Source organism: Pleurodeles waltl, chromosome 9 (genome assembly GCF_031143425.1).
Source record: "Pleurodeles waltl isolate 20211129_DDA chromosome 9, aPleWal1.hap1.20221129, whole genome shotgun sequence".
NCBI lineage: Eukaryota > Metazoa > Chordata > Amphibia > Caudata > Salamandridae > Pleurodeles > Pleurodeles waltl.
Genome location: NC_090448.1, coordinates 616998789 through 617070877, shown reverse-complemented (window position 1 = coordinate 617070877; position 72089 = coordinate 616998789). Strand labels below are relative to the sequence as shown.

Here is a 72089-nt window from a genome sequence, read left to right as displayed (position 1 = left end):
TGGATCTGGTACTTGCAAGACAGGGCTGGAGTGCCACAGGTAAAAGAGTCGCTAGTGAAATTGTGTGCACCATTTGAATTTGTGTCCACTGAGGATAAAAAGCATGTTTGTTTGACTAATGATTTATTGACTGAAATTTTATTTTCTGGCACAGGAGAAGGAACAGCGTTGTACAATGTGTGTCAGATTTTAAAGCAAGAGCTACGTGAGATGTGTCATTTTTACACTGATTCTTGGTTCATTGCCAATGGTTTAGCCGTTTGGTTTTCCACATGGCTTGCACCTAACTGGTTCAATTCCCTTGCAGATGTTAAAGAGAAAAATTCAGAGAGAGAAGTGTTCACCCAGAATTCTGACTTAGTGGGGATGGCTAAGTGGGTGCACCAGAAATGTGAACAGCTGGGAGAAAAAGCCACTTACAGGTGGGCAGAGATGAGAGAGATGCACATTCCCCTAGATTTGATCAAAACTGTGCAGCACGCACGAGCGCAATCTGTCATGCAAGCAGTCACAGAGCAGTTGGGGAGAGGAAAGCTACCAGAACAGATATGGCAAATTGATCAGGGTTTAGGGGGAGTGATTGCTGCAGATTACCAAGGAGAAATCAAAATTATGCTGATAACTAGAAAAGAATCTGATTCATTCATACAAATTGGAGACAGAATGGCCCAACTTGTCAAAAGTGCAGTGAATGGAGGTTTGGTAAAGAATAAGTCTGCCCCAGCCCTTCTGACAGTGCAAGAAAAGGGAAGCTGTGGTGCAGCAGATAAAAACCTCAGTGCTGAGGTGTGGGTTGAAGCCCCAAGTGACCCTCCAGAACCTGCAGAAAATATAACAAAGGGCCCCAAAAACATCCTGCTGATTATAAAACAGGGAAAGGAAGAGGAAGGGTACATTTTAAATGTCAAATGTTATTTGCAAGAAAAGTCATACTTTTTTCTTTTGCAGATCCTACCACGTTTCGCCACTGTCCCTGAGTGTGCTGTGTGGTCCCCCTTCGGGTGTGTGCGTGAGTGGTCGGGGAAGGGACCGAACCCCCAACCTGAACCTGGCTGAGTACAGTACAAGCACCATTGATCCATTTTGCGCAAGTGGCGCCTTCAGTTCAAGTTCAACTTGTTTGATTACATTCTTCCACTGGAACTAAGCAACCTTAACAGTTAACTGTCTGTGTTTTTTCGTGTGGAACTCTGACTTTCACTTACCTTCCTGTGAACCTTTCAGGTGGACCGTGCACCTTTAAATGAGTAGAACTCATGCTACATCAAATGCTATTTTAGAGACACTATAATCTCATTCAGAGTATAAAAGTTTTAGTCTTTTCTGTGTAGATGTATCTGAGGTGAAAGGTTATGAGATCTATATGTTAATCCACTTCCATTGCTATACAGTGATTGCTTTGATCATTCAAATCTGATTTGCTGATAATGTTTTTTTTGTGCTGATGTCTTTTTTATTTTTTTGTTTAAAAAAAGAGATATGTAAAACAAAAATTCATTTGTCATAGGGTGGAATGTGATGATATTGATTATGTTTGACTAATGACTTTGTGTTTCACCACTGCGCATATTAGTTGCTCAATGTTCACCAGTAGCACATTATATGTTTTGTTCAGCCTAGCCGCCTATTGGCTTTGAAAGGGCATTAGCCATTACTTTCTGTATCCAGTTTAGCCGCCTATTGGCTTTGACATTGCATTAGCCATTACATTCTGTATTCTGCCTATTGGCTTTGACATGCTGTATCCAGTTTAGCCGCCTATTGGCTTTGACATTGTATTAGCCATTACATTCTGTATTCTGCCTATTGGCTTTGACATGCTGTTTTCAGTTTAGCTGCCTATTGGCTTTGACATGATATTAGACATTGCATTTTGTATTCAGCTCAGCTGCCTATTGGCTTTGACATGATATTAGACATTACATTTTGTATTCAGCTCAGCTGCCTATTGGCTTTGACATGATATTAGACATTGCATTTTGTATTCAGCTTAGCTGCCTATTAGCTTTGACATGACATTTGACATTGCATTTGATATTTAGGTTAGCTGCCTATTGCCTTTAACGTGGAGTTAGACATTGCAGTTGAGAATCCAAGCTGTATTTTTCCAAGCTATGTTTTTCCACAAGATGAACCAAGCTGTTTTCTTCTCACACTAGACTAGACCTGATAAGAGAGAGTACATTTGGTGTTTACCTTTCTGCTCAAGCTTGGGAAGAGGAGCAGTCTAGGAGATCTGGCCAGTCTCCAAAGGCTTGCGTAGTTTTCCCGAGTCTGAGAGGAGGGGGCACGCTTTTGTAACGGATGACTCGGGCTTCAGAGAATTAGATTTGAATCTGCCTGACTTCAGGCTGGAACTTGGTGCCAGTTGCCAGTCTCCCGTGTGGGTAGATAATCTCTTTCTCGCAGTTGACCGGAGTCATCAACTTGCAGACCCCAGAAAGATGAAGCTGTAAATAGTTTCTCACACCACACGGTGAAGTATTTGTTTTGCTTTGCATTCAATATCTTATAAATATAACCTGCTGTGTACATTGCAATTGAGATATATTTTGTTTTAATGCTGTGACTACTTTTGTGCTTGAAATCTATTAATTCGTCTCTCACGAACTTGTGGGTGGGGAAGAATTAACAACAATAAAGGTCTTCTTTGAACTCAGAAGTGCGTTCTTGATATGTTCTGTAAGCTCTGATTACGAGATAAGAAGGAAAGCAGAACACATTGTAAGACACCAACTGCCTGTGCATTGACCTCATGTGTTTACATTGCAGGTGCTAAGCTTTCCAGATGGCAGCTTCAAGGCCGTCAAAAAGTGATGGGCCCTCTCCTGCATCAGTGCACTATCTCCCTGCATTGTGACGCCTCCTGAGCAGAGTGGACTGACGCTGGGGGCGAGGGACTGCTGTCTGTGTGTGCTTCTAGCCTTTGGGGGTGGTGTGGGAACATCATCCGGCATTTCGTCTGAGTCCTGGTTATACTCTGGGAGAGGTAACACTCTTGAACTGCGTCTAGTTGGTGCAATAATGAAGGACTCACTGGTGTTTGAGACGGACTGTGGCTGTGTTTCACTACCCCCTGCATTTCCACCTTCTGCTGCGTCAGGACCCGGGACATCTACAACGACAATGTGCAGCATGTCATTTTTAAATATTGCACAAATAGTTGCATAATTGTATTAAATGTACACTAACATTTTATCACTAAGAGTCATTTATGTTGTTTCTCTTTGTTTGAATACTATCATGCTATTTATGTGGTAGTTGCACTTTAGGGGTGTGGACTAGTTGCGTTGTATGTAAGATGTGGCATGGACTATTTATCACACTGCATCGAGCTAATAGCTTTTTTCTAGGGGGCATTTGTACATGCCCATATGGGGAATACACATCATTGCTGCTCTTACCTTTGGTGGTGCTGGGTGTCCCTGAGGTGCTTCAGGAAGCAGTGTGGATTCCATCATGTCTTCCATTGGTGTGGATGGTGTCTGGGTAGGTGGTCCTCCTCTGGTGTTTCTTGCCTCCTTTAGCCTGCTGGCCACCGTCTCTTTGGGACGGGAACGCAAGTCGTACCACAGCTTGCACATCTCCTCCACGGTGTGCTGCGCAACACCCACTGCACGTATTTTGGTCTGGATGTCTGACCACAGTTTCCTCTTCTCACTTTCAGGTACCTGGAGTGAGTTCTTCCCAAAGAGTTTGTCATGGTTCCTGACCACCTACTCAGTGAGCATCTCCAATTCCTGCTTACTGAATTTGAGCTAGTGCTTCCTGTCACCTTTCTCCTTCACATTCCCATCAGTGACCATGTTGCTGTTTGGTCCTGCGTTGCTCTCAGGGCTGCCTCCCTGGTGCTGGGCTGTGTTTCTCTGCCTGCTCCTGTGGCTCCTGGAAACAGCATGGGCTGACTCACTTCCTTGTTGTGGTGTCATCAGCCTGTTCCCGTTTGCCGTTTTTGCAATTTGCGATTTTCAAATACCAATTTGCTATTTTTTTGCGATCCGGTATGTGCAACTCGCAAATTGCTTTTGCGAATTTTAAGAAATCGCTATTACCGACTCGCAGTTTTGATACATCCCATTTTGCATTTCTTATATAGCGATTTCTTAAAAAATTTTATTTAAGAAATGCAAACCGGGAGCTTGATACATCTGGCCCTTAACTTCTAGGGCAAAGAATTGAAATGTGCAGTGCTTACTGGTGTCAGTGGTCGCAGGTGGTGATCATCAGCATTCCTTTTTGGGGACTGTGACTGATTTTTTTTTTACCCATCTTTGTCCACAGCATGAGAGAAAATACACAAAAGTAGAAAAAAGGAGGAAGCAAAAGAAAGGAAAATGCTGACAAATAAACTGAGGAGAGATAAACATGCAAAAAAGCAAGCTAAAGAGATATAATGAGGAGTTAAGGCTAGGTGTTATTAGTATTTTGCAAGAATGGTGGCTATTTTTCTTTCTTTCAAGAACTAGCAGCAACAATAAAATGGAAACCAGGACCATATATGCACGTTACATGAACTGATTAAATTTCGTTTTAAAAAAAGGAAGTTAGAATGTTTCTTGGGTGGGCTTGTGATGAAGAGGTCTTGGTTGCAGGAAGGCTACTAGTCATCAGCAGAATGGTTCTTTGCTGTGCAAATAATTGATGATCTAATAGCTTATACCACACGTAAAATGCAAGACACACGCAAACTTTATAGATGAAGGTCATAAATAGAAATCCCAAACCACAACAAATCAGATATGAGCATCCAAAACATCCCTTTTTAGGTTTGACTTGACATACAAGCAGACTCCGGGACAACCTGTTACCAGTTATTTTAGGTATATATAGAGGTTGCTCCATTTAGAGAACTGTGGCTCTCTCACCTAATTATATTGGGTAATTGGTGTATCATTCTTCCTTCCAAAAAGTGCATCCACTGGAATACAGAAAGAACTACTTAACATGCAAAAAGTAAACTAATTGTGCAATTTCTCGCATTCAATTCTTTATTTCCTGCAGGTATTCTATACAGAAAGTAATATTTTTTTGGTACTTCCCCCAGCTCTGGCAAAGCCAACAGGACAGACTTTAACTAGGTCTGGGCAAAATTTGAATTACGACGGAGTAATTTCCATAATCATGCCCTGAGTCTTGTAATGCAAAACTACCAAAATTAAGCAATTACTCCATCTTTGTCATAGTTGGACTCTTGCTCTAGGCAAGACTTTTGGTTTAGGGATGACAGCAATTTTGTTTGTAGGTAACTGTGAGGACATATCCTCTTTCTAGCATGGTTACCCCCAATGTTGGCCTGTTTGTCAGTGTGTTTTTACTGTCTCACTGGGATCCTGCTGGCCAGAACCCCCAGTGCTCATAGTTTAAAACCTATTTGCCAGTGTGTTTTGCCTGTCACACTGGGATCCTGCTAGCCAGAACCCCAGTGCTCATAGTTTGTGGTCTATGTGTGTTGTCAATATGCTTAACCATGTCACTAAAGTTCTGCTAACCAGAACTCCAGTGCTTATGCTCTCTCTACTTACCAAATTAGTCACTACAGTTTAGTGACTCCATATTCCAATTCTGATTGGCACACCGGACCCCCCTAATAAGCCCCTACTATATGATACCTAGGTACCGAGGGCATTGGGGTTCCAGGAGATCCTTACAAGCTGCAGCATTTCTTTTGCTGCCCAGAAGGAGGTCAGACAAACCTTTCTTCAGGACTGCCACTGCAGCCTGAGTGAAATAGTGCACACACTATTTCACAGCCATTTTTGACTGCACTAAGTAACTTATAAGTCACCTATATGTCTAACCTTCATTTACTGAAGGCTAGGTGCAAAGTTACTGTGTGTGAGGGCACCGTTGCTCTAGCAAAGGTGCCCCCACGTTGTCCAGGGCCAATTCCCCGGACCCTGTGAGTGCGGGGACACCATTATAAGTGTGCACTACATGTATGTCAATACATATATGTAGATTCACAATGGTAACTCCGAATATGGACATGTGGGTGTCTAAAAACATGGAATTGACCCCCAATCCAAATCTGGTTTTGGGAGCCAATCCCAGCAGCTCAATCCCAGGAAGGCAGAACAAAGCATTTCCTTCGCAAGAGGGGTGTTACACCCTTTCTCATTGGAAATAGGTGTTACAGGCATGGGAGGGGTATCCTCCCAGAGCCTCTGGAAATGCTTTGAAGGGCACAAACAGTGCCCTCCTTGCATAATCCAGTCTACACCGGTTCAGGGACCCCCAGTCCCTGCTCTGGCGCGAAACTGGACAAAGGAAAGGGGAGTGACCACTCCCCTGTCCATCACCACCCCAGGGGGGTGCCCAGAGCTCCTCCAGAGTGTCCCTGGCATTAGCCATCTTGGATTCCAAGGTGTGGGGACCCTCTGGAGACCTTGGAGTGGCCAGTGTCAACAGGTGACATCAGAGACCCCTCCTGATAGGTGCATACCTGGGTAGGTAGCCAATCCCCCTCTCAGGGCTATTTAGGGCCTCTCCTCTGTGTGTTTCCTCAGATTCGGTTTGCAAGATTCCTCCAGGACTCCTCTGCATCATCTGCTTCAGCTTCTGATCATCAGATCAACCGCAGACTGCTCCGGGAACCGCTGTATATGCAACAAAGTATCTAGGACAACTTCTGTGACCTGCAACTTCAGCTCCAGCCAGCATTTGCAACAGATTCCAAGGTGTGCACGCTCTTAGGACTGCCTGTCTTCACCCTGCACCATAGGAACCAAAGGAATCTCCCGTGGAGTGACGGAGTCACTACCCTGCTTCAGCAGGCACCCTTCTGCAACGACGAGCGGTACTCTGGTACTCCTCTCCTGATGATGAGCGTGCTCACTGGAACACAGGTGGTGGACCTAAGTGACCCAGCTGTCCAAATTTGGTGGAGATAAGAGCTTGACCCCCGTGCTGCGACAGTAACCCTGTGCTCTGCGTCTTCTGAAGCTTCTTGGGCCTCTGTGCACTTCATAAGAGTTCTTCGTGCACAGCGTAGCCCAGGTCCCCAGCACTCCATCCTGCGACACACTGATTTGTTCCCCAGCGGCGTGAGACCCTCCAGTGTAGTGCTGTGACGACAGCACTTTGCATCTTCTTTGTCCCATGTTCTGGGACTCCCGTGGGTGCTGTCTGGTCTTCTGAGGACTCTCTGAAGTGCTGAGAGCCCCCTCTGTCTCCTCGGTCTGAGTTGAGACCCCCAGGTCCCTCCTGGGTCTAAGCAGCTCCTCTTTGACGCAAAACGCGTACTTGCTTGAACCAAGGCTTGATGGCGGAATCCAGTGATGCAAACAGCCTGCATCCAACATCTCGACGTGGGCCATCTCTTGCACCAAGCACATACCCGCAGCCATCTTCTTTGGTGCACTTCTGTACTTTTCTTCTAAGCAGAGAATCCACTTTTGCACCTTCTTCTAGGTTGGCAGGGGCTCCTGTTCTTCCTGGACTCTTCTTCGACTTCTGGACTTGGTCTCCTCTACCCGCAGGTCTTCAGGTCCAGGAATCCCATTGGTTGTTGCTTGCAGTGTTGCTTGGTTCTTGCATAATTCTTCATCACAATTTGTAGTGTGTTCTGCAGAAACTTGCTGTACTTTACTCCTGCTTTCCTGGGCTCTGGGGTGGGGCACTTTACTTACCTTTTGTGTTTTATTACACTCCCAGCACCCCTCTACACACTACACCTGCCTAGGGGGAAATTCAACATTTGTATTCCACTATTTTAGTATATGGTTTGTGTTACCCCAGGCCCATTGCAATCTATTGTATTTTCTACTATTTGCACTATTCTATAACTGTTTACTTACCTGATTTGGGTTATTAGTGTATATATTGTGTATAATACTTACCTCCAGAAGGAGTATTGCCTTTAAGATATTTTTGGCCTTGTGTCACTAAAATAAAGTACCTTTATTTTTAGTAAGACTGAGTATTGTCTTTTATTGTGTATAAGTACTGTGTAACTGTAGTGGTATTGCAGGAGCTTTGCATGTCTCCTAGTTCGGCCTTGGCTGCTCTGCAACAGCTACCCCTAGACAGCCTAAACTTCTAGAACACTGCCTACATTTCTCTAATAAGGGATAATTGGACCTGGAATAGGGTGTAAGTACCTTGGGTACCCACTACAAACCAGGCCAGCCTACTACAGTTACTAGGCCAATCCTGCAACAAATCACAACTGTCGACCCAACCCTCCTTTATGCATGGGCTCAAGAGTGAGACATCTCAGGGAAGTTGTGGCTAAACAGAGATTACCCTTTTCTCACATGAGCAACAAGCCTCAGTCACATGCAGGCAATGAAGAAGATGCAGTAAAGTTTTCAATCGTTTTTATTAACAAGACTGCAATCTACTGTAAAATGCATGAGCTGCAATGATTAGGATAATGAGCACTGCAAGAAATGTAAAAAGGAGAGTCGTGAATATGGAGATCCCCACAATCTTGCAATAACATGAGATGTGAAATAGGCCCTAATATCCTAGCATGATGAACTTAATCTCTAACCTAAAGAGAGATAGGTGTGTTAAACCTAATCTGCCAGTACCATTTCCATGAGAAGAGCGCCCCAACCCTTGGAATGAGGTCTCTAGATCAGACTCCGTGGGGACATGAAGGCTAGGTCTGCATCAAGGCGATGTGTAGCATAGATAGGATTGATAACATCTGGTAAGAATCCCTCTGATAAACCTTTCTGTGTGAGGTGTATTTATACAGATCTTGTAGGACTCCTGACGCAGGTATGTTCTCAAACAATAGATAAGAAAGCATGCTTGGGGCGGCAATTACATAAACAATTCTTTCCAAAAGTACATTATGTTCCTTATACAAGTGGGAAAGGGACATGATGTGAATACCTACGTATATTTCTTGTCTTTGACGCTGATAGTGACGCCTTCACAGGGTGGCCCTTATATCGTGAAATCAAAACATCTTCCTAACTATACACACAGCAGCCATCTTAGAAGAAATAACTAAATAAATGTGCTAAAACAGAGCAGGCTAAATAAGTTAAAAGTCACTAGGTGACGGGGGCACAGGCCTGCAAGACAGAAAGCTAAGCTAAACTCCTGATTCCATTAAAAACTAAATAGGATCCACTATACCCTCCACATTGCCAAGAGAAGTATGATGCCATAATGATGATGCCAGAGAAGGAGCCTGAACCCAAGCTAAAATGCTGTGAACTAAAAGCACAATCTAATTAGAAAACAGTTAAAAATAGCTAAAACATACAAAGAGACAAAATGTCAAACATGACAGCAGCAGACCAAAGTTAAGTCGATCAAAAAGGCCTTTTTGGCATGACTTTGGAATTGTAGAATAAAGCCAATGGTCAAATTAATCGAACAATATTCATGATCTTGAAGAATGTCTCCGAAGTCATCAAAATGAAGGGCATCCAGGAATTAATACACAGTCAGATGTCAGATTAATGGCAGGATTGGCGGATGGATCCACGGAGCAGTAGTGTGCAGCAGCCTCAAGGGCAGGATCACCGGCGAGGGCAGCACCATCCAAAGTGCATGAGGGAGCCAGATAGTCCATCAAGGGCTGCTTGTAAGTGGCCTCACTAATCAACCTCAGTCTCATGGAGCATGACCGTGAATGAACCCTCATCAGGAACATCAACAGTTCTTGGTCCACAGGAGGCACTCTTATCTCTTGTGTGGGGTGGAGGGAATAGAACATGTCCATAACAAGTTACAATCTTGGAGACCTAAATTGCGTAGGCAATTCCTGGTCTCATACCGCAACAGCTCTGTTCGTTCAGGACCACATAACTTCCATTCGAAAGTATATGAAATGCTGGACGAATCAAAGGGACGGCAGTACCCTCCAGAAAACAGGCCAAGTTTGTGATCCCTGCATTGCAAAGGATATGAAGGGGCACCTGTTTGCAAATCATTGAATGACTAACAGTAATCTCACATTTGCTTCCGCTGAGAATGACCTCTGTTTCGCCTTTCAGACATTTATATTCAAAGGGCAACTCCCTCTCTTCTTTAATATATAGCTATCGCCTAGCTGCCCACATCTGCCCACGGCAAGATGTTTCAAGCACTGAGAAAAACGAAAGGTGGAAATAAGCAGATTTATAATACCATGGACAAGCCATACCGTCAATGGATTTTCTGCAACCATGAAAGGCAATTTTTCTATATGAAGCATGGGGAAACATGCTTCCCTTTAAGTCATTGTCTGTGGTTCCCTGGATAAATTAAAAGCAGCAAAAAGGTCACTACTGTTAATATATTTCCAGGGAACATGGGCATTTTTCAGAATCTGCAGTATCCAACTTAACTGCATGATGGAACGCAGTTGACTTTGTCCATGGTGTAAAAAGGACATGTCATTCTGAATGATGTCTATTACAGATGACACTGTGTTATTAAGGGAGTATATTCTGTTGGAAAGAGTGTTCATGCCATTATCGACAATAGCTAACACCTTTTCCAAATTTTCCTTATCAGTATGCCTTAAATGCGCAGCTGTTTCTATTTGAGAAAGCTTCCAGATCTCATTGTATATGGCATAATTGAGGGGGTCATTCCAACCTCGGCGGTAAAAGGCGCTTTCCGCCAGACAGAAGACCGCCATAACACCGCCGCGGTCGCGGTAAACCGCCACGGTCATTCTGACCCACAACAGGCAAACCGCCAAAATCCCGACATCCACAAAAGTCCGCCACACCAAAGGCCAGCGATAAACTGGCGATGACCAAACCTCCACCGTCACACCAACAGAAATACGCCCACACTATCACGACACACGAATCCACGCGGCGGTCTTTCAACCGTGGTATTTCATTGGCGGTACACACCGCCGCGCTCGAAATACACACACATTTACAAAACACAGCCACATTGGACAATTCAAAATACACACACCTGATACACATACACACACCACACCCACACACCCATTACAATATAAAACACACACCCATATCACCCAAACACCCTTACGACCACAATTGCGACAGAAGGCCAGAGAGAGACCCCACCATCTATAAACTAGCAGCCAAAGGCACACAACACCATCACCCACACAACTTCCACACACAAAACACCACACACCACTACATATCACCAAACTTATCACCACACACACCACCCCACACATCACCCACACCACCCCATGGCACCTCAAAGACACCCCAGGTTCTCAGATGATGAACTCAGGGTCATGGTGGAGGAAATTGTACGAGTAGAGCCCCAGCTGTTCGGGACACAGGTGCAGCACACCACCATTGCCAGGAAGATGGAGCTATGGAGCAGAATAGTCGACAGGGTCAACGCTGTGGGACAGCACCCAAGAAATAGGGACGACATCAGGAAGAGGTGGAACGACCTACGGGGGAAGGTGCGTTCCATGGTATCCAGGCACAACATCGCGGTGCAGAAGACTGGCGGCGGACCCCCACCTCCTCCCCCAGAATTTACAGCATGGGAGGAGCAAGTCTTGAACATCCTGCATCCTGAGGGCCGCGCAGGAGTATCTGGAGGAATGGACTCTGGTAAGTCAAATCTTCAATACTTCATCCCCCCACCCCACCAGCATGCCAACTCAAACCCCCACCCACACCCCCACCCCCATCACACCTACTCCTTGCAAATGTCTCACCATCACAACTCACCCATCCCAAAACCTGGCCTTGCATCCGACCACAAACCATGGACACCCATCACCAAAGCATGCCCACTGCACATACCCATCCCCCCCCACCAAAGCACCGTCACAACAGCCCCCACAAAGGAATGCCAGCCCTGGGGTACACGGGCACCCACCCATTGCACACTATGGCACACACAGATGCAATAATCATACTTTTGTACCCCTGCAGGACCCGAACGCCACGTCACCGTGCAGGAGGGTCCACAAATGTCCACTCCACACCCAGAAGAGGCCCACAGTGAGGACAGCAGCTCTGTCGACCTGGATCTAGATGACCAGCCCGGTCCATCGGGGACCTCGGGACAGTAGGTTCCCCTCAGGCAGTCACAGGCCACAGCAGACCTTCCCCCCTCTGGGAACACCAGCACAGCACCCACCCAGCGGGCCCATAACTCTGTCCCCAGGACACGTCAATCAGCTGTGTGTCCACCACTACAGGGAACCCAGGCTAACCCACCACCCCAACTACAACAGGGACCTGGGGGCAGTGGTAGTGGGCACACGGTCCAGGGGACAGAGGCCCAGGGAAACAGGGGAACTGGGAGGGCTGCTGTGCGACAGAGGGGGGACAGGCCCAGGGAACCCACTCTCCACGAGGCCCTCTCCTCCATCATGGGAGCATACCACCACTCCCAGGAGACGATGGCGACGGTACTGGCCAGGTTTCAGGAGATCCAACTTCTGCAGGAGCAACAGTATATGGGGTTCAGGGAGGAACTAAGAAACATCAGTTCCGCAATGGGTACCATCGTAGTGGCCCTGAATCAGGTAGTCACCACATTGCGGGACACTGTGGCATCACAAAGGGCCCCTGACACTAGCATGGACCAAGAAATGCCTACCACCTCCGCCGGCGCTAGTGGACAGAAGGCCCCGACACAAGACCAACAGGCCACCAGAACCCCACCCCCTGCAGAAGGAGAACCACCCCGCAAGCAGGCCCTGAGATCCAGGAAGAAGACAGAGTAAGATGTTAAGACCCCCGCCAGCAAAGGATACCGCCCTGATTGTCATCCCACTGTCCCACATTGTCACCCTGTCCAACCTTAAATTGCCCCTGCTCCACTTCCCACAGGCATTTGGACAATGCACCTGTGATACTGATAGTCTGGACTCTGCCATGGACAATCCTCCACCATCACCCCTCACCGATTTGCAACCACCCATCCAATTTAGAGCACTTGAATAAACACACTTGTTGCACAAAACAATCTGGAGTCTGGCTGTGATTTTGAACAAATGTATTAGACATGACCGTGCCAAAATGTTCATTCACATTGTGATGCCAACAAACCACTGTCACACAGCTTTAGTCCATGGGGAAACAAAGCAGATGTCACGCAGTGGGGCCCACGTATCTGAAAACGGAAGGGAAAGTCACAACACAGTTTCCATACACTGGAGGAAAAAGTCAGACAGTACTGTAGAGAGGTAGGAGTGTTTAAGTAAATGTAATATGACGGGTTGGACTCTTACCTGTGGGTCACTGAAAATACTGCTGTATTACTGTGTTCCTGTTCTCTATGTCGTCCTCTTCGCCTTCCTCCTCTTCACTCTCCACAGGCTCCACAGCTGCTACAACACCACCATCTGGACCATCCTCCTGCAGAAAAGGCACCTGGCGTTGCAAAGCCAGGTTGTGAAGCATACAGCAGGCCACGATGATCTGGCACACCTTCTTTGGTGAGTACATTAGGGATCCACCTGTCATATGGAGGCACCTAAACCTGGCCTTCAGGAGGCCAAAGGTTCGCTCGATCACCCTCCTAGTTCTCCCATGGGCCTCAATGTACCGTTCCTCTGCCCTGGTCCTGGGATTCCTCACTGGGGTCAATAGCCAGCGAAGGTTGGGGTAACCAGAGTCCCCTAATAGCCACACCCGGTGCCTCTGGAGTTGACCCATCACATACGGGATGCTGCTATTCCGCAGGATGTAGGCGTCATGCACTGAGCTAGGGAACTTGGCATTAACATGGGAGATGTACTGGTCTGCCAAACAGACCACCTGGATATTCATGGAATAATAACTCTTCCTGTTCCTGTACACCTGTTCACTCCTGCTGGGGGGACCAAAGCAACATGTGTCCCATCAATGGCACCTATGATGTTGGGGATATGTCCAGGGGCATCGAAATCACCCTTCACGGTAGGCAAATCCACCACCTCAGGGAAAACTATGTAGCTCCGCATGTGTTTGAGCAGGGCAGACAACATTCTGGACAACACCTTGGAAAACATGGGCTGGGACATCCCTGATGATATGGCCACTGTTGTTTGAAATGACCCACTTGCTAGGAAATGGAGCACTGACAGCACCTGCACTAGAGGGGGGATCCCTGTGGGTTGGCGGATAGGTGACATCAGGTCTGGCTCCAACTGGGTACATAGTTCCCGTATAGTGGCTCGGTCAAGCCTGTATGTCAGTATGACATGTCGTTCCACCATTGTCGACAGGTCCACCAGTGGTCTGTACACGGGAAGATTCCTCCATCTCCTCGCATGTCCCAGCGGACGGTGCCTATGAAGGACAACATGGAGCACAGAGTCAATCAACCCACAGGTACGTTCCCACAGCTTGCACAGTACACGATTCTCAATGCATTGAATGGCTTGTATGAGTGTCGATGCAAGGCCTAGGTATGTGTGACGCAGTAGAAATTAAACCATGTGGGCCCTTGAAATGGCGGCTGCCTGACCTGTGAAGTGCGACAGTGGGATGTGAGGTCAATGCGCTGGCGTGGCACACCGTGGCGGTAGGCGGTCGAAGACCACGGCGCAAAGCCGCATTGGTTAACATTGAACTCTATGGGTTTCAGGAGCCAATGACGATGTGCGCCGGTGGTCGCGGTACGCACCGCCGCGGGCGTGACTGCCATTTTCTATCTGCTTAATCACTCGATACCTGATCTTCCACAGGAAAGGACCTATACTGCAAGTGCTGCTGTGACCTCGGTCTGGAAGGGACAATGGCTGCTGCGACTGGGGAAAGGGCTCCTGCCTTCACTTCTGAAGAATTGGAGAAACTCGTGGATGGGGTCCTCCCCCAGTATGCGCTACTCTACGGTCCTCCAGACCAACAGGTAAGTACACTGGGAGCATGCTTTGTGGCCAATGCCTGTGTTGAGTGTGGTGAATGAAAGATGGTGGGGAGGGGAGCGATTGAGGCATGCATCAAACGACAGATGAGAGCATGTGCCACATGGCAAGGGTGGGGATCGGGGGCCACTCACATCGAGCATGCAGAAGGTGATGATTTTTTTCTACCCCTGTACATGTCACATAGGTCAGCGCCCACCAGAAAGTCACTATTTGGCGTGCCATCGCCAAGGACGTCCGGACCCTGGGGGTCCACAACAGACGGGGCACCCACTGCCGGAAGAGGTGGGAGGACATCCGACGCTGGAGCAGGAAGACGGAGGAGGCTCAGCTGGGGATGGCCTCCCAACGTAGGAGGGGTGCCAGTCGTACTTTGACCTCCCTGATGTCCCGGATCCTGGCGGTGCCCTACCCCGATTTGGATGGGCGCGTGAGGACATCACAGCAGACACAAGGGGGTGAGTACAAGCACATTCTGCAATCTTTGCGCGCAGTGGAGGTGTCTGGGTGGGGGAGGAGGGCTGTGGGTATCCCTAGGCCAGGGCGATTTCTGTAGGCTAGGCCCCTCTGTAAGGCATGGCCCTGTGCCCCCGCCCCCCACCTCTGTAGGGTGCCTAGTACAGCTATTCATGGCCCTGTGTCCCCTATATGTGGAGTTGGCGTCCATAGGCTTGTAGGCCATGTTCCACTGATTGAGTAGTGTACCCCAAGTGCGCGGCGTAGTGCAGGGGGCTTCTGTGTCTGTCCTCTCCGCCAACGGTGTCGCCAATGCATGCACTCAACATGTCTTTATTTCTCCCCCCCCCCTTTTTTTGTGCTCTTCCTGTTCATGTGTGCATTAGCATCATCAGGCGGAGGAGAAGTGGCATCGGAGCACGAGGGAGCTGCATCCCACATGGCCCTGGAGGGCCATGCAACTGACTCTGAGTACACCAGTGGGACGGAGGGCGAGGGGAGCTCCACAGCGGGGACACGTGGTGACACCAGCGACACAGACTCGTCCTCGGAAGGGAGCTCCCTTGTGGTGGCGGCAACATCCGTGCCCCCCGCAACAACAGGTACAGCCGCCACCCAGCGCACCAGCACCGCCCTCCCAGCAGCCCCTCAGCGTTCGCCCCGTGTCTGCTCACCCAGGAAGGTGGGCATCTCCTTCGCCCCAGGCACCTCAGGCCCTGCCCCAGTCACCCCTGCTGCCCTCAGTGAGGAGGTCATTGACCTCCTGAGGACCATCATTGTTGGGCAGTCTACCCTTTTGAATGCCATCCAGGGTGTAGAAAGGGAGGTCCACCGGAGTAATGCATACCTGGAGGGCATTCATTCTGGTCAGGCTGCCCATCAGCGATCGTTCAACGCTCTGGCCTCAGCACTGATGGCAGCCATTGTCCCTGTCTCCTGCCTCCCCCCTCCAACTTCCTCCACCCAGTCCCACTCCCCTGTACCTCTGCCTATCCCAGACACACCATCAGACCAGCCTGCACACACCTCAACACCCAAGGGAAGCTCATCCAGACATAAGCACCACACATCACACAAGCATTCACTCAAGCAACATCCACATTCAGACATACCAACAGCCACTGCCTCCTCAGTGTCCCCCTCCTCCTCGTCTCCCTCCTCCCTCCCTGTGACGTCTCCACTCACACTTGCATGCACGACATCTTCAGCCACTACGTCCATAACCAGCACACTCACCAGAACACTCCGCACATGTGCAGTCACCACCCCCACTACCATTTACACGTCCCCTGTGTCCTCTCCCAGTGTGTCTGTCACCCCCTCTTCCAAACCACACAAACGCAGGCAGCCACCCACCCAACAGCCATCCACCTCACGACAGCCTCCAGCACCAGCATCTGCACCCAAAGACACCAGACTTCACTCTCCTACAACCACATCCTCTTCCTCCACTCCCATACCCACTACACCTACCCGTCCCTCTCTTTCAAAATTGCTTTTCCTTTCTAAACTTGACCTCTTTCCAACAACTCCCCCACCCCGTCCATCTCATAAGACTCCAATCAGCACCTCAGCCACCACAAAACCCGGACCTACAAAGACAATAGTCCAAGGACTTTGGAGTCACCCACCCTCAAGGCCAGCTAGTTCGGCTAGGAGCAAAGACACGGCCGGCCCACCCCTGGAAAAAAAATCAAAGATTTCCAGTGCCCGGCGCGAGAGGCCAAAGACAGCAGGCTCCAAAATCACTACCCTGGCTCCGTCAGGAAGTGGGGTGCCACCTGCCACACCGCCAAAGGGAGGAAAGGGCCACAGACGAGCAGGGAAGGGTGGCAAGGGCAGCACGCCCGACAAGTCCGGCAGCAGGCCAGATGCCCAGGAGGGCCCCACCAGCCCCATTCCAGGTGTGCAGGAGGACACCCACAGGCCCGGTACTGCAGCACAGGAGGGCCCCGCAAGCGAAAAGACAGATGGGCAGGAAGGCCCCGGCAGCCACATGTCAGGTGGCAAGTGACATCCATGGCATGGCCGGATCTGCTGACCTGGACACTCATCTCAAGCACCGCTAAACAGGGCCCTTCAAGTCTAGCACCGCTGAACAGGGCCCTTCAAGTCAAGAACCGCTGAACAGGGCACCGCCGTGTCAAGAACCGCTGAACAGGGCCCTTCAAGTCAAGAACCGCTGAACAGGGCCCTTCAAGTCAAGAACCGCTGAACAGGGCACCGCCGTCTCAAGAACCGCTGAACAGGGCCCTTAAAGTCAAGAACCGCTGAACAGGGCCCTTCAAGTCAAGCACCGCTGAACAGGGCCCTTCAAGTCAAGAACCGCTGAACAGGGCACTGCCGTCTCAAGAACCGCTGAACAGGGCCCTTCAAGTCAAGAACCGCTGAACAGGGCACCGCCGTGTCAAGAACCGCTGAACAGGGCCCTTCAAGTCAAGAACCGCTGAACAGGGCACCGCCGTCTCAAGAACCGCTGAACAGGGCCCTTCAAGTCAAGCACCGCTGAACAGGGCCCTTCAAGTCAAGAACCGCTGAACAGGGCACCGCCGTCTCAAGCACTGCTGAACAGGGCCCTTCAAGTCAAGAACCGCAGAACAGGGCATCGCCGTCTCAAGCACCGCTCCGCTCGGCCCTTCATCTCAAGCACCGCTCCGCTGAGCACCGCCGTCTCAAGCACCGCTCCGCTGGGCACCGCCGTCTCAAGCACCGCTCCGCTGGGCCCTTCATCTTAAGCACCGCTCCCTGGGCACCGCCGTCTCAAGCACCGCTCCGCTGGGCCCTTCATCCCAAGCACCGCTCCGCTGGGCCCTTCATCTCAGGCACCGCTCCGCTGGGCACCGCCGTCTCAAGCACCGCTCCGCTGGGCACCGCCGTCTCAAGCACCGCTGGCCCATTGGCAGAAGGGGCAGGCCCGCATCTGTGTCGGGCAGGGCTGCACGAAGCACTCTGGGAACCATGCCTCCTCCAGAACCAGTGGAGTCTGTAATCCACTTTTGAGACTGTGGCTTTGCACTCCCCAGGATGGCACAGTGGGCACCCACCCACTGTAGAGACTTGAGAGACTGTGGCTTTGCACTCCCCAGGATGGAACAGTGGGCAACCCACCCACTGTAGAGACTTGAGAGACTGTGGCTTTGCACTCCCCAGGATGGTACAGTGGGCAACCCACCCACTGTAGAGACTTGAGAGACTGTGGCTTTGCACTCCCCAGGATGGTACAGTGGGCACCCACCCACTGTATAGCATTGAGAGACTGTGGCTTTGCACTCCCCAGGATGGAACAGGGGGCACCCACCCACTGTAGAGACTTGTGAGACTGTGGCTTTGCACTCCCCAGGATTGAACAGTGGCCATGGAGGCCCCTCGTGGATCTGGCGTCGTGGACTCATGTGGCTGAGGTGCCCCCCCTTCCCTTCCCCCTGAGGTGCTTGTAGTTTTCCTATCTGATGCCCCTGCAGTGTTCTCTCCATTGGAGTCAGGTATCCTGTGTGGGCTTTGCCCATGTGTTTTGGCCCAGTGGCCCACAAACAATGGCTGATACACAATTCAGACAGGACATTTTATATATATATATAGTTATAGATGTTTGATATATTTTTTACTCAGCCGTACAATATAATTCAAATTTCATAATCATTTTCTTTTGTATTTGCATTCTTCCGGGGGGTTTGGGGGTGTCACTCTGAGTTGTTGCTATGCATTGATGTGTGTGTTGTAGTGGGTAAGGGTGGGTGTGTCACGTATGTGTGTGCCCGTAATATTTTCTCCTCCCCCCTCCCCTGTGTCGTAGGTGCAGTACTCACCGTTGTCTTCTGCGCCGGCGTTCGTGCTCCTGGTAGAGGAGCAGGAATACAATAGCTGGCAGTATGTGTAGTTCGGGTTCCATGCTGTCCAGATTCCTCGTGGAGTGTGTAGAGGTGAGCGTTTTCCGTTTGAAATGGCTGTTTCCGCCGTGTTTTTATCGGCGGGGCTACCGCCCCGGAAAACGTGGCGGATTGGTGGGTTGTGATAGGGTGGGAGGTACATTGACTCTCACCTATCTGTTGGCGGTGACCGCCGCGCTGTTTGTTTGTCCCGCCGTGGCGGTCGGAGTGTTAAAGTGGCAGTCTCTGTTGGCGGTTTCCGCCAGGGTCAGAATTCCATTTTTTTTACCGCCCCCCTGTTGGCGGGTTAGCCGCCACTTTAACACCGACTGCCAGGGTTGGAATGACCCCCTGAATCTTTTAGAGCATGTCTTTCTTGGACCTAACAAGAAGTCTTGCAAGGCTATGTCTTCAGATAACGTATTAAGACGGTCTTTAACTGCTGCTAAGGTGGTCATCTGTAACAATTGTTGGCACAATTTACCCATACTGTTTGTGGTAACTATACCCAAGTGTTGACCTCAGACAAAGCAAGGGTCCGGCCGGCAAATCTTGAAACCCCTTGAGGAATTAAGAAAACGCGCCTGACACCCATTTGTGTCTCTATGCCACAATAACCACCTGCCGGAAATGGAAAGTGAAGAATTAAAGGTACCAGCCTGAACCTTTTCATCTAATTCTTCCACTGTGATGTTTAGGAAGGACTGCCAATTAGTGAATTTTGCCAGTGTGGGGATACTGTGTGCATTTATTTTCTTCATTTTTGCTAATCCTAGACAGGATGTCTGTTGAATTGTGTCATTTAGAAAGATCATTTGGACAGGAATAAGGCATGATCTAAACAAAGCTTCTATACCCTTTCTCTATCTTGTATTCCCTGTACACTTTTTACATTGATAGTGTTTTTCCAGTATTCGTATCCTTCAACTGCAAGTTAGAAAACAAAGGAATCTTAATAGTCCAATTTAGTGTTTGTTAGCAAAATGTCCCTATTTTGGGGTAGTAGTAACTTGAAGTAGTATGATCATGCATTCTTGCCAGGAGAAATATGTGAATTTATCTGGAAAATGCTTTGTGCTTCCCACAGGCAGAGCTGAACAGCGTTCCCACTGTTTGTAAGTAAATACTGCTATGTGTCTAGTTGCTCGGTGCAGGTAGTAATGTCCCTAATTATTATAACAGAACATTTCCCCATAATTCTTTGTGTTAGTGTACACATCATTACTTTCAAATACAGTTTAATCATGCAGTTCAGCAAGCATTAAATGAACTGTTTGAACATCCAGTCATCAGAAACAACACTAGGTGTAATTATATCAGCAACTGACATTTTGAAAACATATGAAATTTGAATGACTAGAGTAAGCCCGTACATATCACGTGGAATTTTATCCCACACAATCCAATCAGGAATTGATACTGCTGAAATGTTCACAAGGGATAAATCTCTGCGGACCTTATGTGAGGAAAGATATGGAGTTAAAACTTCATCCACCAGCTCGACAGAAGAGCATTCAAGAAGATAATGACGATTTATCAAGAGGAAGAAAAAGTCATGAAACCGATCCATAACAGAAAAGCAAGCAATGCCATAAATATCCAAAGATAATTCCATGGATAAATTAAATAGTTATTCTTAAGCCTTATGTACAGCTTACAGTTTAAGTTGCAGGTGCAGATGAAATCGAAAAGTCATCAATGTTGATTAAATAACTGGAAGCAATCTCTGCAAACACAGGAGTCAGTGTATTACTGGTCGAGGTTCATAGTAGGCGACGTCATCTGTTTGTGTTGATTTGGAGTAGAAAACAGCCCCATCTTGGACAGTTGCTGTTGATGAAGTTGTAACAGGAAAAAAGCGAAAGCTCATTTTCCACCTTCCCCATGCTCGAAGAGGCATTTGTAGCATTGTTGTACATGCTGTTGTAGTCAGAAGTTTTGTTGTTTCTTCTTTGAAGAGGTATGTCTTGTTGGGTAGTGAGAAGGGACCGGAAACTACCCAAGGGACCTCTGAGTCTACTGTGCAGTTTTGGCCACATGGTGAAGTTTGATGTTATCTTCAAGATGAGAACCCAAAGAAAAAGCCTTAGATGCCGTAGCGCCACTCGCAGAATGAGCCCCAAACTGAGATGTATCAATACCTGCCTCACTCAGCAGCAAACACTTCCATCTGGCCAACGTGGCTGAAGAGACTGGGAGAAAATGTTTCTGTAAAGAAATCAACAACTGACCACTCATGTCAGAACGAAATTCTGCAGTACTCACCTCATACTCTTTTAAACATTGCACCACATATAATTTGGAATTATCTGGGAAACTAGGATAGGAGATTGACTTAGTATTACATTTGGTACGGCGAGATATAGTAAAAGACATCCTGTAAGGAGAAAAAACTCTACCTGACAGATCCAGGGCCTTCACATCAGAAGCCTGCTTACAAGATCTCAGACACAAAAGCATAGTAAGCGTAGCAGAAAGCTGCTTCCTAGAAAAATATCTATTTGCCAGCCAGCAGTCCAAGAAACGTAAGACGATACTTACATCCCACAGGGAAGAACAGCGCGGAAGAGGGGTATTGGAAAACCGAATCCCCTGTAAGTTTGCACACAGTAGGGAGTTCGTCCCCAGGTTTGCCACCAATAGGCAAATAACGAGCAGAAAATGGCTGACCTGTAGTTAGTTGTACACAGATCTATAGGCCATACATGAGGCCACCAATGAAGACAAAAAAAATTGAATTAAAGAACAATCTGCTGAAGATGGATCAGCACCTCGTTCACCGCAACAATTACACCAGCGCTTCCAAGTGGAAGAGCACTGCTTGTGCGTGCTAGATGACCAGGACTGCACGATGAAGTCAGTAGACTCGCGCAAAAGTCCAAGGAGAGACTATTGTTCCCAGAAACTCTCCACGGCACCAGGGACAGATTGTGTGATTGCACCAGAGGATGAAGAATACCCAGGGGGTCGAGAAGCAGATTCCATCAGTGCGGGAGAAAGAACAGAGGGGAGCAACTCATCTCCAGAACCACCGGAAACCAAGCCTGAGCCCTCCCAGGGGGGTGTCACCAGGACAAGATTGAGCCAGAGCCCTGACGATCATCATGAACAGTGGAAATGTATAGAAAACGCCCACTCCAGGTGAGTCAGGATCAGAAGGGGGCATTGGGCCAGGATGATGATATCGTTCAGTTAAATTATCCTACGAATACCCCTGGCTTGAAGTGATTCTGCTATCAGATGCATCACTTTTGTGAAGCCCCAAGGGGCCCCAGACGGGCCAAATGGAAGAACTTTGTACTCGTCGCAGCGGCTATGCCAAAGGAATTGCAGGAACCTTCGATGAGGAGAAAAAATAGGAATGGTCAAGTAAGCATCTTTAAGATCTATGCGGACCATCCAATTCTTTTCCCGTAGGATATCTCCTAACAAGTGGATGCACTCCATCTTGAAATGGCGATAAATGATCCAGCCATTGAAATCCTTTAGATTCAAAACCAAACGGGACCAAACGCCCTTCTTCTCCACTAGGAAGATGGGACTGAGGAAAACGCAAGGGTGAGAAGGAGCTTCCACTATGGCCCCTTTGGCAAGAAGATCTGAAACTTCATCTGAGAGGAACTCCTAATCTTGTAGGGAAGAATACATCTCAGGAGGGAACACACTCTGTACTGGGGAATCGTAAAAGTCCAACTTGAAACCATGAATCGCTTACCGGACCAGGAATCTTGAGTAATCTTTTGTCAATTGTGCAGAAACAATGCCATCCTGCCCCCAAAACCAAACGGAAATTAGACACATCTGTTGAACTGGCACCCTGATAGGAGGCTTGGGAGCCTCTGGATTTTCCTATTCTGACACGGTTGAGACCTGCTTGGGGCTGAGAGGTGTAGAAGGTGGAGGAGGAATCCTGGTAACCTCCTCTGGATTGATAATAGTATCCATTAGGAGGACCTTGGTAGTAACTGCAGCCGAAGGCTCGCCCTCTAAAGCGTCCTGCTCTGGTAAAAAGGGGGCAAAGAACCCCTGGGCATTATCCAGGTTTGCATAAGTGGCAGCAAATTTCAACAATTCCTTGAGAAAAGGAGCTCCAAAGAGTAACCCTTGCGCTAATGCTTCAGATTCTGAAGAAGCTAAGTCTGTTGATTTTGGGTCCACTTTATTCGGAATGGAACAATGCCTTTTGCTAGTAATGGCGCAGCTGGCGTTTCCATAAAGCATAAAGCCCACTGAGCCCATTCCAACAGGACTTCGGAATTAATTGGAGTAGCAGACTCCTTAGCATATAAGCCTAACTCCAGAGTTTTTGTGACAGAGCCAGAGACATCCAAAGCACTTGTCTTGACAACTGCTCCAAGCACTGTCAATGCCATTCTTAGGGTCTTTAGAAAATTTCTTCCAATAGGTCACCAGAGTGGGGTCTATATCAGGGGTCTCGGTGACCTTGGAAGTAAAAGCAGTTCTGGGGCATTCCGATCTCAGCCCAGATTGAACATCTTTGTCAAAACCATAACAAATGTGAGCTTGTACATTTTCCACCACTTCCGAAGGAGGAGTCCGGGAGGACAACCTAGGATGTATAATATCTTCTGGCTTGAAAGTGAGGACTTTCAGAGGTTCCATGGCTGATTGAGAGTGGCGTGATTTCATCTTTGGTTTACAGGGGGAGGGGAATCAGTTTCCTCCTCGGGCCTCTGTGAGGAAGAAGAGTCGGTATCGCCCTTAGCACTTTCCCTGGCTGGGACGGACTGAGAGGAGGAATAGTCATGGTCCTTAGCCAAGGACCTCACCAACTGTTTAAAATCGGCATCATGGGCAGTTAGTATCTGAATTTGAGCTGAGAGGCTCTTCAGGAAAAGAAAAGTCATCATAGTTGCAAGACGCAGTATTAGGGAGCAAGCCCTGTTCAGCGAAGCCCAATAAGTGATGCTTAACAGGCAGGATAGCCTGAGCCAAGGCCACATTGACTGTGTGGCACACCCCAGTGTCAAGTGCACAGACTAGGTCTTGCTTGAAGGACCCCACAGGGTCATCATAGTAAGTACCTTCCCCAGAATCTTCCTCATTATCAGCCATAATGGAGAAAGAGGGCACAAAAGTAGCAAGAGCAGTGATCTTCAGGGAGCAGAGAGCTTCTGCCAACAAATAAACTTTAAAGAGAAGTGGGGAGGCAATAATGAACACATTTCCCCAAGGCAGGATTAATCCAAGGGAAAAACCCAAGGATATGGGTGAAAAACCCAAAGAAAAATAAAGTGTTGAGGGAGACCTTCCTTTACACAAATATATAAATATATTATTATTAGACAGAGCCTAAATTATTATTATTACAGTCCAGGAAGGAGCACAACCGGGCATAAGCGGAAAGCCAAACAAATTGTGAGGTCTGAGACTGGAATACATGTCTCTCCTGTGTTCTGATGCACTAACAAATCCTTGCCGACAGAAGACAGCAGATCGCTCATGTGTGCGAGGCCCTGAGCACCTGAACTAGAACGAGGACAGCGCGTTAGTGATAACACGCATCCTCAGTCTTCTCTCCCGAGAAAAAGCGAGCGCTCCTCGCAGGGAGGGTAAACGCTCCCCAAAGAATCCGTTGCAATGCTGTGCAGCTTGCGCATGTGCTGAACAAATTTAAAGTTAAGAGTGAAACTGCATACCAAGCACGTCTACAATAAGACTGAGGTACTTAACTGGCTGCAGAGCAGCAAAGAAAGAGGAGGTGTTATGTCTCATTAGAGTTATATAGGATTAGGGCTCTATGGCTGGTCATGTGAGATGTACATGGTCATGGAATGCGTTGCTGATTATAAACTTTGTTTTGACTGGCTGCTGAAAAGTTGAAGCATAGAAAGAGAAGCATAATCGGAGCCTCCAGTCCTGTGATAGAATACGTATGCATTCTATACATACAAACAGCATTACTGCCTCACTGATTTTTTCTCATCCCACCCCCATATCTGATGAGTCCCCGCCTTCCTGCAATGACCTGTTAAAGCTATATTGTAAAAAAACCTTATTACTCTCTCTATATCCCATGTAAGGGCTCATTACCCATCAGTCATCCGGGTACACCTACCCAGGGATAAGGTCAAAACAGCAACAAATACCGCAAAGGTAGCAAGCTGCACCAACGAAAGCTGTCAAGCGCCCAGCGAAAAGCAACATCTGGCAGTCAAGAACAGTGCAAGCGAGGGGGAACAAAGTGTGTTGCGCACACTCCCCCTAGTGGTTGCCCACTGCAACCGCAGTCGAGAAAATGGCACCGCAAGCCCCGGTGATGAACGGAAGCCACCGGCATAGAGAACAGTGAGCATATAAGACACCAGCAAAAGCGCACAGGAAGGCAAGGGACAATGTCAGAGGTGTGCAGAGGGCTATGCTGGTGAACCTGACACCACGGGGCAGGAGCCCGAGAGACAGTGAGCCCTCAGAGAGCGTGACCCAATGCCAAGCAGAAGAGGCCGTGCCGGCACAGGATGGCCATCGTTGGCCCATTGTTCAGCAGGTCAGCATAACTGACCAGCCCTGCCAAGCAGACGGAGGCAGGAGCAAGCACTGCAACAGCAGTCTCGAGGCGCAAACACTGTGCCTTCGAGCGAAGAGAAGGAAGAGAAAGGTGACACTCGAGTCATGGACCGGACCACCAAGAAGATCGCGGGAACGAACAAGGTCTGCAAGGAGAGCGGATCAAGTCCTACAGACAGAACCCAGCCTGCGAGAGGCTGCGACAGAAGACGACGCACCGGCTGAGGTGCAACCCAACTCAGTGAAAGGTCCATGCAGCGCAACTTGTGGTGCAACACTACATTAGGGAAAGAGGAAAGGAGAATGTGGCCCGACGCCACAACGTGTAGGATCAGACAAGAAGGGTGTGGAAGACCAGTCACACCGAAGATCAACACCACCACAGGTGCGAAAGGGAGAAGAGCGACAGGACTAGTGCTAACAGACAAGAGGGTATCCATCACCACAAGCCAGCCACCTGGGTGAACAGACGTCACTGGAGATAGCTCCGCTGGTGGACCAACTCTAAACTGCCAGTGTGCGTAAACCGCGTCCAGGCCCCACGCTTACCAGCTCGACCGTCCTGCCTCCGGTCACCGGCTGCTTGACCAAGATGGCATCCCTGTTACCAATTGCACACGCCACGCAAGAACCATGAGTGGCCACGAAGTCCCTCAAGTCATCCTTTTGCCATGGAAGACACCACCACCTGTTGATCTTCACAAGATGTAGCAAGATCGACATCTTTATGAGGTGCATCACGCAAAACACCTGAGGAGCATAGCACCACCCGAATGGAGCCAAAGTCAGCAAGAAGATCAGAAGCTGACAAGGCATCCCTGGCACCATCGGAGTCTGACCAACCAAACACCTGCCATGAGCCCCTGTGAACCGGACACCTGCCGAAGAGAGCACATTCAGCCATCTGGACCATCCACCCTTGGGGTTGAAGAAGGTTTGGTCGTGACCCTGTTCGGATTTGCACAGAGACCTCCCTGGCGTGGCATACCAATGGCCCACACAGCCCATGCGGTCCTGTGGCAATTCAGGAATAAGGGCCTCAAGAGATTCCAGTGAGAGAGTAATCCTGCCACAAGAGATGTCTGAGGCAGCTCCACGTCCTGCACCAGGACGCACGAAGGTCACAGGCAGAGACTGGTCACCCAAAGACTATTGCACTGAGGCAAAGACTATTGCACTGAGGCCAGAGCACCTGAGTCCTGAGCACACCAACCCTGCGACACCCACCCTTGTGGCTCCATGCACAACCGGGTTGTGGTCCTGTGGGCAGTTCCTCAGCAAATCCTTCGCTTGACCTGCGATAGGCATGGCACAGTCCACACATTCCCGTGGCAGCCCACCAAAGGGCCTCGAGGAGACTCCTCTCCGATGGAGTTCTGGCACGAGAGGGAAGCCTGACGCTGCTCTGCCAATGGACGTCAGGAAGCACCAAGGCCTTCAAGGACGCCGCCTCTTTATCCAGGTCATCCGAAGTCTTTGGAGGTGTGCCATCCCTGGAGCTGGAATGCCTTCCAGAGATCCTTAAAGTGGACTCCCCACTGATCCTGATGCACTTGCATCAAACGAACATAGACTCTAGCACTGCGAGCCCAGGCGGGACAGGACCGACAGTCTCCAAACTAAGGGCCTCATTATGACCCTGGCGGGCGGCGGAGGCCGCCCGCCAGGATCCCGCCCTCCAAATTACCGCGCCGCTGTCAAAAGACCGCGGCGGGTATTACGAGTTTTCCCCTGGGCTGGCGGGCGGTTCCAGTAAAACCGCCCGCCAGCCCAGGGGAAAACGACCTTCCCACGAGGATGCCGGCTCGTAATCGAGCCGGCGGAGTGGGAAGGTGCGACGGGTGCAGTGGCACCCGTCGCGTATTTCAGTGTCTGCAAGGCAGACACTGAAATACTTTTCGGGGCCCTCTTACGGGGGCCCCTGCCGTGCCCATGCCATTGGCATGGGCACGGCAGGGGCCCCCAGGGGCCCCGCGACCCCCCCTACCGCCATCCTGTTCATGGCGGCTTTCCCGCCATGAACTGGATGGCGGTAGGGGGGGTCAGAATCCTCATGGCTGCGGAGCGCGCTCCGCAGCCATGGAGGATTCCAAAGAGCAGCGGAAAGTCAGCGGGAGACCGCTGACTTTCCGCTTCTGACCGCGGCTGAACCGCCGCGGTCAGAATGCTCATTGGAGCACCGCCAGCCTGTTGGCGGTGCTCCCGTGGTCGGTGGCCCTGGCGGCCACCGGCCGCCAGGGTCAGAATGACCCTCTAAGTGTGATGTTGTGGACAGGTGACTTAAGTATTCCGGACGTCATCAGCGCTGCCATTCGTGTCCAGAGCGGGCTGGTTAAACAACGGAGGTGTGCCGTGATGCCAAGCGCCCAGCTGTACCAGTTCCATGCAGCACGTCCGGTGGACTGCCTGAAGAGACTCGTGATTGTTTATTGTTGATGTTTTCTCTCCCACAGGTTGGTGTTCGTTTGCTTTTTCAATAAAGTTTGGGAGGGATGTGTGAGAAAGTAGCCTCTTTCTAGCCTTGTTACCCCCACTTTTGGCCTGTTTGTGAGTGTATGTCAGGGTGTTTTCACTGTCTCACTGGGATCCTGCTAGCCAGGGCCCAGTGCTCATAGTGAAAACCCTATGTTTTCAGTATGTTTGTTATGTGGCACTGGGACCCTGCTAGTCAGGACCCCAGTGCTCATAAGTTTGTGGCCTATATGTATGTGTTCCCTGTGTGGTGCCTAACTGTCTCACTGAGGCTCTGCTAACCAGAACCTCAGTGGTTATGCTCTCTCATTTCTTTCAAATTGTCACTAACAGGCTAGTGACCAATTTTACCAATTTACATTGGCTTACTGGAACACCCTTATAATTCCCTAGTATATGGTACTGAGGTACCCAGGGTATTGGGGTTCCAGGAGATCCCTATGGGCTGCAGCATTTCTTTTGCCACCCATAGGGAGCTCTGACAATTCTTACACAGGCCTGCCACTGCAGCCTGAGTGAAATAACGTCCACGTTATTTCACAGCCATTTTACACTGCACTTAAGTAACTTATAAGTCACCTATATGTCTAACCTTTACCTGGTAAAGGTTAGGTGCAAAGTTACTTAGTGTGAGGGCACCCTAGCACTAGCCAAGGTGCCCCCACATTGTTCAGGGCCAATTCCCCGGACTTTGTGAGTGCGGGGACACCATTACACGGGTGCACTACATATAGGTCACTACCTATATGTAGCTTCACAATGGTAACTCCGAATATAGCCATGTCTATGATCATGGAATTGCCCCCTCTATGCCATCCTGGCATAATTGGCACAATCCCATGATCCCAGTGGTCTGTAGCACAGACCCTGGTACTGCTAAACTGCCTTTCCTGGGGTTTCACTGCAGCTGCTGCTGCTGCCAACCCCTCAGACAGGTTTCTGCCCTCCTGGGGTCAAGCCAGGCTTGTCCCAGGATGGCAGAACAAAGGACTTCCTCTGAGAGAGGGTGTTACACCCTCTCCCTTTGGAAAATGGTGTGAAGGCAGGGGAGGATTAGCCTCCCCCAGCCTCTGGAAATGCTTTCTTGGGCACAGATGTGCCCAATTCTGCATAAGCCAGTCTACACCGGTTCAGGGGACCCCTTAGCCCTGCTCTGGCGTGAAACTGGACAAAGGAAAGGGGAGTGACCACTCCATTGACCTGCACCTCCCCTGGGAGGTGTCCAGAGCTCCTCCAGTGTGCTCCAGACCTCTGCCATCTTGGAAACAGAGGTGCTGCTGGCACACTGGACTGCTCTAAGTGGCCAGTGCCACCAGGTGACGTCAGAGACTCCTTCTGATAGGCTCCTTCAGGTGTTGCTAGCCTATCCTCTCTCCTAGGTAGCCAAACCCTCTTTTCTGGCTATTTAGGGTCTCTGTCTCTGGGGAAACTTTAGATAACGAATGCAAGAGCTCATCAGAGTTCCTCTGCATCTCTCTCTTCACCTTCTGCCAAGGAATCGACTGCTGACCGCGCTGGAAGCCTGCAAAACTGCAACATAGTAGCAAAGACGACTACTGCAACTCTGTAACGCTGATCCTGCCGCCTTCTCGACTGTTTTCCTGGTGGTGCATGCTGTGGGGGTAGTCTGCCTCCTCTCTGCACTAGAAGCTCCGAAGAAATCTCCCGTGGGTCGACGGAATCTTCCCCCTGCAACCGCAGGCACCAAAAATCTGCATTACCGTTCCCTTGGGTCTCCTCTCAGCATGACGAGCGAGGTCCCTTGAATCCAGCAACTCTGTCCAAGTGACTCCCACAGTCCAGTGACTCTTCAGTCCAAGTTTGGTGGAGGTAAGTCCTTGCCTCCCCACGCCAGACTGCATTGTTGGTAACCACGACTTTTGCAGCTACTCCGGCCCCTGTGCACTTCCGCCAAAAATCCTTTGTGCACAGCCAAGCCTGGGTCCACGGCACTCTAACCTGCATTGCACGACTTTCTAAGTTGGTCTCCGGCGACGTGGGACTCCTTTGTGTAACTTTGGGTGAGCACCGTTTCACGCATCCTCATAGTGCCTGTTTCTGGCACTTCTCCGGTGGCTACCTGCTGCTAAGAGGGCTCCTTGTCTTGCTCGACGTGCCCTCTACCTCCTGGTCCAATTTGCGACCTCCTGGTCCCTCCTGGGCCACAGCAGCATCCAAAAACGCTAACCGCACAATTTGCAGCTAGCAAGACTTGTTGGCGTTCTTTTGGCGGGAAAACACTTCTGCACGACTCTCCACGGCGAGAGGGATCCGTCCACCAAAGGGGAAGTCTCTAGCCCTTTTTGTTCCTGCAGAAGCCTCAGCTTCTTCTGTCCAGTAGAAGCTTCTTTGCACCCACAGCTGGCATTTCCTGGGCATCTGCCCATCTCCGACTTGCTTGTGACTTTTGGACTTGGTCCCCTTGTTCCACAGGTACCCTCGACTGGAAATCCATTGTTGTTGCATTGCTGGTTTGTGTCTTTCCGGCATTATTCCTCTATCACGACTTCTATGTCCTTGGGGGAACTTTAGTGCACTTTGCACTCACTTTTCAGGGTCTTGGGGTGGGCTATTTTTCTAACCCTCACTATTTTCTAATAGTCCCAGCGACCCTCTACAAGGTCACATAGGTTTGGGGTCCATTCGTGGTTCGCATTCCACTTTTGGAGTATATGGTTTGTGTTGCCCCTATCCCTATGTGTCCCCATTGCATCCTATTGTAACTATACATTGTTTGCACTGTTTTCTAAGACTATACTGCATATTGTTGGTATTGTGTACATATATCTTGTGTATATTTCCTATCCTCTCACTGAGGGTACACTCTGAGATACTTTGGCATATTGTCATAAAAATAAAGTACCTTTATTTTTAGTATAACTGTGTATTGTGTTTTCTTATGATATTGTGCAAGTGACACTTGTGGTACTGTAGTAGCTTCACACGTCTCCTAGTTCAGCCTAAGCTGCTCTGCTAAGCTACCATTATCTATCAGCCTAAGCTGCTAGACACCCTATACACTAATAAGGGATACCTGGGCCTGGTGCAAGGTGTAAGTACCCCTTGGTACTCACCACAAGCCAGTCCAGCCTCCTACAGGATGTATGTCCTGCAGGACACGTTCTAGTGTTTCCAACAGCCACTCTGCTGAGGGCTGGCTTCCACGCTCACCCCACACCCATCCATCACAGGGGTCACCAGTCAGGTGACCTTGCAAATAAAGATGCCGGGCGCACTGAGACCAGTTTCATGAACCCAAAATATGAGTCTGTGTCACCTTACTTCCACAGCATGAGAGCCTAGGGCCCCCAACACTACAGGGAGGAAGTAAAGACTGGGATGAAGATGTTACCTGAAATACTGTAGGAACACAGTTATGTAACGCCAGCCCGTAGACCACCAGAAAGAAGTCAGAGCTCCCAAATGGACTAATCAGCCTTATCACAAGGTTTCCAGACCCACCGCCAGCAGAATTCCCAGCATAACACTCTCTGTCAAACCTCTACACCATCCACCAACACCGAAGCCAGCCCTCACCAGCAGAACGGCGCTTAAGAACACACCTTGCAACCCCTATGCCAAGCCTCGAAACTGACCAGGGATACCAATAATGGAGAGCATTTTGTAATACGAAACAACACAGAACCAACAGATATACGAATTTCATAGCAATATTTTGTACTAAGAGACAACACAGAACCAACAGAATTTCATAGCAACTACAGCAGCTGCTGTTACCGGCGCTGAAGGTGAACTTGGACATAGCGCACTTAGATTGGACCTGACGTCTTTGTTACCTAGTCTTTGGTAGACGGTAAGGAATATTTCTCTAATGCAGAGGTCTTCAAACTGGGGGGCGGGCCCCCCTTGGTGGGCCTCAAGTGATCCCAGGGGGGGCGCCAAACTCTGGTCAAAAGAAATATTATACAGCTAACATGCCTTTGTTTTAAGCAAAAGCATGTTATTGCAGTTTAAAAAAGGTAACAGTACTTAACTGCAATGTTTAAATAGGTTTAGACCTATTTAAGCATTGCCATCTTTCTAAAATAATTGTGAAAAATTCTCAGGGGGGGCCCAATGATTTTTATTTTTCAACTGGGGGGGCGCAACATTAAAAAGTTTGAAGACCACTGCTCTAATTGGAAGTAGTCTCTCTCTCCCCTTGCTGCTGATCATATCCTGCTCCTCCCTCAGGGTGTAAAGCGATACGTGGGCGTGGCTACAGTCACGCGTCCCCAGCCAATAAGATGGCGGAAGGGGGAAAGGCAGCATCTCAAGTGAGCCAATGGGAACCGGCGAAACGATGCCGGCAGCTCACAGGCAGTATATAACTTCCGGTTGCCTCTCCCACTCACTTTTGCTCTCCTTCGCCCACCGCTGCTTCCATCAACGGAGGAAATCTAGCACTCCTGCAGCAGGTACAACAGAGTTTAGAATCCAGTTTCCAGCAACACTTCTTTCCTTTCCCCAGTTCTTCGGAGCCTCCTCAACTCCTCTCCCTCCACGCACACCCTAGTCTTCAATTGTAATTGCCGTTCACGTACCTACCACCCTTTAAGGTAAAACACTTTCACGGTGCGGCGATGACTTTTCTTCGGCTGAGCGTCACCGCTTCTCTATACGTGGACCCGCGCTCCCTTTGTGTACCATGACCCGTTGAAATGGATGCATGGCCATAACCTGGCTCCATGTTTCCGGATAGCTGAGCCCGCTTCCTGATATATGTATATTTTTTTTGTCCTCATCTTTCATGATGCTGGCTGCGGTTATCTAATCTTGGGTGGTAGGGAGGTGGTTGGCCTTTGCCGCGTTCCGAAATGGTAGGCGGAGTGCAGGCTTACTTTTTATCCCATATTTTTTGTATTTGTAATATATGGAGACTTGTAGCTTCGCACTATCCATTGCACCCGCTTCCTTCTGAGGAGCCCTATTTTGCCATTAGTAGTGGTAGATGTTTAACGCACGCATTTCCGTGATGATTCACCGGTGTTCTGTTCTGCTAGCTTTTTACGGAATATATCGCACTGCTATTAGTGATTGGCCCACCTGTTGGTGTATATAGTGATTTTCGTCTAAATACTTTATTTCAGTTTACATTATATTTTAAATGATCAGCTGTTTGGGTTTAAATGGGACGTCATATCGAATGAGCAAGGACCGAAGTCTAAGGAAGAAATCGAAGTGGGTTGAAGGTTTACGTAGTTTTTTTCTTTTGGTGGTGGTCTAGATTGATTCTCAAAATAATGGATTATTTTTTAAGTTCTGGTGGCACGTTCAAGTGCCCAATAAGAGTTTGAGAGCTTGTGTGGATCGGAGTTGGAACAGGTTTGTTACAGTTAGAAAGTTTTTTTTTTAGTTTTTTGGCGGGGAAGGGTGAAATATCGAATGCTCTCGTCTTTTATTGAGTGTATATTGTGGGGGTGAGTAAGAGTTCCCGATTTATAAAAGTCTAGCATAAACCGACAGGGACAAGGGGTTATGTATATGGCACTATGCATAGCAACGAACGGATAGTCTCAGGAACTTTGTAATATGTTTTATGGGGGTTTCTTCTGAATGCACCTTATCTAATTGTGCCGTCCAGATGCATTACTATGTAGTAATCCGAAAGAAGGGTCTTGCATCAACTTTTTTTCTGTAAAAATATAATTTCAGTAAACATGGCAGTTTAAGGATGGCCCTACCCACAGATTACATGTTGTGTTTATAGGAGGGGCCTTCCAGTCTTCCTGTAGCTCCTGTTTGAATGAGTGACATCCTCGTATCGGGTCTTCTCACGTTAGCACTTTTCTTTCTTAGGAAGCCCTGAATGCTGCAGCATAATGATTTACCGTTGTTGATGCCATTTTCAGCTTCTAGGTTCGAGTTAGGAATATTGTATAAACTGCTTGTGTAGTACACAAATGTCTACTATGGACTTATAATTCACTAGCGGACAAACTGTTAAGTTACACTGAAGACTGGTATCGTGTTCTGGCTCGACCCTGCGCTTCCACGGCTCTGTGGCTATGAAGTTGTGGTAACGGTGGCCCGCTGTGACTGCAAGTGAAGTAGTGGTGGCAGGACAAGCGACATCATTTTCGTGCCTTCTCTCCCCGGGGATCAAATCTCAGCTAGAGTTTACGGTTTATAAAGCGTTTTGTGTGGGTGAAATCGGGCAGCCAGGATTAGTGCATTGAAGTAATCCTTGCCTTCGAGACCGCCCAACCCCCTCGTCTTCAGATATAACATTGAGTCTCGCTGCCTGCAGAAGCCATCGGCGGCATGCGGAGAAAGTATAGCTACGTTTTGAAGGGAAATAATTACGACGGACGGGCGTGTTTCCCAGACGGGTGTGCCACCTACTGTCAAGGACTGATATGTCGGGAAGCCTGCCCGCATGCTGATGTGTATTTGCGTGCTTCTATGGTAATGACCATTTGCACAGTTGTGAAATGATACCCTGCAAGCGCAGCGTGTTAAGTGTCGGATAAAAAAAATCATTTCTTGGGAGCAAAATGGATGTAATTTTGTAGTCGGTTTCAGTAGGCCAATAGCATGTCTTCTAGAAGCCAAGTGCGGCGAGTTTATATAGAAAATGTGATGTAGTAAAGATGAGCTCATGTTAACCCGAAGTCATATTTTCTCCAGAAACATTATCTATTATAAATGGACTAAGCTCGTCATTTTGCCGAAAGTAGGGTGTTTAGTGGGACTCCACTATAAAGAAGCGCACATGCAACACAACACGGGTCCAGTAAACATTCATTTTACACAACGGTTTATTTGTCTGCGGCTGCTTAATCCCTACTTCTGGTTGGAACCAGTTATCAGCTGGTCAACAGTTCTTAAAGGTTCACGGTGACTCAGAAATGTAACTTGGCAGCATTTCCCATGAGAAGGTTATAGATGGCTCCTGCAGAACGAGATTAATCAAAGTAAAGAGTATCAGCTCTTTGTGTTGGGCTTGTAAACAGTTTCCTTGTGTACCTGCTCGTTAAGTCCCACATCTGTTCAGAGGTACTAATCTTGTGCTACCTCACGCTTTTCTGAGCCTTCGTCCTGCCTAAGTCATCTCTCCATTATTATTTTAATATGTATGTGTGACTAATGTCTGTATTTGCCCTTGAAACGTTTGTTTTGGATGCCTGATCCGGTGCAACATTTCTGAAATGCTAGGTTTGAGGAAATCTACTCTTCAGGAAGTGCACCTAGGATGTAGAACCTAAAGGATTGTTATGCCTTTGAGGGTTTTTTCTTCCTGAAACTTATTTGCCATAGTCTTGATTCTCGTTTAGCTGCAGTGTGTTCTGTTCTCAGTTGGTTTGATATTTTTAGAATACATGGAAGAGTACATAATCCATGTATAAAAGCCAATCTCCGATTTGTTTGTTGCAGGCACGTTCTAGCTCAGCCCCTTGCAAGGAAGGCATGAAGTTGCCTAAAGTGCAATAACTAAGGGCCTTTTTAGTTCCGATGTCAGGGTCTCCGGCCAGATCCAGCAGCCCAGGGGAATTTCAGGAAACGGTGTATAAAGATGCAGATTCAAATACGAAACAGTTTTTTTCCTTCTGCTGTTTATATCTGCTCGATGAGCAGAAAGGGAATACTTATGGAAATGTTTTTTTAATGTTTTGTGTAATTATAGGGAAAACAATCTCTGCAGGCTTGGACATTCTGAGCTACAACTTTTTTTAAATCTGACTTGTATTAAACGAATTCCAGCATCCTTAAGCAACATATCTTAACTGCATTTTGGTGTTTATTTGGCACTAGATAGCGCAATTACGTTTACGGGCGTTCTTTCATATGAAGAGCAACGCTGAGGATTTAAGCATTTTGTGGGAAGGGTGATGGTGTGGCCGTACTTACAAGGAATAAAGTATCTTCTAATACATTAGAAGGCTATTGCATGTCACCTTGAGTTATGTGAACTTATAATGGAACAGCATCTGCTTTCTTGTTTTACATGATCAAGGATCTCCTTGGTGACTTGAAATATCCATATAATGTACGACAATGGAGTAGTCTTTCGTTCACCTGTAATTAAGAAATAATGTATCTGCTCAACTAAGTTATTGCAGTTGAATTCTGACCTCTCAATATGGTGCGAGCAGCCAAGGTGAAAGGCATGCCATCGGGAACATCATTCAGCAGAAGTTTAAAAAACGAAAACAGGAACTGGCCCTCTTCTGATCTTTTTTGAATAACAATGTGACCAGTGGAAAGGTATTTATGGCACCGTGTTTTTCCATGGTATAGAATGACCAGAACAATCAGATCTCTGCATGTATCCACACAATCTGAGTCATAACCTTCTTAATCTGATTTGAATTAGAATTTTATTTTTGCAAACACGTTTGCAGTGCAGGTGATCCTTTATCCATGTCTGTAATATACACAAGTGCAAGATACCAGTGATGCAAGTGGTTTGTGGGAGGGGTGATGGTTTGAAGATGTATTATAAGGAATAACAACCTTTCTAATACATTAGAAGGATATTGCAATTCACCTCATTCTTCAGCCTCCTTTCTCTGTCCATTGTAATCCGCAGTGACAGACGATACTCATGTGTGGAAGGGGGTACTTTATCCCCTACAGTAGTTCGAGGAATGTACAAGACATATTTGTCACTCTTTAGGATTTGTGTATTTCACAACTCAGAACAGACCTGTTTTCTCCTGACCTGGCTTAATCAGGGAGCCTAGTCAGATCTCCAGAGAAGCCTCCTTGCTGTGCCCGAATAATGGGATAGCCTTACAGTGATCGAGAAGTCAGACTACCTTAGAAGTTATTTAATCTGCAGCTCTAACTTTATTCTACAATCTCCAGTTTTGTCGTTTAAATTGTGCTTTTGAATAGGCTAGCTTCTGCTTTTTCTGCGAAGTGCTTTTTTTTGTAACTCGGTCCGATAAAAAATGGACTGATGCATTTTTGTTAAACCTTAGTTTTTGTGTGAAGTTTACGTTTAGATTTGAAGCTGACTTGTGTAGGGAGCCCAATTTGTTTACTTCGATGTACACCTTATTATGAACAATGTTAAGTTTTCTGTCACCCTCTTGCCTTCTTCTAGGAACATGTCTGGTAACGGTATTACAGAACGTACCTTCATTTGCATCAAGCCAGATGGCGTTCAACGGTGCCTGGTAGGAGAGATAATCAAGCGCTTTGATCAGAAGGGATACTGAATGGTGGCAATGAAGTTTATGTAGGTGAGAGTAGTCTTTGGTTTGCGTTTTGTGTACACAATTGATAGGGTCTAAGCATACACCGTAATTGGGTAATGATATACTGTGATATTGGGTGTGAACTGCTGTACTCAGATCACTGGCATGACCAGGGTTGAGTTCTCATCACCCAGGTAACAATACTTTCTTTGCCACTTGCAGGCTTCCGATGAACTTCTGAAGGAACACTACATTGACCTGAAGGATCGCCCTTTCTACTCCGGTTTGGTTTAATATATGGGCTCTGGCCCTGTTGTTCCTATGGTGAGTGTAGAATGGTCTATGATGTGTATATCCCTACTACTCTGAAATTATGGAGTTACTCTTCCATTTAAAGTTTTTTTTTTTAAATGGCATTTGTGTGCTGACCTAGAATTCCAATTTCCTCATACCAATAAAGATTCTTGAGTTAGCTCCAGCCAGCTTCCTAGAATGTGGAATGAAAAGACCAAAGTATGTCCTAAAAGATCCGTGTTTTATACCCTGAGGTAAACCAGGCCCTAGTTTCTGGGAACTACCTGGTGTAAATCCTCTTGGATGAGCCTGCCTCGGTTTTCAGTGCACAATAGTCTTGCAGCTGAACCAGTATGAACTCCTTTTTACTTGTACATCATGTTGTCCTAGCCCTTTGTTTCCTCCCTAGCTCTCTATAAATTGGTAATTAACATTGGTAACGTCTTTCTAGTTCATAGTCAATATTGTAGCCAGATTTCTCCTCTAGAATATTCCCTAGCACCATACTGGGTCCAGAGACTTTTTTTAAGCAATGCTCCCGGAGTACAAGTAGGTGGCATTATATGGCTTCATGGTGACTTCATACAGTGTTGTGGAGCCTCACATAAGCCCCACCCCTGCTTGCTGACATCATTTCTTGATCTTTTTCGATTCCCTCACATATAACATTTGAAGGAAAAAATATATTTACAGGTGATGGTGCGACTACTTAACTTGGGACCTTAAGGTGATCAGCAGACACCTCAGTAGAGGTGGGTGGACAGTGAGGAATCTGCATTTAGACTATTCACCAAGTAGCACCATTGTCTGGATATTTCAAACTGAAGATTCCTCATCTTAGGAATGGATGGGACCACCCAATGGTGGAGGGTCCTCTTACATGTTGAGAACCAAATAGGCTAAAGTCCCTCCTGTCAGATAGGTCTCAAGGTGAATTTCATGAATGTGTAGGAAAGTGCCACTGTTGGCATGGCTACTCCCCACTTTTCGCCTGGTGTTGATGCCAACTTTTATTGACGGTGTGCTAGGATCCTGCTAACCAGGTCCCAGCACCAGTGTTCTTTCCCAAAATCTGTACCTTTGTTTTCAGAATTGGCACACCCTTTGCACACAGGTATTCCCTTTGTAAAATGTATACCTGGTACAAAAGGGCTCCCTCACCAAGCACATGCACACTCCCTTTGCAGCTTGTGTATGCTGGTGGGGAGAAACAGGCAAGGCAGTTGACATGACCACCATTTCAGGGTGCCATGCCCACAAGCTACTGCCTGTGGCAAAAGGTAAGACACCCCTACAGCCCTAAGGCAGGGTGCACTATACCACAGGTGAGGGCATAGCTGCAGGAACCATATGCCCCTACAGTGTCTAAGTTAATTCTTGGACACTGTAAGTGCAGTGTGGCCATATTGAGTACAGGGTCTGGGAGTTTGTCATTATGAACTCCACAGCTCCAAAATGGTTTCACTGAATGCTGAGCAGTTTGGTATCCAACTTAGCACAGTGAACTCCCACTGATGACAGTGGAGTTTATTGAAAAAATGCACCAGGGGCATTTTAGAGATGCCCCCTGTATGTTAGCCAAACTACTAAAGCTGGACTGACTGGTCTTTGCCAGCCTGTTGCTTTCAGACATGTTTCTGACCACATGGGGTGGGAGCCTTTGTGCTCAGTGGTCAGAAACAAAGCCTGTCCTCGATGGAGGTGCTTTACACTTTCCCCTGCTGGAGCCGTACCAGCTGTTGGTGAGCCTCAAAGGCTCAAGCCTTGGGTTATAGTGCCCCAGGGCAACTCCAACTGGTGGAGTTGCCACCCCCTGGACAAAGCCCCACTTTTGGCAGCAAGTCTGGGAAAATTAGGGAACACCCAGAGAACCGACCATCCCATCCAGGAGCACCCCAAAGGTGTCCAGAGATGAGGTGACACCCCCCTTTGCAGAATCAATACCCTGTGTGACTCCTGGTTGGAGACTGCACTCATTGTCTACAGCTGGCATCTCCCTTTGGTATTAAGGTACTGATAGGTGGCTGAATACCAAAAAGATGCTTGTCTTGCCACTTCAGATGTATAGCCTCCTGGCACAATGTACTACACCACCATACATATTGCTGTACCACTTTAGTCATGTTGCTTGTTAAGATATGTGCCAGCCTTCCCTTAGTGGTTGGTAGTAAGGCTTTCAAGGCCAAACTGTTTTCCTGTCGCTCAGATTGGTGTTTCTCTGCGTCTTAAGAGAAGAAAACTCAGCTGGTTTGTACAGTCTAAGCAAAGGTCTGCTGAACATGACTTGAACCAAGTGGCCATGACAGTAAGGGCGTCATTAAATAGTAGCAGTGGCTCACATTTAGTTTGCCTTGTATTTTGCAAGTCCAGTTGACTTTGGCTTCCAGAGTAGGCAACTGTAAATCTAGGTGTTATCCTGCTCTGTGCACTTTTTTCTGTTAGACCAGATAGTGAGACAAGCTCTGAGGTATCTAGGCCTTTGGCATTTTGCAAGTCAAAATACAGCCCTCCTTTATAAAGAAGGGTAGACCAGGTTTTCCCCCTCCTTGTTAGTGTTAAGACATTGGCTATGATCCTGGAACACGTTTGAGCCAAAGTTGACTTCTGTTGTCTGACAGAGCTGGTTTGAAGGAAGAAGCTGAAAGTCTGGCCGCATAACCACTGGGTGTGCTTTAGTTATTTAATACTGCAGGGCTGGTGTGATCAGGTATTTGTTCTCACTGCCTACTTGAAGGTAGCAACTTTTGCTGTGTCAGTGATGGCTTGGGGAATTTGGGGCCTGCAAGGATTGACAGAACATCAGATTGTTTACGTGATATTGCAGTCTCTTGCCAGATTAAGTGGAGGTATAGAGGCCTGCTTGACTTTCTTGTGCTTATGGTATGTTTTCAACCTACCAGCAGATTTTGAGTGTGACTACCTTTGTGCGGGGCCTAAGACGTGACTGCAATCAAGAGCAGAACCTCTATCAAATGCAGCCTCTTGAGCCTGGCGACTTAAAGCTTTGCCTATTGATCCTAGATTCTTTGGGTGCGTAAGGTTGCACTTAATGCCTGAGTTTATGTAGCGCAAGGACCAGAGGCACATGTCGTTTAGGTCCATGACACATTTGTCTCCAGCAGTTTGGGGCTCAGCTTGAATCCTGACTTTTTCTGGGGAAATTACTTTCTTGGACCACTGTTTTTAGCCTGCTTGGGGTCTGTCAAAGATGTGGGTGGAAGTGGAGCTCTGGATCAGTCTAGGGGCACAGGAACCTAGAAATAGTTGTTGGTGCACATTGGATAGTGCTTGTGTGGCTCTTTCAAACTGCTGCAGAACCATATGGTGCCACCTACTCGCACATAAGCATTGCTGAAAGTCATTGGTTACATTACCTGTGGGCACACATCTATTGGTGTCGAAGCAATCTGTTGCAGTAGTTTGTATAGTCTACATGTTGAAAGTAGAATTATGCTTAGTTTGTGTAGGCACTGATGTTCAGGTCTTCAGGCATCTTACATGGTTACATTCAAGAACCCAAACTCTGTTAAGCTGATTCTTAAGTTTTATAACTAAAATCCAGAAGGATTAAGTAAGCGGGCGTTTCAGTGATAAAGACCACCTAGCAAATAACCTGTTTATGCTCCCCTCCTTCCACATCGGCCTTATTGGTGGCTCTCTCACAATAATTGCCTGGGTGATGTTTAATAGCTTAGACTTGGGGAAACTATTCCAAAATCTTGTCCTTTTCGGTTTGGGTTCTGCCAGGGTCTGGGTACAGTGGAGCAGTGCTTTAACCTTTATTGGCAAGTATACTGTCGCCAGGTGCTGCTGCTGTTATGGATTTGTCAATAGCGTTTGACTATCAATCGACCTAAACTGTGGCAGTTGGATTTGTGGGTTGAAGCCGCATTAGTGAAGTTTGTGTGTTAATCACACATAATTTAGTAGTGAGGGTTTGGTTCTACAGGAAAAATGTCTTGACTGTTAACCCCTTCCCTCCTCTTACCCCTAAGGGTACACCAAGGGTTTATTTCAGACCCCACCTGTCATATTAACAACCTGTGCCCCACCATAACCAAACTATCCAGTGATGGTCTTGGGGTCCCTATACTGGTACTGCTTTATGCAGGCAATGCAGTACTTGGGGCATAGACCCCAAGGAATTGCGTACACTGGTCAGGGCTCAAAAAATCATGTTACTCGACCTAACAGTAATGTACTTGACCCGTAAACAGGTCTCCAATTGTGATCCTAGGCAAATAGTTTAGTCACCTTGTTCTTAATCTCATATGATAGCACCTATGTAAGCTCAGCATTTCTGCAGTACAAAAACAATCTAGTCTTTAAGTAGACTAAAGCTTTCTGCATGTATCACAAGAATCTAGCCCATATACCCATGAGGTCTAGCCCACATAACCTAGGGCTTTAGTTTACTAACAACATTCCCATCAGGGCAGTAGTGTTTCTGTTTTTAATAAATATATTACTAAACCATGATGTGGTAACATACTGTCATCTACACACGCTCATTCCAAGAAATATCCAATAACCTCTCTGCTAATTACTGAAAACTATAGTGTATTAATCTCTGAAAATTCTGTTTCAGAAAACATCCTTTGCACCTCAACATGTAAAGTGTTCTGATTAATTTTCATCCTACTGAAATATTTTTAATCGCACAAAACAAAGGACTTCCAAACTACTGAAATATACTTACACATTTAAATGTGTTCGGAAAAACCTGACATCCTATATCCTTATATTTTTACATTTTAAGCAGGCGGTCCCACAGTTCACCTCAAAGTCCTGGAACTCTGCAGTCAGAAGGAAAATAAATTGTAAGAAAAACTGACTTTTGACCTCTCTGTGAACACAGAGCAAATTTGACATAACACTATTTAAAGGCATCTTTTATAGCCCCTCCACTTTTCAACTGAACACAACACCTGTTCAGTGGCAACTTGCCAAAAGGGATGAGAATAGCTCGACCTGATCAAAAAAGATGAGTGGTCAAGTGGATTTTTCGAGCTCTGCTGGTTGAATCATTTAACTCTTAAGGGGGGCTTACTTGACCTGGTCACCAGCTTTGGGGAGTCTCACATTATGGCATGTGGGCCAGACCAGAAAACTTTGCAGATTAATGGTGAAGGGGCACTCATTTGGCACGGTGTATGACTTTAACTACCTGGGTGTTGTTAACAATGCCAGTTTTGGGAACAGCAGATGGGCGTCTCGTCATTTTAATGGCATCGCGCTTCCAGTGTGCATTTGGTGCTGTAGCCTGGGTGAAATCCAGATTGTGTTGAATTAAGCAACTGGTTGGTCTCAAAGTAGCTGGAGAGTTGAACACATCCCTATTTTGGTTCAGGGTGGTGGATACTGCGTCGATGTTAATGAGCTTCCTTAGTACTTTGGTCTACTGGGGGTGCCAGACATCAGCATATCCCTGTGATGGGCTCTCAGAAGACTTTTAGCCATTTTGTTTCTTTAAAGCTATAAACCCTACTTTTGTATCACTATTAAACTATTTTAAAACCCTTGATTTTTAGCCAACTTTGGGATGCACCTCCAGTCTCTTAATGACATTTTGTGGCATTTGCTCCTTTCTAACTGCAACCGTAAGATGCAGGAACTTTAAGGGAGTTTAAGCTGTATATCTTTTCTTAGAAGTTAATCAATCAACATTAAAGTGCATCAAATCGTCTTGAGGTGCTGGAGATGTTGGCTGTTGCATGGTTTGTTCACTCAAATATCCAGGTCTTGAGTTATTTCCAGAATTGCTGGGGTGAGTGGGTGGTCCTGAGGTGCAGTGAAAGGCTGCTCAACGCCTTGGCAGCCAGGCGAGAAAGTGCCTCCTCTGTTGGTTGGTGGATCGGGGGGGTGTATTGGTGAGGAAGCAGAGGTCAGGAGTTTGCTGATGGATGCTTTTTCTTCATTGTGCAGGGCTTTGTGCGTGGGTCAGCATCTTTAACTGGTATCTCTTCTGGATCGGGAGTCAGTGTGGCTTCTTGAGGTGGGGTGTGATGTGGGTTCTTTTGATGAGGATGAGCTGCTGCTGACTTTCATAGGGTCACTGAATCTTTTTAATTCATCAAATATTAAAAATGAAATATAAAATGCATTACTGTCTATTTTGCCTATGTAACTGTTAAGCTTTTTTTATGTATGTACCTTTTTTATAGCCTCGGTAAGTTGGACAAAGGAACTTGGCTTGACTACCAGCAGACTCTGGCCTTTCACATGACCAAATCTTAACTTGTCAACAGCCATCCATCTGGCCACAAAGAACAGACTAGGTCTTCCATGGCTGTTTACCATCTTGCACAGTGCAGTCTGTGCACGTTCCGCTAGAGAACAGTGTCTTTCCAGATGCATATCATGCTTGGAGACTTGTAGAGCAGCCACAGTCTACACCACAATTAATTTTGTAAGGATTTTTCTGGCAAGATGCATCATTGATCCTTTATTTGAATCACCACTAACTTTCTCCTTCAAGTTTGCCCTGGCAAGTTTTAATTCCCTTTTGGGCGGGAGGAGGGGTTATGTGGGGGAGTGCTATCCGTACTCTAGTTGGGAGGGACAGCAAAAGAGCAAGTACAGGCATCAAAATCCTGTATTTATTTCTGCTCTGCCTACCTTTGTGTAGGCATAGGCTGCTCCGCAACTATTCAGCACATGACAAACATGGGAACTGGGGCTCAGATTGACTGCACAGGTAAGATGGAGCCTCCATGCAAGCTGATCTGTTGTACTTGATACTTGCGCATACGGGGACATCTCTTCAGTCTCGCATTCAGTTGAGTAAAAGCAGCACCATGTATTAGAATCACCCTTATAATGTTTTGCAGTTCTAACAAACTTTAATGTTTCCCATGTGATTGCTTGGGTAGTTTAACTTGAGAATTCACTCCACGTGAATGCCATACATTTACTGGTAGAATATGTACAGTAGGAGCTCTGTGCAGTGGAATTCCAGTGGACAAACACGATGGGTCGTGTTTAATTGACCATGTGACAATTATTTTTTGCTTGAAGGTTACTGCTTACTTTTTTCAGGTCTGGGAAGGATTTAATGTGGTGAAGACTGGCAGGGTAATGCTGGGAGAGACCAACCCTGTTGATTCCAGGCCTGGGACCATCCGGGGAGACTTCTGCGTCCATGTTGGCAGGTACGTGATGAAAATGGTGTGCATGTGGCCCAGGGAGGAACGTCTTTGCGGGCATCAAATGAGTCACTCACTCCCTGTGGATATGAACACATGATGAAAAGGTTTCCCTGAAGAGGGCTTCCCTCTGTATTTTTGTCATTGCTCTCATGTGATTAATTGCCGCTGTAAGAAAATGTGCAGTTCTGGTACAGAGGACTAATTAATGCATTTACTCCTCTTCCCCCCCCCCCCCCTTTCCGGGAAAAGTCTCCTTGGCCCCAGAGTGCACGGCCAGTAAAAAAAAACACTCCAAACGAGAACACGATTGACTTAATACAAAGTGTGTAGTTTTAAAGAATTGCAGGTGAGACTGATCACGCAATGGAGACTTGCATTATTTGCGCTAGTGCTGCGTTTATGGGAGTGTTGGTTTTAGTCGATTTTAGTCTGTTAAAGGCAGCTTACTCGTGGGCTTTTCTGGCAGTTGCTGGCTAGTGTGTTCTGATTCCAGATTGGTTGGCCTCCCTTAAACCCCAACCCGCCTGCCCCCGGCCCCCACACAGCTTTTTTCCTTTTCAGTTTTCCTTGTTGCAGAGGCATTTACTTTGATAATTCAGTGGCAGCCATCCTTTCAGACTCCTCGTAAGCAGATTGGAACAATGTGTACAGGGAACGGGCATCTGTTTTTATCTCCTGCTTTATGTAAAGTGTTTAGGCTTTGTCAACTTGCTTGTTTAACAAGCCTTTTCCCTCTAAGATAAGCATATTCCCGAAGCTGGATGGAGGAGACCCCGCCTTTAAAGCGGGGGCAAAGTAGATGAGGCTCCGTTAGAAATTCACTTGGCTCTTTTGCTAAGAGTAGCTTTTTTTTTCAACGTGAAAAAGATTTTGAGCTGAGGCCTGCCTCTGGTCTTCTGTTATCACTATCCAGTGCGCTGAGCAAGTTGCCCCCTCCACCCCCAGTGGTCCTTCTTGATAGATCTAACCACTGAGTGCCAGAAGGGAGGTAGACACCTGTTAGAAGTCTGCCAACAGCTCCATTTTCATAGAGATTGGACGACAGATTTAAGGTGTTGTAACAGAATTGCCAGTGTTTGTATGATCAGTTCCTTTGTAGTATTGTGTTGTGCATAGATTAAAGTACCTTTTTGTAAACTGAGTTGGAACAGTCGGTTCTAGAGCTGGTGATTGGGTTTTAAGCTTGTGCTTTTCAATTAGTCATGAGGGCTGTGATTATGTATCGCAGTCACTTGCTGAGGGCGTATTTGGCCCAGTTTGCAGAACCATAGCAGCGCGGACGGACTCCGGGACAACGTAGGCAAATTACCCCTGTTCCCATGGCAGAGGCCTTGCAGCCATGTTTGCCCCCCCCCCCGCCCTACTAGAACACTGCCTGATATGGAAATGACTGCCATGCGAGGCTGATTTGAAACCAGCTCGTTCAAATCGCATCTCAGTTAAGTGAACAATGAAAGCTTATCTATTTGTGGTGTGGTTTTTTCCATTCTTATTTCAACTCTTTCCCTAGTAGTCCAACCTTAAGCTTTTTGTGTGGGATGACGGTAAATTAATACACGCTCATTAATCTCTTCTGCCTCCTAGTCCCTTTATTGCTGACTGTGGGCACGGACCTATCTTGTTCTGATGCAGGCAGGTTACTTGAACGAAACCATCCAAGATGTTAAAACTACTTGTATCGAAAGCAGTTTTTACCAAGCCCACATGTCTATCAATTTGCTGTTTTTTCCAGTATGTGTAGTCTTCAGGTTTCGCATATCTGCACTGTCCTCGGTTTTGTGAACCCTTCAAACTGTCGTAATGGTGTGCATCAAATGTAGGTGCTGCTCTTTGCACTCTAATGTCTGTTTCCTCCCATAGGAACATATGCCATGGCAGTGACTCTGTGGAAAGTGCCAAAAAGGAGATCAACTTGTGGTTCAAGCCAGAAGAGCTGATTTCTTACACTAGCTGTGCCAACGAATGGATCAACGAGGGGAACTGAGGCAAAGGGTCCCATCATTGCCTCTTCGTTTAAAGATCATTCCCTTGGGGGAGCACCTTAAGCTTTTTATTGCCTTGTATTTCTCAGCTCGAAGCAATTTGTAATAAACACTTTGCCGGGCGTGTTTGCTTTTATGGGTGTTTTGTGACCTCACATGTTCTTGTTTAGTTGGGTGCAATGTAAACAGAAGTTTAAAAGGGTGATCAGTTATTTTTTAAAGTTCTTTATTGGTATTTCAATGTGTCAGCAATGGTAAGACTGACAACAGCATGTGCGCTACAAACCTTGCTACGGGGAAGGTCCTGTGTGGGGCCCCAACTGGTGCCGTCTCGCTTTATGTGGATGACGCCCTAGCGTACGAGAGACCACACAACAGCTGCCTATTTTTTTGGTTTCTTGGATCTCTGGAACCAAGACAAGTCTCCAACTGAACTAGGGCAACTCCTGTCTTTCCCCCGCGGAGGGTTTAACACATGGCTGCAGAAGACTTGGAGACTGACCGCCTAACTTGGCAATATGAGATGCTCTGCTACCGTGGGGGGGTGAATGGTCAGACCTTCTTGACAGGAACTATGGCAGGAGCCCGACGTCACTGCAGCTGTCCTGGAGCCTCTGGATGCAATAGCCCTTGTTCTTCCCCCTGCCTGCCCCCTTGCAATATATTTTAAAAATGCTGATACCACCACACCTTCTATTACTTTGTAGCAGTGCCAGTGATGCGCACCAGGGTCTTTAGTGACCTAGAGACTAATTTTTGACCTAATCTGTTCAGGAGACCACAAAAGGAGACTTCACAACCAGTTATTAGAAAAAATAAACTGTATTGCATAACACATAAGTAGACCAAAAAGACAAATCAGTAATAAACTGCTAAGCAAGTAGTTGTCAGATAATGAGTGCAAACACAAAGAATAATTTCCCACTTGCACATGTCATAAAACACATCCTCTCTGTGCGCACAAAGCAGATTATGAGAATATTCACATTACCCAAGTGAGGCAAAAACAACACATTACATCAGTTTGGGAAATATAGCAAAAACTGAGGATGAAAGAACAGTGAAATGTGGCATCTTCCTTGGGTTGTGGAGCCGCCCCCCCCCCCCCCCCCCCCCCCCCCCCCCCCAGGCAAAGGATAGTGCTCTGCGGGGGGGGTTTCCTCCTCCGCAACTCCCCCCTGCTTCTCCTCTCTGGAATCATGGCTGGCCCCTGGGAGAGCACTGGGGACACCCAGAGATGGGAAAACAGCAGCATACCAGACCACAGTGTCACTTTACAGAGTGGCAGTCCCTTTAGCCACCCAACAATCAGTAGGCAGCGGATCCCTCTTGGCACTACACTAGTCCTCTGTAGTATGCAGAGCCAGCAGCGTCTGGTTACAAATCCCACACAGTGCCTTGAAACATTGGGCACAACCCACTATACTTATACTCAGCTTCTAGAAGTGGGTAGAAGTTTCCTACCGGCTCTAACCAGTTCCAGAAATGCCTATTCTCCTCCACACTTGGTCCAGACATCAGTAGGGGGGTAAACAAGCTTGTCAGGGCAGGACACGGTTTATACAAATGTGAGTGAGCACTGCCTCTACCAACCCAGGAAGACCACTTAGTATGCAGATGTATCCTCTGTTACAACTGGCCCCTCCTGTGTGATGGCTGTCTGGAAAGTATGCACCAAGTGAAGCTGTCACTCTACCCCAGTTGTTGATTGGAGTCATGCTGTAAAATCACAAGGGTCATAAGCACAGAAAAATGCCCACTTTCTAAGATTGGAATTTATAAACTGTTAATATGGAATCCGCAGTAAGCAGCATTTCTCACTGCCATTTCAACCAGACCGAATATGCCCACGCTCAAAGATTAGAAAATACCACTTAGTCATATGCAGGGGCATTCCTAATGCTACCCTATGAGAGGCAGCAGTGAGAAACCAAATACCAGGACATACCACACAAAAAGGCACATGTCCTACAGCTTACCTACACAGCGCCATGCCCATAAGGCTACCAAGGGGCTTCCTTAGGGATGACCTCAATGTAGTAAAAGTGGAGTTACTGGCAAACAAATATAGATTCTGAACCACTGTGGCGGTAAACTGCACACAGGCTCTGCAGTGGCAGGCATGAGACCGGTTTGAAAGGCTACTTTTGTGGGTGGCGCAAGTTGCGCTGCAGGCCAGCTAGTAGCATTTAATGTACATGTCCTGGCTATAAGGGATACCACTATACAAGAGGCTTGCAGGTAAATTAAATGAGCCAATCAGGTGTAAGCAGTCATTTCACATTTGGAAGGGAAAGCATATGCACTTTAACACTGGTCATCAGTGATAAAGTGCCCAGAGCCCTAAAGTGAACAAAAAGTCAGAAAAAGGGGAGGAGGCGGGCAAAAAGTTGGGGGATGACCCCGTAAAAAGGGCCAGGCCCCAAGGCTTGTTTCACTGTTTTATTGAAAGTGATTACGTTGTCATTTAAAAAAATATATATAATTACTGGAAAGCAAAAAGCTTTTAACTGTAGGAATAATGCAAATACAGTTTCTGAACACAACACTTTGCAGGGTTGGCAACTATGTATTTCTAAAAGGAAGACCACTTGAACGTCCTTGTGCCTTAAAGCCTCAAACTTAATTCCAAAATTGTGACTTTAACTCCAGTGAAAGTAAGCTCACAAACTGGTGAACAGTTATGTTTTCAGCGGTTTGTTCTGGTGGCTGCTTTAGTGACTGACTGCAATACCACCAGTGTGCCCTTGGTCAGAATTAAGTGTTTCCAAAACCGGATTAAATTGTCCAGACGTCTTCCAGCATTTAATCAGTTTACAAAAGCCATACAGTTGTTAAATTCTTTAGCTTACTGTCATGTCTTAAAGTTGGGTCAAACAACTGTTACTTCCTCTGAGGTCAATGGCGAATTGGCCAAAATGAACAAAATACAATTCACAAGTGTAAATAATTACCGAAAATCAGCCTGAATGGATGTTGATTGATTTGTGCAGTAAAAACCACACCACTGAACCCATTTTTATGCTAAACTGCCAGCATGTAAGCAGCATAGATGAAGTAATATTCCTTTTATTGATTTTTACCATGCTACTTCACCCTTATACGCAGCAAACTTAACCCCCAAAGAAAAAAAGCACACTGCAGATCGTATGCAGCTAATAAAATACAAGCCCCTCCACAAATTTGTGAACCAAGTCTATAGAGCATGAGCACAAGATAAACAGATAAAAGCGGTCAGCAATTATCGGTTGAAGTATTACAAAGGTTACAGTACAATGTCTTCTTTTAGCTCTTAAAATGCATAGGGTTAGACTAGAACCGGGAGCCCTGTTTCGTAGCCAGTGGGAAAAAGTTCAAGTGAATACTTCAGTGAAGTGCGGAGCAAGCCATACCCTAGTGATATCCAGCCATCAATAGGTTCAGCCTATAAATACCAATACATTTTGCAGTGCAGATGCATAACAACATTGTTTTACTTATAGCATATCTATAAACATTGCTATAAAGTGCAAATGCATAATCACCATAACATATCCATAATACATCAGGTGACCTGTGGAAATCATCAGTAGCAAAGAACATGAACTAAAGCATCAATCGGTTGTGAAGTGCAGGTGCATAACAGTAGTATGGTCAGAGTAGCTGCTAATCTCAACAGTGTTATAAATTGCAGCTCCATAATCACTGTAAATCATCGTATAACAATAAACGTTATCTGTGAAGAAACAAAAAGGGCCCATGTGATCTTAAGACTGCCTAGTATGTCACCCAGACAGCTACCTCTATTGCCTTCCACCTTGATTATCTCATTGCCTAGTCAAACCTTCCAACCAATTAACAGGTGACCAAATCATGACCTCACACAGCTGCTTGTTGCACCCCTTGCATTATACAAATTGTTTTCCACCTTGTATACTGCTTTAATTCTAGACCTCCACATTGAAAATGATTGGGGCTCTGGATTAAGCATTCTGATGAAGTGCAGAGTTGGGCCACCACCATAGCAACAAATAATAAATATGCCTCTTTACTGCATCATTGTCCTCAGAGCCATCCATCACCCCCAAAATCATTAATACTGGGGTGATCTGGACCTGCCCTCCAATGATAGATCCCATAAAGGTCCCAATATCACGCATCAAAGAATCTAATTTGGGACATGAAAAGAACATACAATCTCGACCTGCTCCCATCCACATCGATTGCAGTTACCGCTAGACCTACCACCCCATTTAGTCATTTTAGGCAGGGTGTAGTATAAGTTGGAATATGGACTTAGTGTTGACTTTTTAAGCCAGTGTAGGAAGTTGGCTCTGTATGCACTATTTCAAAGTAAGGAATAGTATGCAGAGTCCAAGGGTTCCCCTTAGAGGTAAGATAGTGGCAAAAAGAGATAATTCTAATGCTCTGTTTTGTGGTAGTGTGGTCGAGCAGTAGGCTTATCAAAGGAGTAATGTTAAGCATTTGTACACACAAGCTGTAAATGGAGAACACACACTCGGAGACAATTCCAGGCCAATAGGTTTTTGTATAGAAAAATATATTTTCTTAGTTTATTTTAAGAACCACAGGTTCAAGAGTTACATGTAATACTTCAAATGAAAGGTATTGCAGGTAGGTACTTTAGGAACTTTGAATTAGCAAAATAGCATATACAGTTTTCACATAAATGACATATAGCTATTTTAAAACTAGACAGTGCAATTTTAAACAGTTCCTGGGGGGAGTAAGTTTGTTAATTTTTGCAGGTAGGTAAACCACCTATGGGGTTCAAGTTTGGGTCCAAGGTAGCCCACCGTTGGGGGTTCAGGGCAACCCCAAAGTTACCACACCAGCCACTCAGAGCCGGTCAGGTGCAGAGGTCAAAGTGGTGCCCAAAACGCATAGGCTTCAATGGAGAAGGGGGTGCCCCGGTTCCAGTCTGCCAGCTGGTAAGTACCCGCGTCTTCTGATGGCAGACCAGGGGGTTTTGTAGGGCACCGGGGGGGACAAAAGTCCACACAAAAAGTACACCCTCAGCGGCACGGGGCGGCCAGGTGCAGTGTGCAAACAAGCGTTGGGTTTTCAATAGAAAGCAATGGGAGACCAAGGGGTCTCTTCAGCGATGCAGGCAAGGGGGGGGGCTCCTCTGGGTAGCCACCACCTGGGCAAGGGAGAGGGCCACCTGGGGGTCGCTCCTGTACTGGAGGTCGGATCCTTCAGGTCCTGGGGGCTGCGAGTGCAGAGTCTTTACCAGGCGTCGGGTCTTTTGAAGCAGGCAGTCGCGGTCAGGGGGAGCCTCTGGATTCCCTCTGCAGGTGTCGCTGTGGGGGTTCAGGGGGGTCAACTCTGGCTACTCACGGTCTCGTAGTCGCCGGGGAGTCCGCCCCGAAGTGGTTGTTCTCCACAAGTCGAGCCGGGGGCGTCTGGTGCAGAGTAGCAAATCTCACGCTTCTGGCGGGAAACGCAAGTTGCTTCTTTGTTGCAAAGTTGCAGTCTTTGGTGAACAGAGCCGCTGTCCTCAGGAGTTCTTGGTCCTTCTAGATGCAGGGCAGTCCTCTGAGAATTCAGAGGTCTCTGGTCCCTGTGGAAAGCATTGCTGGAGCAGTGTCTTTAGTAGTGGGGAGACAGGCCGGTAGAGCTGGGGCCAAAGCAGTTGGTGTCTCCGTCTTCTCTGCAGGGTTTTTCAGCTTAGCACTCCTCTTCTTAGGTTGCAGGAATCTGAGTTCCTAGATTCTGGGAAACTCCTAAATGCTGAATTTAGGGGTGTGTTTAGGTCTGGGGGGGTTAGTAGCCAATGGCTACTAGCCCTGAGGGTGGCTACACCCTCTTTGTGCCTCCTCCCTGAGAGGACGGGGGCACATTCCTATCCCTATTGGGGGAATCCTCCATCTGCAAGATGGAGGATTTCTAAAAGTCAGAGTCAACTCAGCTCAGGATGCATTAGGGGCTGGTCTGACTGGCCAGTGACGACTCCTTGTTTTTCTCTTTATCTCCTCCTGCGGGCCGTGGCCGTAGGGGGCAGGCAGCTCCACTAGCTGGAGTGCCCTGGGGTGCTGTAACAAAGGGGGTGAGCCTTTGAGGCTCCCCGCCAGGTGTTACAGTTCCTGCAGGGGGAGGTGTGAAGCACCTCCACCCAGTACAGGCTTTGTTACTAGCCACAGAGTGACAAAGGCACTCTCCCCATGTGGCCAGCAACATGTCTGGGGTGTGGCAGGCTGCTAAAACCAGTCAGCCTACACGGGTAGTCGGTTAAGGTTTCAGGGGGCACCTCTAAGGTGCCTTCTGGGGTGTATGTTACAATAAAATGTACACTGGCATCAGTGTGCATTTATTGTGCTGAGAAGTTTGATACCAAACTTCAGTTTTCAGTGTAGCCATTATGGTGCTGTGGAGTTAGTGCATGACAGACTCCCAGACCATATACTCTTATGGCTACCCTGCACTTACAATGTCTAAGGTTTTGCTTAGACACTGTAGTGGCATAGTGCTCATGCACTTATGCCCTCACCTATGGTATAGTGCACCCTGCCTTAGGGCTGTAAGGCCTGCTAGAGGGGTGACTTATCTATACTTCATAGGCAGTGTGAGGTTGGCATGGCACCCTGAGGGGAGTGTCATGTCGACTTAGTTGTTTTATCCTCAGTAGAACACACAAGCTGGCAAGCAGTGTCTGTGCTGAGTGAGGGGTCCCCAAGGTGGCATAAGATATGTTGCAGTCCTTAGAGACCTTCCCTGGCATCAGGGCCCTTGGTACCAGTTACATGGGACTTACCTGGATGCCAGGGTGTGCCAATTGTGGAAACAAAAGTACAGGTTAGGGAAAGAACACTGGTGCTGGGGCCTGGTTAGCAGTCCTAAGCACACTTTCAAAACAGAACTTGGCATCAGCAAAGGCAAAAAGTCAGGGGGTAACCATGCCAAAGAGGCGTTTCCTTACACAACCCCCCCAAAAGAAAGAGGATGAGACTAACCTTTACCAAGAGTCTTCATTTTCTAAGTGGAAGAACCTGGAAAGGCCATCTGCATTGGCATGGCAGTCCCAGGTCTGTGTTCAACTATAAAGTCCATTCCCTGTAGGGAGATGGACCACCTCAACAGTTTTAGATTTTCACCTTTCATTTGCATCAGCCATCTGAGAGGTCTGTGGTCAGTTTGAACAACAAAGTGAGTACCAAAGAGGTATGGTCTCGGCTTCTTCAGGGACCAAACCACAGCAAAGGCCTCCCTCTCAATGGCACTCCAACGCTGCTCCCTGGGGAGTAACCTCCTGCTAATGAAAGCAACAGGCTGGTCAAGGCCATCATCATTTGTTTGGGACAAAACTGCCCCTATCCCATGTTCAGAGGCATCTGTCTGCACAATGAACTGCTTGGAGTAATCTGGAGCTTTTAGAACTGGTGCTGTGCACATTGCTTGTTTCAGGGTGTCAAAGGCCTGTTGGCATTCTACAGTCCAGTTGACCTTCTTGGGCATTTTCTTGGAGGTAAGTTCTGTGAGGGCTGTCACTATGGATCCATATCCCTTCACAAACCTCCTGTAATACCCAGACAGGCCAAGGAATGCCCTGACTTGAGTCTGGGTTTTTGGAGCTGCCCAGTCCAGAATAGTCGATCTTAAGCTGGAGTGGCTGAACTTGGCCTCCACCTACAAGGTGTCCCAGGTAAACCACAGTTCCCTGCCCCATCTGGCATTTGGATACCTTGATAGAGAGGCCTGTTGATTGCAGAGCCTTCAAAACCTTCAGGTGGACCAGGTGATCCTGCCAGCTGGAGCTAAAGACCGCAATATCGTCAAGATAAGCTGCACTAAAGGACTCCAAGCCAGCAAGGACTTGATTCACCAACCTTTGGAAGGTGGCAGGGGCATTCTTTAAACTAAAAGTTATAACAGTAAACTGATAATGCCCATCAGGTGTGGAGAATGCTGTCTTTTCTTTTGCTCCTGGTGCCATTTTGATTTGCCAGTACCCTGCTGTTAAGTCAAAGGTACTTAAGAATTTGGCAGCACGTAATTTGTCAATGAGTTCATCTGCTCTTTGAATGCGATGGGCATCTGTCTTGGTGACAGAATTAAGTCCTCTGTAGTCCACACAAAACCTCGTCTCTCTCTTTCCATCTTTGGTGTGAGGTTTGGGGACTAAGACCACTGGGCTAGCCCAGGGGCTGTCAGAATGCTCAATGACTCCCAATTCCAGCATCTTGTGGACTTCCACCTTGATGCTTTCCTTAACTTGGTCAGACTGTCTGAATATTTTGTTTTTGACAGGCATGCTGTCTCCTGTGTCCACATCCTGGGTACACAAGTGTGTCTGACCAGGGGTTAGGGAAAAGAGCTCAGCAAACTGTTGTAGGACCTTCCTACAGTCAGATTGCTGTTGGCCAGAGAGGGTGTCTGAATAGATCACTCAATCAACTGAGCCATCTTTAGGGTCTGTGGAGAGGAGATCAGGGAGAGGTTCACTCTCAGCTTCCTGGTCCTCATCTGTTACCATTAACAGATTCACATCAGCCCTGTCATTGAAGAGCTTGAGGCAGTTCACATGGATCACCCTCTTAGGGGTCCTGTTAGTGCCTAGGTCCACCAGGTAGGTTACCTGACTCTTCTTTTCTAGCACTGGGTAAGGGCCACTCCATCTGTCTGGAAGTCCCCTGGGAGCCACAGGTTCCAAAACCCAGACTTTCTGCCCTGGTTGAAATTCAACCATTGCAGCCTTTTGGTCATACCAAAACGTCTGGAGCTGTTGGCTGGCCTCAAGGTTTTTGCTTGCCCTTTCCATGTACTCTGCCATCCTCGAACGTAGGCCAAGTACATATTCCACTATATCTTGCTTAGGCTCATGAAGAGGTCTCTCCCAGCCTTCTTTCACAAGAGCTAGTGGTCCCCTTACAGGATGGCCAAACAGAAGTTCAAAGGGGGGAAACCCTACTCCTTTCTGAGGCACCTCTCTGTAAGCGAAAAGCAGACATGGCAAGAGGACATCCCATCTCCTTTTGAGTTTTTCAGGGAGCCCCATGATCATGCCTTCCAATGTTTTGTTGAATCTCTCAACAAGACCATTGGTTTGTGGATGGTATGGTGTCGTGAATTTGTAAGTCACCCCACACTCATTCCACATGTGTTTCAGGTATGCTGACATAAAGTTAGTACCTCTGTCAGACACCACCTCCTTAGGAAAACCCACTCTGGTAAAAATACCAATGAGTGCCTTGGCTACTGCAGGGGCAGTAGTCGACCTAAGGGGAATTGCTTCAGGGTATCTAGTAGCATGATCCACTACTACTAGTATGTACAGGTTCCCTGAGGCTGTGGGAGGTTCAAGTGGACCCACTATGTCCACACCCACTCTTTCAAAGGGGACCCCCACCACTGGAAGTGGAATGAGGGGGGCCTTTGGGTGCCCACCTCTCTTACCACTGGCTTGACAGGTGGTACAGGAGACACAAAACTCCTTGACCTTCTGGGGACATGTTGGGCCAATAGAAGTGGTTGACTAGTCTCTCCCACGTCTTGGTCTGTCCCAAATGCCCAGCAAGAGCAATATCATGGGCTAAGGTCAGAATTGACTCCCTAAACTCCTGAGGCACTACCACTCTCCTAGTGGCACCAGGTTTGGGATCTCTTGCCTCAGTGTAAAGGAGTCCATCTTCCCAATAGACCCTATGTGTTCCTGTTTTCTTTCCATTGGACTCTTCAGCAGCTTGCTGCCTAAGGCCTTCAAGAGAGGGACAGGTTTCTTGCCCCTTACACAACTGCTCCCTTGAGGGTCCCCCTGGGCCTAGGAGCTCAACCTGATAAGGTCCTAACTCCAGAGGCTCAGTTCCCTCAGAGGGCAGAATTTCTTCCTGAGAAGAGAGGTTCTCTTTTTCTTGTTGTGTTGCAACTTGTTCCCCTGTTGTCTTTACTTTCCTCTTGGAGGGTTGGGTCCTTTTTCCAGGCTCCAACACCACTTTTTCACCCTGAGCCTTGCACTGTGCCCTTGTCTTGACACACACCAGTTCAGGGATACCCAGCATGGCTGCATGGGTTTTCAGTTCTACCTCAGCCCATGCTGAGGACTCCAGGTCATTTCCAAGCAAACAGTCTACAGGGATATTTGAAGAGACCACCACCTGTTTCAGGCCATTGACCCCTCCCCATTCTAAAGTTACCATAGCTATGGGATGTACTTTAGTCTGATTGTCAGCGTTGGTGACTGGATAAGTTTGTCCAGCCAGGTATTGACCAGGGGAAACCAGTTTCGCTGTCACCATGGTGACACTGGCACCTGTATCCCTCAGGCCTTCTACACTTGTCCCATTAATTAAGAGCTTCTGCCTGTCTTTTTGCATGTCAGGGGGCCAGGCAGCCAGTGTGGCTAAATCCACCCCACCCTCCGAGACTAATGTAGCTTCAGTGTGACCCCTGATTTGCTCTGGGCCCACTGTTGATCCCACTTGGAGATTGGCCATTCCAGTGTTACCTGGAGTAGAGTTTGAAGTGGAACCTTTCTTGGGACAGGCCTTGTCTCCAGTTTGGTGTCCAGGCTGATTACAGCTACGACACCAGGCCTTTTTGTGATCAAAGTTTTTACCCTTGTACCCAAAACTGGATTGTGAAGAGGCTCTGGGCCCACCCTCCTGTGCAGGGTTTTGGGGGCCTGTAGAAGACTCTCTACTATTTTTCCCTTTGGATGTCTCAACACTCTTCCCCTGGGGAGGCTTTGTGACCCCTTTATTTTGGTCACCCCCTGTGGAAGTCTTGGTCACCCTAGTCTTGACCCAATGGTCCGCCTTCTTTCCCAATTCTTGGGGAGAAATTGGTCCTAGGTCTACCAGATGCTGATGCAGTTTATCATTTGAATAATTAACATGTGCTCTTTGAAAAATAAATTGTACAGCCCATCATAATCATTTACACCACTGCCTTGAATCCAACCATCCAGTGTTTTCACTGAGTAGTCGTCAAAATCAACCCAGGTCTGGCTCGAGGATTTTTGAGCCCCCCTGAACGTAATTCTATAATCCTCCGTGGAGAATCCAAAGCCCTCATTCAGGGTAGCCTTCATGAGGTCATAGGATTCTGCATCTTTTCCAGAGAGTGTGAGGACTCTATCCCTACACTTTCCAGTGAACATTTCCCAAAGGACAGCACCCCAGTGAGATCTGTTTACTTTTCTGGTTGCACAAGCCCTCTAAAAAGCTGTGAACCATTTGGTGATGTTATCACCATCTTCATATTTAGTTACAATCCCTTTGGGGATTTTCAACATGTCAGGAGAATCTCTGACCCTATTTATGTTGCTGCCACCATGGATGGGACCAAAACCCATCTCTTGTCTTTCCCCTTCTATGGCTAGGAGCTGTCTCTCTAAAGCCAATCTTTTGTCCATCCTGGCTAGCAGGAAGTCATCTTCATTGAGGCTGTCCTCAATGTTTCCAGAGCTGCTGGACTCTCCTGTGAGAGAACCAGCATCTCTGACTATCACAGTTGGAGTCAGGGTTTGAGGGACCCTGTTCTCCCTAACTAGGACTGGAGGTGGGACTCCATCCACATCACTAGTTTCTTCCTCTAGGAGGTCATCCTCTGAGGGGTTGTCTTTGGCAAACTCTGCCAAAAGCTCCTGGAGCTGTAATTTGGTAGGGTTTAAACCAGCTTTAATATTTTTTAATTTGCAGAGAGACCTTAATTCTCTCATCCTGAGATGGAGGTAAGGGGTGATGTTGAGTTTATCACATTCTCTTCTGCATTAGACATTGTTTCTAAAAGTTGGAATACTTTTTAAGAATCTAAATCTATCTCTAGAACTTAATTCAAACTTTTACAAAACTTTTAAACTCTAAAAGAAATGCTAACAGGGACTAACACAAGGCCCTAGCAGGACTTTTAAAAATTTAGAAAAATAGCTCAAATTGTAAAAATCAGTTTAAATGACAATTTTCGGAATTTAGTCGTGTGATCAGGTATTGGCTGAGTAGTCCAGCAAATGCAAAGTCTTGTATCCCACTGCTGCCACCAATGTAGGAAGTTGGCTCTGTATGCACTATTTCAAAGTAAGGAATAGTATGCATAGAGTCCAAGGGTTCCCCTTAGAGGTAAGATAGTGGCAAAAAGAGATAATTCTAATGCTCTATTTTGTGGTAGTGTGGTCGAGCAGTAGGCTTATCAAAGGAGTAGTGTTAAGCATTTGTTGTACACACAAGCAATAAATGAGGAACACACACTCAGACAATTCCAGGCCAAAAGGTTTTTGTATAGAAAAATATATTTTCTTAGTTTATTTTAAGAACCACAGGTTCAAGATTTACATGTAATACTTCAAATGAAAGGTATTGCAGGTAGATACTTTAGGAACTTTGAATTAGCAAAATAGCATATACAGTTTTCACATAAATGACATATAGCTATTTTAAAACTAGACTGCAATTTTCAGCAGTTTCTGGGGGGAGTAAGAGTTTGTTAGTTTTTGCAGGTAAGTAAACCACCTACAGGGTTCAAGTTTGGGTCCAAGGTAGCCCACCGTTGGGGGTTCAGGGCAACCCCAAAGTTACCACACCAGCCGCTCACGGCCGGTCAGGTGCAGAGGTCAAAGTGGTGCCCAAAACGCATAGGCTTCAATGGAGAAGGGGGTGCCCCGGTTCCAGTCTGCCAGCAGGTAAGTACCCGGGTCTTCGGAGGGCAGACCAGGGGGGTTTTGTAGGGTACCGGGGGGGACACAAGTCCACACAGAAAGTACACCCTCAGCGGCACGGGGGCGGCCGGGTGCAGTGTGCAAACAAGCGCCGGGTTTTCAATAGAAAGCAATGGGAGACCAAGGGATCTCTTCAGCGATGCAGGCAAGGGGGGGGCTCCTCAGGGTAGCCACCACCTGGGCAAGGGAGAGGGCCACCTGGGGGTCGCTCTTGCGCTGGAGGTCGGATCCTTCAAGTCTTGGGGGCTACGGGTGCAGAGTCTTTACCAGGCGTCTGGTCTTTTGAAGCAGGCAGTCGCGGTCAGGGGGAGCCTCTGGATTCCCTCTGCAAGTGTCGCTGTGGGGGCTCAGGGGGGTCAACTCTGGCTACTCACGGTCTCGTAGTCGCTGGGGAGTCCTCCCTGAAGTGGTTGTTCTCCACAAGTCGAGCCGGGGGAGTCGGGTGCAGAGTGTCAAGTCTCAAGCTTCCGGCGGGAAACGCAAGTTGTTTCAAAGTTGCTTCTTTGTTGCAAAGTTGCAGTCTTTGGTGAACAGAGCCACTGTCCTTGGGAGTTCTTGGTCCTTCTAGATGCAGGGCAGTCCTCTGAGGATTCAGAGGTCGCTGGTCCCTGTGGAAAGCGTCGCTGGAGCAGTGTCTTTAGAAGTGGGGAGACAGGCCAGTAAAGCTGGGGCCAAAGCAGTTGGTGTCTCCGTCTTCTCTGCAGGGTTTTTCAGCTCAGCAGTCCTCTTCTTCTTAGGTTGCAGGAATCTGAGTTCCTAGGTTCTGGGGAGCCCCTAAATACTGAATTTAGGGGTGTGTTTAGGTCTGGGGGGTTAGTAGCCAATGGCTACTAGCCCTGAGGGTGGCTACACCCTCTTTGTGCCTCCTCCCTGAGGGGAGGGGGCACATCCCTATCTCTATTGGGGGAATCCTCCATCTGCAAGATGGAGGATTTCTAAAAGTTAGTCACCTCCGCTCAGGAGACCTTAGGGGCTGTCCTGACTGGCCAGTGACTCCTCCTTGTTTTTCTCATTATCTCCTTCGGCCTTGCCGCCAAAAGTGGGGCCGTGGCCGGAGGGGGCGGGCAACTCCACTAGCTGGAGTTCCCTGGGGTGCTGTAACAAAGGGGGTGAGCCTTTGAGGCTCACCGCCAGGTGTTACAGTTCCTGCAGGGGGAGGTGTGAAGCACCTCCACCCAGTACAGGCTTTGTTACTAGCCACGGAGTGACAAAGGCACTCTCCCCATGTGGCCAGCAACATGTCTGGAGTGTGGCAGGCTGCTAAAACCAGTCAGCCTACACGGATAGTCGGTTAAGGTTTCAGGGGGCACCTCGAAGGTGCCCTCTGGGGTGTATGTTACAATAAAATGTACCCTGGCATCATTGTGCATTTATTGTGCTGAGAAGTTTGGTATCAAACTTCACAGTTTTCAGTGTAGCCATTATGGTGCTGTGGAGTTCGTGCATGACAGACTCCCAGACCATATACTCTTATGGCTACCCTGTACTTACAATGTCTAAGGTTTTGCTTAGACACTGTAGGGGCATAGTGCTCATGCACTTATGCCCTCACCTATGGTATAGTGCACCCTGCCTTAGGGCTGTAAGGCCTGCTAGAGGGGTGACCTATCTATACTCTATAGGCAGTGTGAGGTTGGCATGGCACCCTGAGGGGAGTGCAAATGTCGACTTAGTCGTTTTATCCCCACTAGCACACACAAGCTGGCAAGCAGTGTGTCTGTGCTGAGTGAGGGGTCCCCAGGGTGGCATAAGATATGTTGCAGCCCTTAGAGACCTTCCCTGACATCAGGGCCCTTGGTACCAGGGGTACCAGTTACAAGGGACTTAACTGGATGCCAGGGTGTGCCAATTGTGGAAACAAAAGTACAGGTTAGGGAAAGAACACTGGTGCTGGGGCCTGGTTAGCAGGCCTCAGCACACTTTCAAAACAAAACTTAGCATCAGCAAAGGCAAAATGTCAGGGGGTAACCATGCCAAGGAGGCATTTCTTTACACACAGCCATTAACAGCATCTTGTTCCCTAAATCTAGTGACTCCTGAAGATAAAGGCCCTCTAAACTAAGTCTAGCTTCCCATTTGGTATTTTGCGCTTCCAGATAATCAGGTAGGCCATGTATCAAAAGGTTTTAAAATGGGCCAATTCAGTCCCTCTGTCTTACAGCCTCAACTAAGGGGATTTTAGCTACTGAAAATGCTTCCCCTATTATTTTGTTGATAAAATTTGGGATCTGAAGAAATAAAAAAAAATCACCCTTAATCGCACCAAAAATTGCTGAAGGAGTGGAGTTGGCGTTACTGAAACAAGTCATGCAGAACCTTAATTCCCTTTAGAGCCTATCTGTTTACAGTTAACACGCGATCAAAGGCCTTCTCAGCATCTAGTAAAGGTAAGTCCATTGATGATCCTGAGGCCTCTGCAACATCAAAGTAGTCACCCTTCTACATGATCTACTGTACTGCAGCCTGGCATGTTGTTGCAATACCAATACCGAGACAACCTTCCCAAGCTGATTTGCCAAAACATTGGCAAAAGATGTTACCATTGCAGTTTATTAAAGAAATCACCCTGTATGATCTGGGATGAAATGGTGATTTACCTTTCTTCTTAGAAACTATTATATTTGTTATTTGCCACAGGGGTGGAATTTCCCACACTTGTGCCTGTAAAAAGATAGGGAGCATATCTTGTCGAAGTTCACCAAAGAAAAACCTTGAGAAACTCTAGGGGTCGATAATTTGGGCTCGTGGCTTTCCCAGTAGCTAGGGAGTTCATAGCCTTACATTCTTATTCCAAGGAGACTGGAGCATCCAGGGTGACCCTTTCCTCTTCATTTATCCTAACCGTATCCAAGCCTGCAAATAAATCCTTGTACCCATCCAGCGGAGTTTCCAGTTCTTACATATAAAGTTTCATACAAATCTCTAAAGACCCTAACAATATCAGACAAGGATTCAAATATCTTCCCTTCCCTATTTATTACAGCCAGTATCCCTCTTTCCACCTCCTTTTGCCTAATCTGCTTTGCTAATAGTCTTTCGGTATTCTTCCCATGCTTGTAGCACTCTGACCTATAGTGGTTAAATTTGGTGGCCACCTCTCTACTAAAGTATTGATCAACTTTTGATTTTAATTATGGCTATCATTTGCTGGGCCTCCCGAGTATCCAAACTCTTAGTCAGTGACCACGTCAAGTTATCCTCTGCTGGGGATAATTCCTTAAATAGCCCGTGAAACTTGATTTGTCTTTGCTTATGTTGAAACAGGTTGAAGCTAAGGGTTTAAGCCCTGAACCCAGCCTTTAAAGCCTCCCACACCAAGCCATCTGGGACCATCCCTCTATTGATTTCCAAGAAGTTTGCTAGCAATTTACCCATATGGTCTAAATACATTGTATCCAACAAGAGTTTTTTTTTTTTTTTAATCAAAGGTCCAACACCCCTGGGTTTTAGTGATGGCAGTCATTGAGATTTCCAATACCAATGAGCTGTAGTCTGAGAGAGGCCTAGGATATCTCTCTATCATAGCCTGACCAGCCAATGCTGCAGATACAAAAAAAATAATCTAGTCGTACCAGCTTGCTATGTGTAAAGGAGAAGAACGTAAAGCCCAGGTCCGGAGTCCTGCATCTGTGCTACACATATATAAGCCCACGATCGTTTATTAACCGCTGCAGTGCTCTATAAACAACAGGCTTCCTCCCTGCATTGTTAGATTGGTCATTTGTCATGTCTACATGGATATTAAGATCCCCACATAAAATGAGAGGCAGTGGCCATGAAGCTAATTCTGTATTCAAACAATAAAAAACAAAAAATCTGGCTCCTCCACATAGGAGCCATAAACTGAGCACTGCATAAGCCATTCTCTACCAGCTCCACATTCTAAAATTGCCTATCTGCTAAGCTTATCCAAGGCATTACGGCCGACAGAGCACATACATTTGTTTTCAAGAATAGCCACCCCTCCAAATGGCAAGCCTTGCCGTGTGCAAGCCCAGGGTGACAAGTAAAGATCCTTAACCAATCCCAGTTTGTCCCAAGGGATGTGGGTCCCCTGTATACATACTAAATCAGGATTCATGACCCTCAAGCCCAGTGCCACCCTTCCTCTTTTAGCTCTATTTTTGAGGCCACAGGTGTTAATTGTACAAATTTGTAGCTTATGAGTCGACCCGCCATGTGGTGTCCTGCTAATGCTACCTATTCTCAGACCACTCCGCATTATACAGACGAGGTGCCATAAAAGAAAGCTACCCAAGTATCTCTGCTTCTGTTCTGGAAGTATTTCCTTATTATTCCATTAATTTTACTTGTTTTGTTGATTGTTTGCTGCTCTGCCCACAAGTAAACCTCACCCCTTCCAACCCTGTCTCCCTCCAGCCCCTGAACCAACACCCCCAACTAGCCTCCCTGCTACCCACTGGACACAGTTGGACCGACCAGGTCCGTTGATGGTGAAATGTGCTTCTGTCTTTGCATAAACATATGAGGAGCCAGTACAAACCAGACAGACCCCTTCACTTGTTGATTGTGCTGATTACACACCACAGTATCCAGACCAACGCCAGCTGCATTTACCTGCTGCCCGGTGTACTATGCCACTTAAAACGATTAACCCACCACTGTAATCAACAGTTATTGTTAAAAAAACAGTCTCCAAAACCAGCCCTCTTTAAATGAAGCCGGGACCCTGCCATGAAAAGGCTGGCTGAAAATGGACTCATTGTTAGCACGGTGGTGCTGAACTCAGTGATGCCATGACCGATTACAACTCTGACTGCCGTCACCCTGTCGGGATCTCCAAACCTTGTGGTGTTGGCGGTCCCCTGGTGATCCAACCTCCAGAGTTGTAATCTGGCAATCAGACTGCCAGGAGTGTGGCAGTACGACCGCCACATCGAGTTTGGCAGTCACAAGACTGCCAAACCCATCATGAGGCCCTTAGTAATTGAATGGAATGTTTTTGGCAGCTTCACTGACAGAGGTTAAGGCAGCATTTAGAAGAATAGCGTCCAGCTGTATTCTTCAATAACCAGTTGTCCACATTATCTTGATAGATTTAAATCTGTTAGTTTTCAAGAGCATACAAATGTAAATAGTAGAACAGTTGCTTTTAAATAACCATCCTTGGGTACGTTGCATACTCTGGTTTCTAGGTAGAGGAATCTTCAATAAGGGAAAGGGAGCCTCCAAATATTAGGAGTCATGGAAGTATGGTGGCAACACAGAAAATACATGGCAACTGGAATTCTCTTACATGCTTCTATATGAAGGGGAGGTCAGTTTCTGCAGTGACTTCTAAATGCTCTGGTGTTGGACTGACCATCTGTATACATTCAATGGGGATGTGAAGCCCCCCCACCCTACAGAATGTTTGAATGGCTTATCAATCCTATACTGTGTGGAAGGTGCCCTCTGGATTTCTGCATCTAAGACAGATCTTGGGAGCCCCTGTCCATATGCTACAGCCTGTTGCAGGAATTTTATTTTTTGTGTAGGTATTTAGGAAGTAGACATTGTTCTGGAGCATACGTGCTCTCAACAGTCCTTTTCTTCAAAAGGTCCTTCATTGTACTTTCGAGTCTTGTGTAACTCATGGAAAGTGTTGTGAAATTTACCAGGTTTCAGTATATTTGAGAGATGTTCCTTTCTCAGGGAGGGCCCATTGTCAGTTTAGCCTCTAATGGGTTGAAGATTATTTTGTCTTTGAGGTGTGTGGCTATGGCATGTCCGAGTTGATTGGAGATAGTAGTAAAATAGGGATCTGTCAAGGGGCTTATTCCACCTTTTTTGTTAGCTCTCTCCTGAGATGGTGCACTCTTGCTTCTGAATCTCCTGTAAATAAAAGACAACACTTTATTGGGGCTTAGAGCCGGCCCATTACTTACTATTGGTTGGCTTCAACAACTCATTTCCTGGCTTCTCATTGGTCAGCAGCTCCTGCTTCCCTGCTCTCTTCCTGTGTATGTAGGGTTTTGTGTAAATGGACCCAGTGCAGCATCATTTCTACGACCAGTTTCCTGCCCTCTCTACCCCTCCCACTGCATCCATTGTCCTTGTTGCCTGCCCCTGTCTCTCATGCTTCATTGCTGTTTACCCCGTTTCTCTCAACCCCTCCGGCGTCCTTTTTTTTTGCCCAACACCCACTCCCTCTCTTGTTGCTTCCTCCATTCTTCCTTTGATACTTACCCCATCCCTTCCTGCATCCTTATTGCTTCGCCTGTCCCGTCAGGGGTGAAAAGCTCTATGATGCTTTATTTTATGGCATCAAGCACTGAATGTTTAAACAATAAAGCATGCATCTATATAGAACAGGTGCATATGTTCTTTCAGAGATTACCTGATTTGCAGTTGACAAGCAGCTAGGCAAGAATGTGTGGCTTATACATGACATCGTAAAGCATATATTTACATGCACATTTAGTTAATATGAATTGCACAATTTGAACCTCTTCTATAAAAGGGCATGATGAAAACACATTTTTGCCATTGCTCATGAGATCAAAATGTATTTTGTCTCGTCCCTGTTTTGAAAGCAACATTAGCTTGCATTCTCAGTGCTGCATTCGTGTCACCAACAAAGTAATTTTTAGCCATGTTGAACAGCAGCATAGCTGTATGGTGGCAACCTGCCCTTCAGAAGTTCGGCGGACGGTGCCAAACTCATAATCAAGCCCAAAATGTAAATGTGTATTAAATCAATTCCAGCCAATATTTCCACAATAAATTAAAAAAATATGCTTGAGTAGCAGAAGTCCTTGAGACACAGTACAAAAACTAAAGTCAAAAACATAAACCCACAAAAAAGCAAAATGTCCCAAAAAATCCAGAAAAAGTTGATAGAAAGAAAGAAAAGCCATATCAAATCCACCAATACCCCAATAAAACATGAAAAGTATTTAAAAAATAGAATAAACACTACAGGACAACCAGCAAAGAACAAGGAATATATATGAAACAGTTGGTATAAAAAATCCCAGATTTATTTGCCTTGAAATAAAAAAAAATCTGCACCACCCAAAACAATCTGTCTAAGATTAAAATACATCCTAAAAAAAAACCACAAACCCACCCTCAAAACAAATAAAATCCTCCCAAAACATGAAACATAACAAAGAATACACAAAAAATATGTACAACTAGACAGATCCCTTAACTGTACATACATAACTAATACTATACATATATATATATACATATATATATATATATATTTTCCAGTTTACTGCCTACAAAATACCAACTCACAATATTTCCTTGTCTTAACCAATTTCAAACGTTAAACTGTGTTAACCTAACCAAACAGAACTAACAGCCCCATCATGTACACCCTTTAATAACACTGAAAACGTTCTTACCTTCACTGGCAAACTGCACTGAAGAACCGTTATCTTTGAAAATCAGCTAGCAAACATTAACAGAGACAGACCACAAAATACAATAGCCTGTAAAGAATAGATGAGGAAAAATACATTATCTCCAATAGAAACAATTAATGTATTATATTGTACACATACATACAAAATGTAAATAAAATGAAAAATAATGGGTCAAATTGAGCTTTTTCACAGTATGAATAACATGAATAACAAATCTACATAAATAAGAATGTATTGAAATGTTTATAAAAAAATACTACTGAAATGAAAATAAAAATAAATTGCTGTGTCAATTATTCAAGTGAATACGGATATGTTATTGTTTAAAAAAAAAATATGATACTGAATATATAATTGAAAAAAATAAATAATGCAGTCTCCTCTTTAATTAAATATAAAAATAGAAATCATAAACATAGAAAGCTAGAAAATGTATTACTGAATCATGCATGAAATTAACATTTCTAAACATCAACAGTGCCGACGCCCGCACTACCTCCCTGGAGCGGGTCACGACCAGTGGCCGACAACAGGGAGGGGGTTAAAAATCCTCCAGAGGATTTTTAATTTTTCCCCGTTGGAGACGCGGAACAACTCCTGCGTCTCCCTCCCGCCCCTTTGTTACGTCAGCACTCCGTGAGGCGCACTGACGTCACATTGTTTCCCCACCGGGGCAGAAGCGGATCAGGTAAGTGTCCTCTTCTACTCCGGTGGGAGAAAAGAAGGCCAAAACGGCCTCCCCACATGCCAGGGAGGCATCTATGGAAAGGGGAGACTCTCCCCTTTCCATCGATGCCTCCCTGGCACTGTTTCCTGGCCATGGATCTTCTTTGGGGGGGTCCGCCCCCTTGTAAAAGGACCGCCCCCTGTGGGGGCATTATTTTTTAAACGTAACTGTTATGAGGGCGATCACACCCCCCAGATTTAAAAAAAACGTGCAAAACTAGATTGTATTAAAAAAAAAATTAAATTGTTGGTGGTCAGCCCTTAGGGTGACCATCTATGGGGCCATTTTATTTTTTTATACATGAGTGCTTTGCCAAGGGAAAGCACACATGTATGAAACAAAGTTATGTAGAGTTAGTGCCTTTCTTTCTTTCTCTCTCTCTCTCTCTCTCTCTCTATATATATATATATATATATATATATATATATATATATAAATAAATATATATTTTTTTTGTGTGTGTTGTTTTCTGGGAGCCACAATTGGCCCCCCTGGGAAACCACACATATACATAAAATATATATAAATAATATAATACCAACAATTTCACCGCACTCCACGAGGACTGTGATCAAGACTCCTTGGTGAGTCGAAACGCGCTGGTGGTTGTTCACTGCAATAAAATACACGTTTATTTGTACCTCGTGCAGTGCGGTGAAATTTTTCGGCATTACATAATTTCGAGATTGGTCTTCTCTGTCACTGGGCACCGGACAGTTGAGTGCGCCGCCTAGCAACCCTTCGACCACTTTGTTTCTAAACATATATATATATAGATATATATGCAACACAAATTGGTTAAAAGATTGTTGCACGGCGCACTCCACTGCCGGTGCTCGGTGATGGAGGAGAGCAACCTCGAAAATATTTTGTGAACAAGAATCTCACCGCACTCCACGAGGTTCAAATTGACATATATATATATATATATATATATATATATATATATATATATATATATATATATGCATGCATGCATGCATGTATGTCTTTTCTGTAGTGTCAGTTGCCATAAAGTAGCGCAGATGGTTTATTGTCCTGCTGCAAAGGATATACATTTATATGTATTTAGCTGAGTGGATTAGTAAAGGCAAGCGTTACCTGCGCTTTAAAACAAATGTTACGCCAGGGGGACTATGGAGATATGAGTGGCACTTTTGCTGGGTGGTACTGAGGGAATTAGAAGAGGAGGTAATGGGAGGCAGAGCACCAAAAATGACTGTCGCACTGAGTGCCACCAGCGCTGAAGGCTGTGATGATGGGTATGTGGTAAGGTGAAGTAATGCATTCTTTTTTGTTTTTTTCAGTGTTTTCAGAGAATCTGCAGAATTGGAGAAGAAGCGAAGGTAAGGTGACGACATTTCCTATTATACACAACAAACATACCCACAAGCAATTTTGTGACTATCTGCCTTCTACATAGGCTAGTAATTTAGAGGGACGGTTTAGCCAGTAGCAGAGATGGCGTCTCGTTGGATGACTGCTGACCAAACCCTAACTCGGGTTATGGAGGACAGTTCTGATGTAGGCTCAGAGACTGAGACAGCAGATACTGAGACAGCATCTGAGGGAGAGGACAATGGGGCAGAATCTGGGAGTGATTTTTCAGTCGGCGGAGTCCCATCCGATGACACCTCTTCCAGTGAGTCTGAAGGAGACAATGACGACAGCCGTGCTGTCCCTTTGCAAGCACATTCTGTGCAGCGGGACAACATTGGGTTAGCCGAACCCAGAGAGCACATGCTTGCGGCCGCAAGCACAGAGAGAGTGCTCTCTTGGCAGCCCCCCTGTTTAGTTCAGCCCCAAATTCCACCTTTTACTGGTGACGCTGGATGTAAAGTCGATACAGCTAACTTTTTGCCAGTCGACTACATCCATCTATTTTTGGATGTTGACTTCCTTCAGAAAATTGTGCAGCAAACAAATTTGCATGCAGACCAATTTCTGAGGGAGCGTGGAGGCACTCTAGGGCCCTGTTGTAGGGCACGCCAGTGGACTCCCACTCCGCTGGTGGAGTTGAAGATATTTTTGGGCCTTACGCTCAAAATAGGGTTAGTGCAGAAACCCACCTTGCAGTCCTACTGGACGACTTGCACGGTTTGGGTAACTCCCATCTTCGCACCATACATGAGCAGAGATCATTTTTTGCTACTGCAGCGCATGCTGCATTTCAATAACAATTCTGCTGCATTGCCCTGGGACCATCCGGACCATGACAGGTTGTTCAAAATTCGGCCTGTTGTGGAACATTTGTCTGCCTGGTTTCCAGAGATCTATACTCCTGGAAAGAATATAGCAGACGATGAGTCCTTGATCCTGTACAAAGGACGGCTGCTTTTCAGACAGTACATTGCTAGCAAAAGAGCTCGCTATGGCATAAAGCTGTACATGCTGTGTGAGAGCTCTTCTGGCTATGAATACAGCTTGAGAGTGTATACAGGGAAGGATTCTACCCTAAACCTTGTAGGTTGCCCTCCCGCATTAGGGGTCACAGGTAAGATTGTATGGGAACTTGTCCAGCCACTTCTTTACAAAGGTTATAACCTTTATGTGGACAATTTCTATACAGGAGTAGAGCTGTTCAGTGAGTTCTACAAAGCTGGCACTGTGGCCTGCGGTACAGTTCGTTGTAACCGCAAAGGATTCCCGCAGGAGCTTGTTTGCAAGAAGCTCCAGAAATCAGAGAGTACTGCATTGCGTTCTAACGAACTGCTCGCAGTCAAGTTCTTAGATAGGCGTGATGTATACGTGCTCACTACAATTCATGATGAGAGCACTTTTATTATCACGGTTTGGGGTCAGATGGCCAAAGTCCACAAGCCCATCTGTATACTTGATTACAATAAGTACATGGACGGAGTGGACAAGAACGACCAGGTTCTTCAACCATACAATGCGTGCTGTAAAACTCGCACTTGGTACAAGAAACTGTTTACCCACCTGATTCAGATGGCAACATATAATGCGTATGTTGTTTACCGTCAGACAACCACAGGAAGACTCATGACTTTCCTTGACTTCCAGTTGTCTATAATTGAAAGCCTCACTGCTGTTACAGAAGCAGCAGCAGACTCCACCTCACATATTCTGGAGAATGTGGCAAGGCTACAGAAGCGACACTTTGCTGATCGCAGTCCTAAAACACCCAAAAAGGACCGTCTATGTCGTCGCTGTAAAGTGTGCTCGAAGCATGGAAAGCGGCAGGAGAGTGGGTATTACTGTCCCCAGTGTCCATCACAACCAGGCCTCTTTATCCCTACTTGCTTCACGTTGCATCATACTAAAGCAAAGTTCTGGGAAATCGACTGAGGTTGAGCTGCCGTTGGGTAATCCTTTCAGTGGCAGTGCATGGATACTGAACGTCCATGGGCCACTGCTTCGTTAGGCAAGGAGCCACATAATTTTACTTCATCATGGACTTCCTTTTGGACTGCTTGAGAGCTAAATCCACTGTCAGAACGTGGTCGGTGTTCTGTTCAATTAACATGCATTATATTCCCCCTACTGCATATACTAGTGGACAGAACATATGTCACATTGTCACGGAGTAACCTTTCTTCACCAGCATGTCTACCTTACTTTCAATGGTAGATATGCTCTCTCAGTTCTAGGAATCACTTTGTACGGCATACTTGGAAACCCCCAACTTGCATCCACAAACTAGTATAGGTTCACTTGGCAATTCTACAGGATTAGCCAGGACTCTGATGAGAACAAAGACATGATTGGGTAAGGAAAGCTTATGGTAGGTGTGCCTTCACAGGGTTATTGCACAGGTAGAAGGCAGATAGTAAAGGTAGTACAGATGTACATCATCTAAACCTATGGATTCAAACCCATTGGTGCCATCCAAGCACTGAAGGAGAATGACTTGTATAGGTCAGTGTTTGACCTGCTTTTCATGTTCATCCTCCATCAGAACTTAGTAGATGTTCAGTTTGCTGTATAAGTGCATTACAGTCACATCACTGCACATAATGTTGGCTGGGACATATGCTACGTTCTCATGGACTACCCTGTGTCCCAAACACTACCCTTTTTCATAGCCTATGACCTTCTCTTTAGGGAACATCATGAGAAATCCCCAGCATGTCTCCCTTAGTTTCAAAGGTAGATATGCTCACTCAGTTCGAGGAATCGCTTTGTACGGCATACTCGGACACCCCCAACTTGCATCCACAAACTGGAAGGAGTTGGATTTAGCACAGAGAGTGCGTTAAAGGCGCATGAAAAACATGTCTTCCTGAGCCTCAGGTGGCTGTCACAGGAGTCATTAGTAAAAGTTTGTTACGCATGCATTTGGTAATGTTAAGGAAGGAGGCAGTTACTTGACAGGTGGTAAAATGTATTCAAACTTATTCCGTTCTGTGGCGTGTGAATGTGATGGGCCCTTGTCTGGCAGCAGTAAGTTAATGTGAGTGCAGTGATTGGTTGGATTGGGCCCGTGGCCTGCGATATGAAAGGGTTTGTTTGTTGTGCGTTGATAGCGTGTGAATGGACCATAAAGAGGTTGGTGCCTGGACGCGGCTTTATGGCCCACCTTCAGAAGGTTTGGTTTCAATATTCAGATACTTTGATAAGTATTCATGCTTTGAAACCATAATTTCTGGAGGTGCTAAAACCAACCAGTGTGAGTGGTGGGTTAACTTTAACAAACCAGTACCAGGGGAGTCCAAGGGTG

General features: G+C 46.8%; 1 protein-coding gene across 1 annotated transcript; it reads left to right on the top strand.

The window, feature by feature from the left end:
* The first annotated feature begins 37423 nt into the window (after positions 1–37423).
* On the top strand, positions 37424–46777 carry LOC138259738 (nucleoside diphosphate kinase B-like). The gene is made up of 3 exons (XM_069207630.1): positions 37424–37553; positions 44562–44674; positions 46532–46777. Exons 1-3 carry the CDS (start codon positions 37527–37529, stop codon positions 46653–46655), a joined length of 264 nt encoding a protein of 87 aa, XP_069063731.1. The 5' UTR covers positions 37424–37526; the 3' UTR covers positions 46656–46777.
* Positions 46778–72089: the final 25312 nt, after the last annotated feature.

Excerpts from the sequence above, each read along its gene's own strand:
- LOC138259738 (XM_069207630.1), top strand. The coding sequence starts at position 37,527 with ATGGGCTCTGGCCCTGTTGTTCCTATG. Across the intron at positions 37,554-44,561 it reads CTGGCCCTGTTGTTCCTATG|GTCTGGGAAGGATTTAATGT; the intron begins GTGAGTGTAGAA and ends TACTTTTTTCAG. Across the intron at positions 44,675-46,531 it reads TTCTGCGTCCATGTTGGCAG|GAACATATGCCATGGCAGTG; the intron begins GTACGTGATGAA and ends TTCCTCCCATAG.